The 72,089-nt window shown below is 43.5% G+C and overlaps 1 protein-coding gene across 2 annotated transcripts; it reads right to left on the minus strand.

The window, feature by feature from the left end:
* Positions 1-7,393: 7,393 nt before the first annotated feature.
* znf653 (zinc finger protein 653) lies at positions 7,394-56,287 on the minus strand. Of its 2 annotated transcripts, XR_009442971.1 has the most exons (9): positions 55,958-56,287; positions 50,766-50,815; positions 45,699-46,631; positions 41,173-41,257; positions 36,838-36,949; positions 35,067-35,181; positions 28,874-28,973; positions 24,862-25,474; positions 7,394-7,953 (listed from the first exon to the last, which is right to left on the minus strand). XR_009442971.1 is itself a non-coding variant. In XM_059639913.1 (8 exons), exons 1-8 carry the CDS (start codon positions 56,266-56,268, stop codon positions 25,297-25,299), a joined length of 1,884 nt encoding a protein of 627 aa, XP_059495896.1. In that variant the 5' UTR covers positions 56,269-56,287; the 3' UTR covers positions 24,832-25,296. The 2 variants fall into 2 exon arrangements, 1 of the variants encoding a protein (XP_059495896.1); XM_059639913.1 differs by lacking the exon at positions 7,394-7,953 and having other exon boundaries at positions 24,832-25,474.
* Positions 56,288-72,089: the final 15,802 nt, after the last annotated feature.

Raw genomic sequence — 72,089 nt, forward strand, 5'->3', positions numbered from 1 at the left:
ACCTCCTTCTGAGCTCTCAGACACTCTGCAGGAAATAATCCACTGTGCAAAGCAAGTCAGGGCATTTCAACGTGCAATCCAAGCATTGGAGAGAGTTTGACAATGCTCTCACTAGAACAGAGAATTGAATGCTCTCATTAGAGCGATTTGATAGACCTGCTCAAATTTACAAAGTGTTATGAAGATGTTTATTATCTGCAATATTAATTTAGCATATCTCATTTATGTATATCTTGAAGTTTTTGGAAGGAATTTCTTGGTAAAGCAAAGGAGACTGGTTGCAGCAAAGAAAAATGTTTCACTAGCTGGAGGCTCCGAGGTTATGATAAACTTAAAGAGAGTATGCATGACTCAGGTCCAGGTAGGTCTCCTATAACATGATAGCTGTGTTCCCGTGTGACCTCATGCTATAGAAAATCACACTGGAGAAAATCACCATAGAAAATCACATTAGAGGGAAATCACTGCAGAACATCACCATTCTGTACAGTAGAAAGTTTGCATCATCCAAACAGTGTCCACTATTCATCAATCGCCAATTTACGTTAACAAAACACGCATCATAGCAGAACCTCCTGTATAACAGCGCTATTGGATTTGAGCACAGACTGTCAGAGAGATAACTTGCCTCTGGAGCAATAGGCTTTGCACTCTAATCTGTCTTTCAAAATGTGTGAGTTGAAAACCCATTGGCAGGTCAGACTACCAAAAGAGGTGAGTTCATCAGGGAGATTGCTAAATCAACCTGACTGTCTCCAGATAGAAAAGCTGCAGCCAGCCAAAACTGATCCAAAGAGAGACACCCAGTCCTCAAAACCTTGTGACTTTGACTACAGACTCAGATTTGGGATAATCTGTGATTTGCTTTGTCAATTAAACCATTATCTGGCTGAATCACTTTAAAAGTAGACTTTGTGGCATTTCAAAGTGCTTTTACAGACTTGGAGGGTTTGTGTGTGCGTTTTTTGTGCACTTACGTTTGAAAAATGCAGTTGCATAATTTGCACAATTCAAACCTTCTGTTAATAATCTTTACATTTTTGTCAAAGTGAGATTTGTCTCTGATAAACTTGTTCTTTATTTGTTACCAAATAAACCTGGTTAACTTGTTTCTGAGCCATATACAGTCTTCTAATATATGTACAGAATTGGCAATATCATGTCCCTTTTTAAATTCAGACTTTGTTGGGACCAGTGGAGGTGAGGGACACAAAAGGAATCTTCCTGATCCAATGGTAACAGAGACTGAAGTAAATAAACTGGCTGGAGGTTTGATAACCAGAAAGTCAGAAATTGCTGAAAAAAGTACATTTTGTTAACAATAGTCATTTTATTTATGCTTTGCACAATCCTGCCTGAAACGATAAAAACATGAGCAAGGAAGATTCAACAATAAGTTTCAAAAGGGAACTGCAGAGATAATTGTGAAAGAAAAAGGTGTAAACAGAAAGAAGGGGAATGGGGAATGTGTGGCTAATTGGACAACAATTTCAAAAAGCTTGTACAGGTACAAAGGGCTGAATGGCCACCGCCTGTGATGCATTTTCTAAGTGGATATGATAGATGTCAAATCTGAATTACTTCAGTTGAGTGAAAAGTCACCCTTTTTCTGCCTTTGGGGCAGAATGGTGGCTCAGTGGTTAGCACTGCTGCCTCACAGTGCCAGGGACCCGGGCTCCATTCCACTCTCCGGTGACTCTGTGTGGAGTTTGCACATTCTCCATGTCTGCATGGGTTTCCTCCAGGTGCCCCAGTTTCCTCCCACAGTCCGAAGATGTGCAGGTTTGATGGATAGGCCATGGGAAATCGTTTATAGTGTCTAGGGCTCTATGACTTGTCTGTGGTTGTGGAAAATGCAGGGTTACAGGGATAAGGTAGGAGAGTGGGTCTGGGTGGGATGATTTTTGGAGGGTTGGCACGAGCTGAATGGCCTGCTTTCACACTGTAGGGATTCTACACCTTTTGTTGAAATGGGAGGTTTGACATGCTGCGTCTGATCGATGACAAATACTGAACTTGTTCTTCATCTTTCAGTTTATCTGTCAGCTTAATGATTGACTCTGTCATTTCTCAGTGAGTGGGGTAAGGTACAAACTCTGAATCACACTTCAAATCTAATCACCCACCTACAACATTCACGAATGTGGTTTTGATGCATATCACCAATCAGTCGCTATATAGTTTTAACAACAACCTCTCTTCGTCATCACAGTTTCATTAAGCACCACCGTTATAATTGTGAGGAGAAGACTTGATGCTTTAGGTGCAGTGCTACCTCCAAATGCTTCGTCCTGTGCCCCTCTTGTAGTTTTGCAGCTGTTAGCTGTGAAAGGTGAACCATGAACACATTTCATGTGCAGTTTCTGCATTTATTTGCCTTTGTTAGCCTGTTCTGAACGTTTTAAATTAAAAAAAGGGGAATAGATACATTTTATGCTAACTTGGAAGTTTATAATCCATTTATGTTGTGGCTAACACACAACTGAATGCTTTCATTTGCTTGCTCCACTTGTGTGTTTCATAACAGGGCTCCTTTTAATAATCCAATCGTAGAAAGCCGAATTAAGGTGTCTAATTCTTTGGATAAGCAGCAGATTAGTTTGTGAATCATAATCAACTTTCTCAACCAGAGGCGAGTTTTATTTTCCGCCACCCAATCACATTATCACAAAGCATCAGACGTAAAGAGGAAAGTTTCAGCATTCCCACTGCTTCCCCTCCACTGCCCCGCACCCCCGACCCCAAGCCATTTTCCTAAGGGTAACCTTGATGGAGTAGCTGACTATTCCCTGACAACCCAATTTTGTATATCGGAATCTACCAGAGAAACCCTGAGTCAGGGTTCAACAGAGCCTTTGATCACAACGACACTATTAAACATTAAATGTTAAGGTCTTTACTCTAGGGTAGGGGAGTCCAAAACTGTACGGCATAGGTTTAAGGTGGGAGGGGAAACCTTTAAAAGAGACCTAAGGCACAACCTTTCCCTGCAGAGGGCAGTGTGTGTATGGAACGAGCTGCCAGAGGAAGTGGTGGGGGCTGGTACAGTAACAGCGTTTAAAAGGCATCTGGATGGATAGATGAATAGGAAGGATTTAGAGGGAAATGGGCCAAATGCTGGCAAAAATTAATTTCGGATATCTGGACGAATTGGACCAAAGAATCTGTTTCCGTGCTGTGCGTCTCTATGACTGTGGTCAATCAGGAAAGCCATGGGCATCATAGAGAAGTGTTGCTGGAGTCATCTGTCAGCAGCGACTGTGGAGGTACACAACTGATTGAGTCTTATGATCTAACACAAGCGGGAATAGATTCTGTGGCTAGGATTTCATTAGAATTCTGAACCATTGCAATTCATTTGGCCTGTTTCTAAACCAGAGCTGTGGATAACCACCATACAAGTTATAAACAAGCAAAATAGCAAGAAGTGAAGTGACATTTGGAGGTGTGACATTTGATTGAGCAACAATGACTACAAAACTAACACTGTGTTCCTTTTCAGCTCATTATGGACAGGAAGTTCGGCTCCCAGACAGTCTGCTCTGAAATTTATGGGCATGGGCTGAAAGGTGGTGACGAGAAAAGTTAGAATATAACACAGTTCCCAAGCCACTGTCCCATCACAAATTTCATTCCCTAGTTACAATCTAAAGTTCCCTCACCAGCCAGTCTCTGAGGTGGGACCAGATTGTCCCCATCAGAAGGAAGATATGGAACTGTTTGACATTTTCTGAATTGAAAAGACTGTTACAACATGGTTTCTTGGAAATTAAGTCAATAGTTTAGTGTGTGCTGTGATGCACTGCCATTTTGTAAAGTCAAATGGTTTTGAAGAAAACACAAGCAAAGGTTTTACAGAGATAAGAGATGAGGTTTAGGACGCTTAATTACTGTCTTTTATAAAGCTTATGGCAGCCTTTATGTTACTGCTTATCTAGCAACTAGATTTTCTGTTTTACAGACCCAAGCAGTCAGTAAGGAGCGGGAAGTCTCATTCTGTCTATCAACAGAAGTTTCTGGCATTTTGATAAAATTGGCCAGGCTAAATTGCCCACAGACTCTAGGGGTGCGTGAATTACCCATGGGAAATGCGGGGTTACAGGAACAGAGAGGGTCTTCGGAGGGTTGGTGTGGACTTGTGGGGCTGAATGGCTTGATTCGACACTTCAGGGATTCTATGATTTGCTAACCAACGCTTGTCATTCTCATATTTCACAAATATATTCACTGTCACAGTAGACAGGTTATTTTGAATGACAATCTTTTATTCTGGAGAGCAATGCAAAAGGGAATCAACTAGCAATGCTGGTAATTAAATCAACATTAGATCACTGATGGTAAAACTGGAGGAGATTGATTACATTCCATCAAAGCACCCCTTCAATGTGAAGCAGTTATCTATTTGTACTTCTCTCAATCTCGCCATTGCCTCCAACAGCATTGTGAGTCTACTTCCAGCACATGGGCTGCAGTGTTTGTAGAAGGCAACTCACCGGCACCTTCCCATGGAGCAACTAGGGATGGGTGATAAATGGTAACCCAGCCAGCAGTACTTACATCTCATGAATAAAAACATTTTTTAAAAAGCTCTGGTTTGCTGCTACCAATACAGTCTCCTCCACATTGGGGATTCTAGAACCAGGGGGGTACAGACTGAGAATGAGGGCCAGACCATTCAGGAGAGATGGGTAAGGGTCACCGGACCCAAAACACTAACTTTCTTTTTTCTTCACAGATGCTGCCAGACCTGCTGAGCTTTACCAGCGACTTTGTTTTTATTCAGGAAAGATGTTCAGGAGCACTGTGACACTTGAAGAGTGCTAGATGTTTGGAACTCTCCTTCACAAACAGTGGAAGCCAGTTGTCATTATTAAATGTGAGATAGATAATTTTTTTTGTTAAGATATTAAGGTAGAAGGCAGGTATATGAAGTGAAGCCACAGATAAGTCATGATGTCAATGAATGGTGGAAGAGACTTGCAGAGCTGACTGACCTAATCCTTTTCCAATGTTGCTATAAGTGCAGAGATAGTAAGAACTGCAGATGCTGGAGAATCTGACATAACAAGGTGTAGAGCTGGATGAACACAAAGCAGCATCTTAGGAACAGGAAAGCTGACATTTCAGGCCTAGGCCCTTCTTCAGAAAATGTTCCATTAAGCTCCTTGGTCTACTGCATTATTCTGGTGAATATCAAAGCAACTGCAGGAAAAGCACTTCATATTCCATGTCGGCATTTTTCAGTCTTCCTGACTCAACAGCGAGTTCCATACCTTCAGAGCATATGAGCAATAGAACAAGGGTAGCCACTCTGCCCTTACAGTGTCCTGTACTATTCACAGCTGATCTGATTTTAACCTCAACCTGCATACCCCGCCATTAATCTTTCATTCCCTTGTCAACTGAGAGTCTGCCACAAAAAAATATAAAGATACTACACCCCCCCTGCCTTTTGGGGAACAGAATTCAAAGACTCGCACCCTCTGAGAGAGAGAGAAAAACGCATTTTCCTCATCTCTGCTTTAAATGGGTGCTCTCTTATTTTCAGAGATAATAGGATGCGAAATGTCAGCTTTTCTGCTCCTAAGATGCTGCTTGGCCTGCTATGTTCATCCAGCCCTACACTTCGTTATCTCGCTCTCTTAATTTTAACCTGACACCTTGTTCTAGTTTCACTCGCAAAAAGAAACATCCTTTCAGCCTCCAGCCAATCTGAAACTTGATTTTTATAACTTTGTTCTCAGGCAGAGCTGTTCACTACTGCCTCATTCACACCTACTCTGGACAAACACTTAAACACAGAACAGAGCTCTGCAGAAACTCAGAATCTGTAGAAAGAAAACAAAATTAACACTTCAAATCCACGGACACTTTGTCAGAACTGAAGCCAGCTGGGAAAGTGGGGCAATGATGTTTATGCTGATGAGGGATGGGGATGATGAGTGAATAGATTATGTGGAGATAGAACAAAAATAGAAATTCTTGGAGAAACTCAGCAGGTGTGGTGGCAGAGAGAAAGCAGAGGTTTAACATTTCCACTCCAGTGACTATCTTTCAGAACTTCAGAATGCGGAGATGGAACCTAGGGAGAGATAGAGTGTGTGTGTGTGAGAGAGACAGAGAGAAAAACAGAGACAGAGAGTGAGACAGAGAGAGAGAGAGACAGAGAGAGAGACTGAGAGAGAGAGAGAGAGAGAGACAGAGATAGACAAAGTGAAGGACAAACAAAGAGATAGCTGATGTTAAACTGAGAGATTAATGTTAGGCAATATGCTAATAAGATGTCTTCTGATAAGAGTTCATAAATCCCTACAGTGTGGAAGAGGCCATTTGGTCCATCGAGTCCACACTGCCCCTCAGAAGATCATCCCACCTAGACCCAAGCCCCTAATTTATCCTTGTAACCCTGCATTTTCCCGTGGCTAACCCACATAGCATGCACATCCCTGAACATGATGGGCAATTTAGCATGACCAACCAAGCTAAACTGCACATTTCTGTTGACATTTCGGGGGAAGGGTCTAGGCCCGAACCATCAGCTTTCCTGCTCCTGTGATGCTGCATGGCCTGCTGTGTTCATCCAGCTCTACACCATGTTATCTCAGATTCTCCAGCATCGGCAGTTCCTACTATCTCTGCACATTTTTGTTACCAAGTTACCAGACTCAAAACAATAACTCTGCTTTCTCCACACAGATGCCACCTGACCTGCTGAGCTTCCCCAGCAATTTCTGTTTTTCGTGAGCAGTTGAAAATGGGTTGGCTGCGCAGCAAGTAACACATACCACGAGGTACCCAGGGCTGTGGAGGGAGGGTGGCCAACATGGAGAGGGGTGATCTTGTTCTGAAACTGCTAAATTCTAAGTAAACACTCTTGTGTTTTGCTGCAAGTGTTATCATTCCCATTGCCTTTTGTTCCATAACGTCTTTCTTACCTAATCTCTCCCTCTACAGTTCTAGGTTGGCACAACATCGTGGGCCGAACAGCCTGTACCGCACTGTATTGTGATAATGAAGTGTGGGGCTGGATGAACACAGCAGGCCAAGCAGCATCTTAGGAGCACGAAAGCTGACATTTCAGGCCTCGACCCTTCATGAGAAAAGCTCTTTTCTCATGAAGGGTCGAGGCCGAAACATCAGCCTTCCTGCTCCTAAGATGCTGCTTGGCCTGCTGTGTTCATCCAGCTCCACACTTCGTTATCTCGAATTCTCCAGCATCTGCAGTTCCCATTATCTCTGTGCTGTACTGTTCTATGTTCTATGACCCAAAATGTTAGAAGGTCTTGGCCCGAAACGTCAGCTTTCCTGCTCCTCTGATGCTGCTTGGCCTGTTGTGTTCATCCAGCTCCGCACCTTGTTATCTCAGATTCTCCAGCACATGCAGTTCCTACTATCTCCTTCATTTTATTATTCTTCCTCCCCTTTCAACATAAATAAATAAATATTCCCTTCAGTTCCTAAAGAAAAATCAAAAAGAACTCAAAATATTTTCTCTCCAAGAAGAGAGTTCTGAAGAAAGGTCACTGGATTTTAGATACTTTTAAGCAACTGTTGGATAGGCACATGGAGGATAGTAAAATGTAGGGTGCGCGGGGTAGTTTGATCTTAGTAGGTTGGCACAACATCATGGGCCAAAGGGCCTGTACTGTGCTGTACTGTTCTACGACCCAAAATGTTAACTCTGATTTCTCTCCACAGATGGTGCAATTTCTGTTTATGTTTCTCTCTCCTCCCATGCTGCCTGAGTTTCTCCAGTATTCCCGGTTTCGTTTCAGATTTCCAGCATCCGCGGTATTTCGCTTTTGTTGAAGCCTAAAGGGTCTCGCTTGTTATGCAACATCTCATTAACCTCGCCTTCAAGTTTCTAGTTTCTTTTTAAAAACAGGCTGTTTAATGTTCTCCGCAGAGTTGGCAAAATGGGTTGCAATCGTTGAAAGGATCCACTCACTGTACCTGCACACAGACAGAGAGAGAGAGAGATTGTTTAGCCATCTTAGCACAATGTCATTTTGACCTGGGGTCTTTGCAATTAACTGGTCGTTTGCGCATTTTCTTCAGTTACAATGGGCTAATGGGTAAACTGCCTGTCACAAGCTCACTCTCCCACTCCACTGCCTGCTTTTTCAAAGATAGATTTTCGCATTTATTCACTCCAAATAAACCCTTTTATTAATGGCATCGCCGCAGTCTGAATCAAACCTTAATATTCATCAGTTATCACATGCAGCTGTGCTTTTTAAAACCACTTTAATTGACATGGTAATTTACGCACTTCACATCAAAATAAACTGCATCTTCTGGAGAACATTAGCATAATGTATTGAAGTAGTCTTTTTTGTTATTCAGATGGTATGGTTATGGAAGGAGTGAGAAACCAGGAGGGAGGTGATTGGGGGAGAGTGGGGTTGGATGGCTGATGAAGGTGGGAGTGGAGGTAATTAAAATGCTGTTTTTTGTTGTCAGTCCCCCTGCCCCTATTGCCTCACATTTTGGTGAACTGGGATTTCCTCTGTGTGTCTAGCAACATTCAAGTGACCAAATTGCCTTGTTAGTGCTGAGGCTCGCTTACAATAGCACAATTACATTTATATGGTACACAAAATGAGAGAGAGAGAGAGAGAGAGATGGCAAAAGGCAGCAACTATGGACAGGAAGGGACATTGACATAAAATGCAGGGGGGCGGTAGTTGGCAAGGTAGGCAGTGTTTAGGCTCCTGGGCCCGGCCACTCCTCCCTTTTTTTCTGAGCCTTTTTATCTTCTTTCTCTTGACTTCCCTTTGTCTTTGCGTCAGCAGCAGCAGAGAAGGTGACATCGCGGAGCAGAGAGGCCAGAGCGGGACTCTGCCAGGCAGTAGCCTGGCCTGGCAATGGAACTGCGATCTCCCGGTTGTGATTGGCCCAGACCTGGGATCGCACAGTCGCTTTGGGCCCGGAGCTGGGGCCTCCCGGTTGTGGGTCAAGCCCGGGGCTCGGCATTAGTAACCCTGGCCCAGTGATGAAGAGATGGCAACTGAAGAGTGGCAACGCCAATGTTGGTCAGTCTGTTGCAATTGCCACGGTTGGCTGGCTCAGTGCCTGGAACTCATGGTGGAGGCAGCGGAGTGACGATGGACTTTCTTTTCAGCTTTGACTTTTTATTCTATTTATTCTTTAAATATTCGAATGGTGCCAGATTGTGGCAACAGTTGAAACATTCAACTGCATTTTACTGTCTTGTTCATTGTAGAGTACAAAGCAACAAATAAAAATCAGCATTCACATAAGATTGAGATCGGCTTTGGATGAAGAGTCATTTCAGACTCAAAGCTTTAACTGTTTTTCTCTCTTCACAGGTGCTGCCAGACCTTTGTGTCTGTGTGGCACGGTGGCTCAGTGGTTAGCACTGCAGCCTCACAGCGCCAGGGACTCGGGTTCAATTCCACCCTTGGGTAACTGTCTGTGTGGAGTTTGCACGTTCCCCCTATGTCTGCGTGGGTTTCCTCCGGGTGCTCCGGTTTCCTCCCACAGTCCAAAGATGTGCAGGCTAAGTGGATCGGCTATGCTAAATTACCTGTAATGTTCAGGGGTGTGCGTGGGTTATAGGGGGATGGGTCTGGGTGGGATGCTGCAAGGGGCGGTGTGGACTTGTTGGGCCAAAGGGCCTATTTCCACACTGTAGGGAATTGAGTCTAATCTAATCTAAAAAACATGGTTTTTCTCCAGCACTTTCTCTTCCACATTTCAGATTTCCAGCATCATCTGTCCTTTGCTTTTACTGCATTTGTATAGTGACTTTCATGAAGCTGATCATCCCACAACACTTCATGGACCTGTAACAGCTGCTGTCTCTCTCGAAAGAAAGAAAGAAAGAAGACTTGGTGATGTTTTAACCTGAGGGTCACCACGGCAACATCAGCTGGTTGGGGAACTGGACCTCAGGTAATCAGTCCTCTACGAAATAACTCTAGTGACAGGACAGTTGGTTTGTTGCCAACAGTGTGGGTTCAATCCCTGCAGTCTGAGGTTACCATGCAAGGGCCAGCCTTCCTGACCTTGTCTGGGGAATGGTGACTTTGCAATAAACCCTCACTGTAGAATCATACAGCATGGAAACAGACCCTTGGTCCATCCAGTCCATGCTGACCATAATCCCAAACTAAACTAGTCCTTAAACTTGCCCCATATCCCTCCAAACCTTTCCTATTCATGTACTTATCCAAATGTCTTTTAAACATTGTAACTGTACCCACATCCACCGCTTCCTCTGGAGGCTCATTGCACGCATGAAGCACTTGCTATATAACAAAAGTGACCCTTATTGTTGCCTTAAATCTTTCTCCTGTCATGTTAAGAATACACCCCTTAGTCTCGAAATCCCCCACCCTTGAGAAAAGGCACTTGTCTTCACTTATCTATACTCCTCGTGATTTTATAAATCTCCGTAAAGTCATGCCTCAACCTCCCATTCTCTGGTGGTAAAAGTCCCAGCTTATCCAGCCTCTCCTTATAGCTCAAACCCTCCCTTCCCGGCTACATCCTGGTCAATATTTTCTGAACCCTCCATAGCTCAAAAATATCCTTCCTATAATGGGAAGGACAGAATTTGACACAGTACTCCTGAAGAGGCCTCACCAACGTTCTCCACAAACCTCAACATAGTGAGAGTGTGGGACTATGGCAACAGAAGTGTTGTAGTTGGTTGGCTCGCTGAGCTGGTTCATTGTTCTGCAGGCAATTCATTACCGTGCTGGATAACACCATCAGTGCAGTCTCCGATGAAGCACCGGTATGTTTTCCTGCCTGGTTTTTAAACTCGAGTTCATTGAGCTGGTTTGCCTCACTTGCAGTTCTCCTTCACGGTGGAGCGTATACGGGGTCGAGTTCTATGTGTTTATGGATGTTTTTCTTTGCGGAGTGTCAGGATTCTAGGAATTCTCACGCCGGTCTCTGCTTATCTTGTCCCAGTCAAACTGGTGGTTCTCGTTATCCTTATGGATTGAGATGAGTGAGTATTGGTCGTGTCTTTTTGTAGCCAGTTGCTGTTCATGTACTCTTGCTGTTAGTTTCCTTCCTGTTTGTCCAATGTAGTGTTTCTCAGTCTCTGCAGGGCATCTTATAGATGGCATTGGTCCTGTCCATGGCAGTGGGGTAGGGGGAGGGAGGGGGGTCTTTGGTTCGGGTGAGCAGTTGTCATAGGGTTGATGTGGGTTTCTGTGCCACTCTGATGGAGCTGTAAAGATTAGTCTTAAAAGGAGGTGGCGAGATTACAGGAGGAAAGACCCAGGTACAACACTGCAGTCAACACGATGAGGGATACAGGAAAGGATAGAATTGGAGAGATGCAGTGCTTGGTAAGGGTTTCAAGGCTGTAGGATATAACATATATGGACTTGAGGTCCATTCTTCCTCAATCCAGGTATAGGTTTTGAAGCTACCCAAGTTTATTTTGTTAAGTATTTCACTGGAAATAAGGGCCATCAGCTTCTCGTAATATACTTCCTCGCTACCTTCAGGATTCAGTGCACTTCCCCCTATGGGTGGCTACATTGCTAGCTGTGCTCCTGTGGAGTCAGACTAACTGCTGGTAATGGGGTGCACCCCATTCAGATCTCTTTGCTCTAACTTGGTGCTTCTGAGTGGGCGCAATTAGGAATGCAATCTGAGATTAGGGACTGCAGTCCCTGAGCACAGACCCACCAATTCATTTCTCCCTTCCTTTTACAGGCATACAGGTCCACTAAGCTATCTCAAAGATAGTAAGAACTGCCGATGCTGGAGTCTGAGATAACAAAGTGTAGACCTGAATGAACACAGCAGGCCAGACAGCATCAGAGGAGCAGGAAAACTAGCATTTCGGGTCGGGAAGGGTCTGTTTCTACGCTGCATGACTCTATAACAACTTTTAATTCTGAACACCTCTAGGACATCAAGTTATTGGAAGAGATCATGAGAATGAGGCTTATTAAACAGATATCTCCGAAGGGCTGGTATAGGCATGATGACCTGAATGGTCTCTTCTATGCAATATTATTCTGCGATCCTATTCTCTTCTCTTGTCTTCCTACTCAGTAAATAGCAACAATTTCTCTAGTTTCCCATCATAAATAAATCTCCATTCCTTTTGCATTGAAAATATTTGCTATAAAATTGGGGTCACAGCTGGATAAATGTTTAATTTTCTTGAAATAAGTGAAGGCCTTGAAATTCTCACTCTGGTACAAGGGAAACTCTCAAATAATTAAGATAATGTACAGCAGAGCTGTAAGATTGACCCTGAGTATCAGAAGTCTCAATTACAAAAGACTTACCGAAACTGAGCAAGGAACAGTGATAAATGTTTTAGTAGTAGGGAAGAAAAAAAAACTGGGAAACTACCTCGAATTCTGTCCTTGAATTAAGATGAGGGATGTACAAATCTAATCAAATCTAATTCAAAATGGCCAAAGCAAAGGTCTTGTTCACATGAAATAAACCTTTTCAACATATTTTCAACTTGTCCTTAGTCTTTGGCACTGTTGGCCATGTTTGCATTGTCATAGAATCTCTACAATGTGGAAACAGGCCATTCTGCCTAACAAGTCCATACTGCCCCTCCAAAGATCATCCCACCCAAACTCATTCCCCTATCCCTGCATTCCCCATGTCTAACCTACCTAACCTTACCTTGGACACAATGGGCAAGTTAGCACGGCCAATCCACCTAGCCTGCACATCTTTGGACCGTGGGGGAAACCGCAGCACCCAGAGAAAACGCATGCAGAATGTGCAAACTCCACACAGACAGTCGCCCGAGGAAATGTTCAAAAGTTCAACATTACCCACAATTTGATCTGGAATTGCTGAAGAGTCTCGGCACCTTTGAACTGCAGAGCTGAAGATGTCATACTAGAGTCAAAACAACAACAGTTTCTCTTGCTCCATTCCCTGTCAGACCTGTGGAGTGTCTCCAGCATTTTCTGCTTTTCTTTCAGATTGCTTGCCATTGGTAGGGAGCATTTCGCTTTCATTTCAGGCACTGCCAGTGATATCATCATTGTTGTTTACAACTGCAGACCCACCATTTGTTTCTTTAGGCATCCCACTCCCACCACCTTTTATTATTTCATCACACCCGCCTTCCATCCCCTCAATTCCCTTGTATTTTTCCTCTCTCCTCCCTATCTCTTGCACCTTTCCCTACTACTGTAGTTAGATAACACCTTAGAATTTAGCATTAGCTTAATTGTCATGTACTGAAATCAGTGCAGTGAAAAGTTTACAAGTTGACAGTTACAAAGGTACCTAGGTACAGATACTTAAGTACAATTTGTTGGGCAAATAAAATTAGAAAACTGAAGAAATTAAAAAGTCCAGCATTACAGATATAGGAGTAAATTAGAAAATAGAGAAACTAAAAGCTCAGAGTGAGAATAGTTTCCAAAGGCAACGCCGATATCTAGCCTCCACACCGCATCAGGTTTCACCACCAGGAAGGAACTTCGCACTGCGTGCATGCTGGATCGCAAGACCGCCACGCTGGGTCTGTGCTGAGGCCAGGAGTTCAGGACATCACTGAGAAGAACGAAGAAGAAAAAAAAATGAAGCAGAGATTTTTAAAAAAGACAAAAAGAAATAGACGGAGCCGACAAGCTCGGCTGGAGTCCTAATTCACCACTCGGTTAGTTTTCAAACAGGTGACGGCCCAGTAATAATATCACTAGACTATTCATCCACTCACCAAGGGAACATCGCCACAAGTGGTGAAATTTGAAATCAATGCAAACCTGGATTTAAAAGTCTCACGATGACCATTACCACCTGGTTCACTAATGTCCTTCAGGGAAAGAAGTTGTTGGCCCCTACCCTGTCTGGTGACTGCAGACCCACAGTAATGTGGTTGGCTCATATTGTCCCTTGACAATTAGGACGGGCAATAAATTTTGGCCTTAATGCTCATATTCCCCGGGCGGGTAAAAAATGAGGGTTGACCTGAGACGTTAGCTCTGTTTCTCGCTCCAAGAGTCCTGCCTGACCCGCTGAGCATTTCCATCATTTTCGTTTTATGTTGCAGAAGATATAAATTTCAGATTTTTCTAATTTAAAAAGGGAGAGATTTTGATCAACTCCAGCACAGCTCATCATCCTTGTACTTTTGATATTAACTGTTGAAATGACTCAATTGATAAGCAATCGACCTGACTCAAAATGATTTTCTCACTGTGTAAGGCACAGAAAAATGAAGTGAAGGTGCAAATATATAATTGGTGCATTTTGCAATGGTCCGAAGACTTGTTACTTTCACGTACCCACTTTTCTCAAGCACTCCAACGTAAGGTACAGCAAAAATCGTAGTTTATGCTGGTTTCTTTTCAACATAACTCTCTAACCTTAGGTGAGAAATTCTTAGAGCATCCACGAGGCATAAGTTTCTCCCCACACACCACTTCTGTGGTTTACGAGTCCCATACCTAGTTGACAGCTCGATAGAGTAGGGGAAATGCCATCTGACTAGTAATCGAGAACTCCTGGCTAATATTTGAAAGACATGGTAGCTCAAACCTCGCCACAATAGGTAGTGAAATTAACGCCAATTACTGAGTTAAAAAGAACGCTGGGACAAAAAGGTGGTCTTATGGCAGCCAAGCAACAATTTGGATTGCTGTAAATTGGCTCAATAGCGCCCTTTGGGGATGGAAATCTTTACATGTGGTTCCAGACTCTCAGTAAGCTGGTCGACAATTGCGCTCTGAGATGGCCCAAGCAACCCAAATAAGTAGGGATGAGCAGTACATTCTGGCCTGGTTAGCAATGCTCACACCCCATGAAAAATTTACATTGACCAGATGGGTAGAGCACTCACTGTCTGTGCTGGTGCAACGGCAATTACGCAAGGCAGAAATCCCAATGATTTGTCAACCAAATCAACAACTTGGTTCCTTACGTTGCTCCTAAGTGGCAGAGCACAGGTCAAACCTGAAATGAAACGTCCATTGGACAAGATGGCATGATCAGACAGCACTAAGTGAACAAGGCAGAGTGTGCTAACAGCAACACTAGCAAATAAGATGATTAATTGAGCATGTAGGGAGGCTTTTATGCTTACTAGAATCAAAGTGCGCACTGCAATCAAAATACATACTGTAAAAGGAATAGATCAAAACTTTAGAGATAGTAGGAACCGCAGATGCTGGACAATCTGAGATAACAAGGTGTGGAGCTGGATGAACACAACAGGCCAAAACAGCATCAAAGGAGCAGGAAAGCTGACGTTTCAGGACTACACCCTTCTTCAGAAAGATTTCTGAAGGAAGGACTAGGCCCGAAACGTCAGCTTTCCTACTCCTCTGAAGCTGCTTGGCCTGTTGTGTTCATCCAGCTCCACACCTTGTTACATCAGATTGAAGTTTTATGCATTTCCTGAACTACGCAAGACCTTTACTTCACATTTGGAAAAGATTAGTATTAGGGATAGTCAGCATAACTTTGTGTGGGGGAGAAAATGACAAAGACCATTTGACAAGGTCACTCATTGTAGACTGGTAGACTTGTAGATTAAGTTACATAGGATCTGAGGTTGTTAAACTGAATCAGATATAGGAGACAGAGGGTGGCTGTGGAGGGCTGTTTTTCTGACAAAGTCGATGCTGTAGTGTTCCATAAAGATCAGAGCTGGGACCTCTGTTGTTATTGGTGGAGTTGTGGATGGCATGGTAAGTTGTCAAAGGATACAGCAGGATAGCCCTTTGGCCCAACAAGTCCACACCAACCCTCAGCATCCCACCTAATCTGCACACCCCTGAACACTATGGGACAACTTAGCATGACCAATCCACCTAGCCTGCACATCTTTCAACTGTGACTGGAAACCGGAGCACCAGGAGGAAACTCACGCAGACATGGGGAGAATGTGCAAACTCCACCCAGACAGTCAGCCGAGTGGAATCGAACCCAGGTCCCTGGCGCTGTGAGGCAGCAGTGCTGACCACTGCGGCACCCCTAAACGCAGGACACACGTCCCATCTCCTATTGTTCAATGAGAATCCCACCTTACTCTGCCATATTCCTGCCACCCTGCACTTCCCATGTCTGATCCACTGCAACTGCACACTTTGTGTTTGCATGTCCACGTACATGGAAATCCACCACCTTTTTCACCTCAAGTCCTGAATGTTCAGGGCCCCACCACCTTCCTCAGTTTACCAACCCTCATTAGTCGAGATTATGGAGCACCAGCTCTGTTCTCAGTCCTCAGTCCTCCAGGAATAGTGCTAACCGCTGTGCCACAGGCTGCCTTGTACAAAAAGATAGCATGTTACAGCTGCATAAAACTTCAGTTTGGCCACATTCAAAGTATTGTGTGTAGTTCTGGTTGCCACATTACAGGAAAGATGTGGAGACCCGTGGACATGGTGCAAGAGAGGTTGACCATGCTGTTGCCTGGATTGGAGCATTTTAGCTACAAGGAGAGGTTGGAGGAACTTGGATTGCTTTCACTAGCATATCTGCGGCCGATGGGTGACATGATAGTAGGACATTAAATTAGGAATGGCATGGAAAGGGCAGATAGTTGAGGGTCTTTTCTTCTCCCCCAGGGAAGAAATGTCAAATACTGGGGACATATAGGTTTAAAAGGTAAGAGGGCGAAAGTTTAAAGCAGATGTGCAAAGCAAAACTTTTGCACAGAGGGTTCTGGTGCCTGGAAAGTACTGCTAGGGGAGGTGATGGAAGCTGATACAACAGCTGAGTTTAAGAGGCACTTAGACACACAGGCAGGTTATAGAGGGATACAGACTGTGTACAGGCAGATGGGATTAGTTTAGAATGGCATCATGGTCAGCACAGACATGGTGAGCAAAGGGGCTATTCCTGTGCTGTACTAGTCTGCATTCTTTAAGAGGTCTACTGTTCCTCGGGATCAATGACCAGAGATCTCAGAATTGGCTGAAGTGAGGAGGACTTTCTTCTGAGGGTTGTCTCTCTTTGGAACTCCTTGCTGCAGGCAGCAATGGGGGTGTGGGGGCCAGCACAGTCCTCATGTACATTTAAGGTCAAGATAGATTCTCCATCGGTTGGGTAATCAAGGGTTAGAGGGAAAGGGGAAGTGAGGAGTGTCAGATTAGCAATGACCAGGCTTGAGGGGCTGAATGGCCCTCTCCTGTTCCTATTTCTTATAGGCATTGGTAAAGGCATTGTCTTGAGGGAAGCAATCAAATGATCTGCCAACCAAGCTTCTTGTGGTAATAAAAATTGTTGCAAACATTTGTAATTTGGCATTCTTGTAGTCATTCAGGTGCAAGATGTAAATCTCCATCAGCATTGCTGCAGTTTCCAGCGATATTTTTGAAATTTAGTCAGGTCAAATGCCCAGCCTGTCAGAAACGCAGTCATTCCTGAACTTGAATCTGTACTGTACTAGAACCACTTAGTGAACACAATAAAGAGCAAATATAAAGCAGAGGGACACCAAGAGGAATTCATCGTACAGAATTAATCACTAGGCTTATGGCATATATGGCTTTTGACAGTGTATTAATTAGACTAAAACTTTACTGCAATACTCAGGAAAGGTGCACTGTTGGAGGTGCAGTCTTTTAGATGAGACAAGCCAGAGGCTTTGTCCACCCCCTCACCAAAGAGCGCACAGTATTATTTGAAAATGAGCTGCGTGATTTGCCTCAGATCCTGGCTAATATTCAACAAATGCGTGAAAAAGATTATCTTGTCATTTTAGACCTTGGGAAAACAGGCTGTCACGCATCCTATTTCTAACTACTACTGCCTCAGTACTGAAGTGTCAGCCTGGATTACCCTCTTAAGTCCTGTGGTCTGGTTTGAACCCCCGACCCGCTGACTCAGATGCGAGTGTGATGCAGCTGGGTCAAGTAAACAAGATGACAACTGCATGACAACCATTGAGGGCCTGCAGGAAAATGTAGACAGGTTAAAGGATAAATGGAAACGCAACCAAGTTCCTGCTGAGATTTAACCAATGTCATCCAGCAACAGTGCCCTGTTGGAAATCTTACAGGATGAGACAATTATTTCTGACAGGGATTTGTCAGCAGGAACACGCCAACGTCAAACACACTGAAGCTCCTTCTCACTTACTTAGGAACATTGCCTAATATTTGGGTGCATCACACTCCTCCAAGCCCAGCTCCTGACCTGCCAAAGTTTCGGATCAGTTATTTGACCAGGCAACATGATGCGAAGCAGGCTAAAGTTGCTCTCCAAGTTTTCCCATGCAGGTCGTAATTGGGAAGGCTCCTGTCACCAGTTTGGAGATCACCTGATGAAAATGGGGGAAGACTGGTCAGGTATGGCTATGGCTCCCTGGTAAAGCAACCTAGATGTTTTTATTACAGCTTCACCAAGTGTTGGGAGAGGAGCAAGTGGCTCTGGAACGGAACCTGACAGGATAGAAAGGCAGACAAAAGAGAGAAGCAAGAATATACTTTTGTGCACTGCTTGTTCACACTGGAAACACTGAGGTGCTGGTCAAATAAATCAACTGTCAATTGCCATCTTTTAATGGAAAGATGAGCTTGCACCTAGAAAATGGGGAGAAGCCACCATCAGTTGTTATAAATGACTAGTATGTTTAACCGTGCTATGAGGCCCAAGTCCCAATGTGGAAAAAACAGTTCATTACTGAGTGAAGGCATCAGACAGGGTCTCAGGTACCATTTAAAATTGATAATGCACTCATTTTCTCAAGAGTAATGGAATTAACACAATCATGCAAAGGGCTCTCTCAAAATTAAGGAGTTACTCATTCCACACGAGAGATTTTACAGCGCAGTTGGAAGAACTTAAGCCAGAAGTTCCAGGTCCAAGTCCTACGCTGGGACTGGACACACAAGGAAGGTGCGTTCACAGAAAACCAGGTGGTGTATCAACTTACAAAATCTTCCAATGCATGTGGTAAGTGCCAGTGAGCTTCCTAGTGTGACACCCGATTACCTGCAGGGGCCTATCATTCGGCCTGTCGACACTCCACTCACACTATTTGTATGAGCTTTGAATCTCTGATTATAAAGTCCGTGCCTGGGTGCTCTCTTCACTTCACCTGACAAAGGGGCAGCACTCTGACAGCTTGAAATTTCAAATAAACTTGTTAAACTATAACCTGGTATCATGTGACTTTGGCCACGTCCACCCCAGTCCGAGACTGGCACCTCCACATCCTAGTCAGCCATGTGATAGGAAAAATATTGGAGCCTATACCATCAGTAACCATAATCGCCAAGATACACCTCAGAGGGATAGATGTATTCTTCAAAAGCAACTTGGTCTCCAAGTTGAGCAGATCACAACACCATCTCTTGCAGTTCAGACTCCTTCCCCTTCCTGAGTCATCCATGGTGAAGCTGGAAAGGTACAGCCAATCTTGTCTCTTTAAATGCGCACCTACAACGACAATCTGATCCACAGCCTGCTTCAAAAGTGTGAGCAGTGGCTACAGTTAGTTCAGCCTCAGTAGCTTCAGCTAGAGAGGAGGCAGAGATCAGCAAAGGTTTCAGTGTCTGACCCTCTGCCTGGAAACAGCATGCTCCAGCCAGACAAGGGCAGGGTTATGGCAAGGGAGGGATGTGCTGTGTTGGTTGAAAAGCCAGGTCAGAACACACAGATTGCTTGTGCCTGTGGAACATTTACAGTCACTGTCAGCATCTTCAGGGAAGGCAAGTGAGAAACAGCAAGGGACAGGCAAACAGAGGAGGTAGAACATAACCCATCCAAGATCCAAGGAATTACCATTTCAGATACTTGTCAACTGATCTGTTCTGACAAATGTGTGTTTCTTATTGCCATGATTACAGCTTCACAAGTGGGCATCTAGCAGTTTTAAATGAATATTTAGTCAAACTGCTAAACCTCAGAGAGATCATCCATCTAATTCTGTCCCTGGAAACCCATCGCATAAGATGGTCATTACAAATGTATCAGTTGGGGTTTTCAACTTCTAGCCTGCCACCTCCATCTGCTGGCACACTGCAGACACTGCAAAGGGAAAAATTCAGGAAAACACCAAAAAAAGTTGGAAATAAATCATCACTTGTGACGTGAACGGAGAAGATTAACCCAAAATTTCTACAACAATTAATTGAGATCTCCCATATAAATTTAATGGTACATACTCAAATGCAAGATAAAATGGTATTGGAAGCAGATCAGAGAAGGTTCATTAGGTTGATTCTGGATATTAAGGAACTCTCTTATGTTGAGCTTGTACTCATTGGCGCTCAGGAGAATGACAGGCAAACTTATTGAATGCTGCAAGATTCTTAGAGGACTTGACAGGGCAGACGGGGCAAAATTGTTTCTATTTAGAACATAGAAAAGTACAGCACGATGTTGTGCTGTGGAATATTCCTAATCCAAAAATAAAATAACCTAACCTACATTCCCCTCAATTCACTGCTGTCCATGTGCACGTCCAGCAGTCGCTTAAATGTCACTAATGACTCCGCTTCCACGACTACCACTGGTAAACTATTCCATGCGCTCACAACTCTCTGGGTGAAGAACCTCCTTCTGACGTCTCCGCTATACGTTCCTCCTAACACCTTAAAGCTATGACCCCTCGTGGCAGTCAGTCCTGCCCTGGGGAAAAGTCTCTGGCTGTCGACTCTATCCATGCCTCTCATTACCTTGTACACCTCGATCAGGTCACCTCTCTTCCTCCTCCTCTCCAGAGAGAAAAGTCCGAGCTCAGTCAACCTCTCCTCGTAAGACAAGCCCTCCAGTCCAGGCAGCATCCTGGTAAACCTCCTTTGCATCCTCTCCAAAGCCTCCACATCTTTCCTATAATAGGGCGACCAGAACTGGATACAATATTCCAAGTGTGGTCTCACCAGCGTTTTGTAGAGCTGCAGCATAACCTCGCAGCTGTTAAACTTGATCCCCCTGTTAATGAAAGCCAAAACACCATATGCTTTCTTAACAACCTTATCCACCTGGGTGGCAACTTTCAGGGAGCTATGCACTTGAACACCAAGATCCCACTGTTCCTCCACACTGCCGAGAATCCTGCCTTTAATCCTATATTCAGCATTTAAGTTCGACCTTCCAAAATGCATCACTTCGCATTTATCCAGGTTGAACTCCATCTGCCATTTCTCAGCCCAGCTCTGCATATTGTCAATGTCTCGCTGAAGCCTGCAATAGCCCTCGATACTATCAACGGCACCTCCAACCTTTGTGTCATCAGCAAACATACTAACCCATCCCTCAACCTCCTCATCCAAGTCATTTATAAAAACTACAAAGAGCAGAGGCCCAAGAACAGAGCCCTGCGGGACACCACTCAGCACTGGCCTCCAGGCAGAATACTTACCATCTACAACCACTCTCTGCCTCCTGTCAGCCAACCAATTCTGAATCCAGACAGCCAAAATCACCCTGTATCCCATACCTCCTGACTTTATGAATGAACCTGCCGTGGGGAACCTTATCAAATTACTTGTCTAAGAGTTTAGAACAAGTAGTCATAATCTTAAAACATGGAACCAACCACTTCAGATAGAAATAAAGAGCAAATTTTTTTCTCCTAAGAGGGCAGTGAATTTCTGGAATTCTTTTTCAGAGGGCTGTCAAGGCTGGGTTATTAAATATATCCAAGGTTGAAACAGAGATTTTTAATCTGTAAGGATTATAGGGAGAAGGCAGTAGAGTGGAGTGGAGGATCATTAGATCATCCATGATCTGGCTGATTGGCTACTCACGCTCAGATTTTGTGATCCTATGGATTTTGGCTCCTGTATTGCACATACCCACATCCCATCACTGCAGGTCTCCCAAATATTTGGGAACAACAGAAGGCTTCAGGGCCAAGCCGGGACACCACAACGAAGGCACTCCTGTAAATTCTGGCAGTGTGAAACAATGATCAAAGCGTAGATTTCAAAAAAAGATTAAACATTTCCTAACAAAAAAGGCCACAAATAAAAACTCTGAATGTACCGCTGTCTCAGTTCAGTACGCAAATTTCTTCCTGTGTCAGCATTTCTCAACTTTTAAAGGGAAGGGACCGGGCATCACCAAACATTCACACAATACCCCACAATGATCTTCCAACCTTAGAGGCTACAGTTCATTCAGCTGCTGTGGCTTGTGCCAGGGACAGGAGGGAGATCAGTCAAGGGGCTCGGCCTGGAAACAGCAGGTGCCAAAGAAGGGCAAAGTCGAGGCAAGACCTTAACACACTGTATGGTTAAAGTGCCCATTATGTAGATGGCTGGTGCCTGGGGAACAGTTACACAGCCACTGTCAGCGCCCTCAGGAAAGGCAAGTGAAAAATAACAAAGGACTTTGAAATGGGACTTAATCCATCCAAGAACTAATGATTTACCAGTTTAATGACTTGCCAGCTGGACTGATTTGACAAACGTGTTTCTATGCAGTGCTTGCGACAGGTAAATTAAATTACAATCGTACTCAGGCCCTTGTAAAAACCACAGTATCCCATTACTGTCACACCAGCCTAAAGGTATTGTCTGCTCTTGGGAGTACTGTTCCACAGGTACTTGACTCTCTCTGGCATTTTGCCAAATTGTCCTCTCACCGGGAATATTAATTGTTATTGACGCATTCAGAGTGAGCCCATTCACTTGTCAACTTGGTTGGGGCTGCCTAGGCCCATGCTTTCAGAGGTAACTGCAAACCCTGCAATCTTTCGTCATTCAAATAATTAGCATTGAAGGGCACCGATATCAAAAATATGGGCAACACATTAAGAATGTGCATGAGCTGCTGTGGGCAAATGCAACAGACCACAAAATTCTAGCACTCGACGTCTCCTTTACGTTGTTACTGCTGGTGTGAAGGTATGGAGAAATGAGATAGCATATGAAATAGAATGAACAAACCCAAAGCCTACAAATTACCAATGGCAAACAGCTTTTTAAAAATACCATGTTCAAAGATATAATGCGAATTGACAACTCCAGCCTCTCACATTGCTTACCCTCAACTCTTTACCAATTTGCACACTGATTCATAAGCTGCCTATGATACTTTTCGATGGAAAGGTCAGTGTAAACACAAGCAATACAAATAACCAAACAGAACGTTTCATGAACCACTACACTGGGAGCACAATACACTGACTAGGTGGCTGCTTGCAGAACACACAGGTTATGTCTGCAAAAGTGTCCCTGAGCTTCTGCTACTTCAACACACCATGTTCCCTGGCCAACACCTGTCTCAGAAACAAAAACCACAAGCGGCTGGAAGAGCCCAGCAGGTCTGGCAGCATCTAAGGGACGTCAGAGTTAACATTTCAGATGCAGTGACCCTTTCTCAGAAGTTCTGAGGACCCTCTCCCATGTCCTTTCCCCAACCATGGCTCACCAGGCCTTGTCATCAGAGATAATGGGAACTGCAGATGCTGGAGAATCCAAGATAACAAAGTGTGGAGCTGGATGAACACAGCAGGCCAAACAGCATCTCAGGAGCACAAAAGCTGACGTTTCGGGCCAAGATCCTTCATCAGAATAGCTTTTGTGATGAAGGGTCTAGGTCAGAAATGTCAGCTTTTGTGCTCATCCAGCTCCAGGGCCTTGTCATCACATGAGCTGCTTCCACAACCATCCCATTGTCAGTCATTTTAATGATCCTCATTAGCAACTACTAAATTCCCCCAGGCTGACCATTATGCATTTGTTTATCTGTCCAACTGTTGTTGTCTCTCTTCTGGCTTTATCTCCACCAATCATTTGCTCTTCCCCCTCCCAAACCTACTTATAGCATATACACCATTTTCCCAGCTCCAATCAATTCTGAAGGGTCACTCAACCTGAAACATCAACTCTGACTTCTCTCCACAGACACTGCCAGAAATTTGTTTTCATTTCTAATTTTCAGCACCTGCAGCTTTGTTTAAAACATATCAGGTGGCTTTGTTTCTTGTTCCAAACCTCACCCTCCTTCATCTCCAGGTACAAATTTACGCCAGGATGTAACTGTGCCCACACACCTCACCTGCTTCCTCATTCTTGTTCAAACCACGAATGGGAGATATAACACAGCCAATCTTCACCCTGCACTCACCAAATATTTGTCCTTGCACTGCATGGCCCTCCATTCCTGTTTGTGGTTCAGTGGTGCCAAGGCCAATGCGATCTTTGGTGGCAACCTAGCAAAGACCAGCTAACATGGTACATAGCAGGACTGTACATCAGACAGCTGGGCTTTGCTTTTTAAAAAAAAACCAACAGCCATTGCGAAATGCTTCAATGTGTTTGTAGCCTGTCAAAATTTAGAGGGAATTCGGCAAACCTTTGAGGGTATCTCGTATACAGTGGGGCTTTAGAAAACAGCCAGTAACATGTTAATGACCAAACTGTCAATATTTTGATATTAAAATTTACATTTCTTCTACTTTCCCTGACATCCTCTACAGTTTTCACTTTAGCTTCTTTGTGATGGCAGCCCTTTACTTCCTAATGACCCCACAGATTTGTTTATTGAGGGTGTAAACTGAGACACACAGATCAACAGATCCCAGATGAGGTGACATTGGGCCATCTGTCTTGTCATATGGACCTTACTGTTGACACAAAGTATATGTATAAATAATGATAACTTGAGCATGGGTCCACACTGGAAAAAACAACGTAGAATTAAAGAAAAAAATCTTGGCATGCTGTTTCACTTATTGCCATTGGTATCTGTTAGTTTGTTCTGAAATTGTAAAAGATGAACCTTTTTTCTTCTTGCAAACCTGCTGCCTATGTGCCCAGCTCAACAACATTGCCCCAATAAAAGTGTTGTCTGAAAGTGGTCTAGATCATTCTGAAAAAGCTAACCTTTATCAATCTCTTGGTGGTTAGGCAACTGGAACTTGATTAGGTCACGTTATTGACTGTCATTGCTGTAAAGCAGCTACATGAAATAACTCACCTGAGCACCATGGCAAAAGGATGCTGACTAAAGACAGTGCTACAGCCCTCAAACACCCACACTGTCCCATCTACCCTGAAGTATGCCAAACGCAGGCCCACTGGAAGTCATGACGTTACAAATGATGCTATTTAATTGCAACTTCAGCATCAAATCCACCTTTGGCTTCATCAGCAGTCAGTTCAGAGTGCATTGCAGAAGTGACAACATCTCCCTCAGCACAGTGATTGCACTGGCCCAAGATTCAAGTAATCTCATTGTATTCAGACCCCCAACTTCACTGTCCCTCATTTGAAAATATGACAGCGAGAAAACTGAAAATAATATAAAAATTTCATTTTCCATATAGTCACAGTACTTGCACAGAATTTACATGGCATCAAGGAGGGTTTGTACACGTTCCTCAAATATTACGGTAGTTTAAGTCCAGTAGCGTCACATGGTTTGACATTCAGGGTGGCTTTTTAACTTGTGAAACTTAACACTTTCCATTTTCTCAAACTTCTTGCCGCAGTATTCACAGGTGAAGTTGTACTGTATTTCCGTGTCGTGCTTCTTCATGTGCCAGTTCAGCGACGCCCTCTGTCGACACTGATAGCCACAGATTTCACACCTTCAAACAGCAAGTGGGAAATCAATTATTAATACCTATCAAAGATCAATGCCAAGCAATGTTCAACATTCCAATTCTCAAGCCAACACTTTCCCCACATTGAGGACCGTGCTCGTGCAGAAAACCAATCTCCCTCCTTGCGTTGCAGCGATCAATCGGGTGTAAAATTACATTAAGAGATTGTGCTATTGCTCCTCTGTACAGGAACTGATCACACTGCATAGAAGACAGCTTCCTGATATCAGTCTTAAATTTTCACATTAAAACTCTGCTGTTCGTGAGAGCTTGCTGTGCACAAATCGGTTGCTGCATGACCTATTTTACATCAGTGACTACACTTCAAAAGTAACATAGCTGCAAAGGTGTTACGGGACATCACAAGGTGTTTGAAGCTCCAACAGAACTGCAAGTCACGGAGCTGAAATTGATCTACATTCTGCAAATGTTGCCAGACCTGAGTATTCCTAGCATTTTCCTGCTTTCCTCCCAGATTTCCAGCATTCTGCTTTGTTTATTTTTATCTTCTACTTTCTTTTCCTGTGTTTCCAGGTCTTTATTTTACCAGCTTGAACCTGTACCCCCAATTTTCAATTGAGCCAATTTAATGCCCCCACTATTATCTATATCGTGTGAACAATATACTTCTTGAACGTCTCTTGTTCCAACTGAAAAGGCTGACTCCATCCCCTAGCAATCTGCCTGTTTCCTCTGGAAACTGGTGAGCTCTTAAATGAGGGTGGGAAACCAAGGTAAGTTAGCTCCTATGTATAATCCAGAGTAACAATGGTCACCTGTCACTCTCCTATTGCTGTGCTAGCTAGAAACAAATTTGGGCCATTACAATGCATCAAACACAGAAACTGCTGGAAAATTTCAGCAGGTCTGGCAGTATCTGTGGAGAGAAATAAGAGTTAACATTTCAGTCCAGTGTCCCAAAAACTTCAATTCTGTGGAAGGGTGACCAGATCCCATATGTTAACCCTAATTTCTCTCCCCAGATACTGCCACATCTACCGAAAATTTCCACGTTTTTGCTTCGGATTTCCAGCATTCGCAGTTCTTTGTTTTTTTGTCTCGTGTCATCCAGTGGCACTATCAGCTCTGGAAGGTTACCAGCATGTTGTTACTGACAGTGTGGGATTCTATATGCCATAACTGAAGAAAGGCTGGACCTACGGATGGTTTGGGGTGTTGGGAGGAGGGGAGAGGGGTGATATTCAACTCAAGCAGAGCTCAACATAAACAGATATCCAAGTCAAAAAAATCTCGAATCCTCCTTTCCCACCCACCCTCTCCATTCACTTCATCCAATTGCCTTAACCTTCCCGCACTGCAGGAGCTCCTGAAGTGTGACTAGAAGCAGGTCAGGGCTAGTGTGGCTATCTTCCCTCACTCAAGGGAGGGGGCGTGTCAATTACAGAGCTCCAACTGAGATTATCTAACTCAACACTGACTGGAATTTGAACAGCAGACTTCCTGGTTCTTTGGACTCAGCAATGCACTACCCATTTTAGAATACAGTGCACTTATTCACACAGGGAGCTTCAAGAGTATTCTAGCCTCATTCAGTCCCAAATGGAAATTAATTGATCTGTGCTGATAGGTTCTACGGTAGAAATTGTACAAAACCCAATCTCTTTCAATTTACCCTTTCCTCACAGAAATATAAAGATAAGCTACAAGTTACACAGCCATTCTTATACCATACTTCATAAAGCCACAAGGAAGATAGTTTGGAAAAAGAGGAAAGGCAGAAGGGTGATATATGTAATAAAAGTGTTGGATAAATTTGGCACTTTCTGAAGTCGTCATTTCAGAATCGAATTATTAATTCTGTTTCTCTGCCCACAGATGCTGTCAGTTCTGCAGAGTTTCTCCAGCATTTTCTGTTTTCATTTCAGACTTCCAGCATCCAATGTATTGGACTTTTAGGTTGACATGTTTCTCTTTTACTCCCATTTACCTGCTCAGATGAATTATTGCACAGTTGGATGAATACAACATAAATTATACAGGTGTTTCCTTTTCCAATTTAGAAATGGAAATGCTAAATTTCCATTTAGAAACAAGCTCAGCAGTTCGAAGTTCTCTTATCCCTGCTCCTGAGGTTTTTCTTTGATGATTAGAATGATTACCCTGTCAAGTATATTGTTATATCCCAAGAAACAGGGGCTTCTGAAGTTTTAGAGTTAGCATTAATGTTTATCTAATGTTAATATCTATCTGATGCTTGGTTAAAAAGCATCAATTTTCAGGGAACCAAACCACGCAGCACCTCATCCTCTAACGTCTGGGATGTAGTAGGATAAAAGCAGTGTAGCGGCAGTGTTACTAATCCAGATGACCAGGGCTAAGACCCTGGCAACCTGGGGTCAGCATTACAGCATTTAAATTCAAGTAAATCTGGAGTTAAAAGATACCTCAGTAATCGTGACTATGAAACTATGGCCGATTTTTGCTCATTAATGTCCTTCAGGGAGATAACCCTGTGACCCTCACCCTAGAGATAATGGGAACTGCAGATGCAGGAGAATCCAAGATAAAGTGTGGAGCTGGATGAACATAGCAGGCCTAGCAGCAACTAAAAAAGCACAAAAGCTGACGTTGTGGGCCTAGACCCTTTGAGGCCCAAATCGTCAGCTTTTGTGCTTCTAAGATGCCGTGTGGCCTGCTGTGTTCATCCAGCTCCACACTGTGTTATCTCGGACCCTCACCCTATGTGTGGTTCCAGACCCACAACACTGAAATGAAATGGTTTAATAACTGCCACTTAACAAGTGCGCAACAAACACCTACCTTCCCAGTGACACCCACGTCACACAGAAGAAAAATCCAAAGAAAAATTAAATTACAAACTTTCTGCTGAGGTCCAAGTGGATACAATAAAACTTTAGCACTGAAAGGGTAATCACAGCAGGGACAAAAATTGCAGAATTAGCATATTCTTGGTCAAAGTACACAGCTTTACTCTGTAAATGACTACAGGCAGTGCCCAAGTTGCAAACAAATTCCATTCTAGAATTAATTTGCATGTCAATTGGTATACAAATCGTGACACAATGCAGGACAATGGAACATACAGGAAATGTTCTTAAGCTGCATCTTTAAAATTAAACTCCTGTTTGGGATCACATTTGTAAACACGAACATTCTTAAGCAATCAGGTCTCCCTGTACACTGCAAATGGTTTGGAAGGGCATCATTATTTTGTGACCAAACAAAAAATTCTTTTCCACAATGATAGCTTTCATGTCAGATGAATAAATACTTAATAAATCTGAAGATGTGCAGCTTAGTTGCCCGACATTCAAAAACTGCCCATTGAGGTGAACACAAAAACACAGAAGCAAATTCGTCACCCATTTTCCTTAGAGAGATGTAATGCAACAAAGGACCTACTGGAGTGGAGTCTCCCCTGTGTGCATTCTTCGATGAACTTCAAGATGGTTCTTCCTTTTGAATGACTTCCCACATGTTTCACAGATAAAATCCCGCACACCTAGATGGCAGAAAACTGAAATCAGAACCAGTAGTTTTGAGTTCATTTTTAAGTCAAAACAGATTGAAAGCAACTACCTTCCAAAAACCAAGAACATTCACACATTAATTTCATTAATTCCAAGAGCTGAACACTGCTCCCACAGCTGGGAGACCAACACACTCTCCGTACTCCGAGATGGGAGCGCCTGATAAATTCAAATGAGATGATTCAGTTATCTTTGATAATCCCACACCTCCTACCGAGCTGCACATTCACAGCAGAGAACTCAAAACTAACTCCTCCTTTCCTGGGACTCCAACTCTTTTTTTTTAAGCACCCTCAGTCACATTACCTGCATTCAGTCTAGTCTTTTAAAACCCAGGCTTGACACGGGCAAGTCAACATTTTTGGATTGTGTGAGCTTCTCTCCTCCCCAACTGACAGTTCCCCACTCAAACACAGGGGGCAGCTTAAAAGAAAAAAACACCTGTAAAAGATACAAGAAACAAGACCAAATCATTCTACCCCTGGAGCCTATGTCGTTATTCAATGCAATGGTGACTAATCTTCAGCTTCAATTCCTCTTCTCCAACCTTTCTTAATATTCCTGGTGTTGTGGGCCAGACTAAACCTCCTTCCATTTTCAGAAGATAGTCCAGACTCCAACTTTCTCTCATTTTAAAGAAGAAATGTTAGGTGCTGCATGCCAGATACAAGTTGATTGATCAAACTACCAGATTTAAAGCAAAACACACTTTAATCATTCACTACAGTTAAAATACAAAAGGTGGAAGGAATTAGAATACAGAATAATAAATACAGTAACAATTAATAATTAACTGTTCCAATATAGTAACACCCTTTTTACATACTATTGGCAAAAGGCAAATTTAGAAAATAGATGGATCTCACAAGCAACCCCCAGAACAGGAACAGAACCTCAGCTTTTGGCTGCAATAGAAGGGAGAAATAGCTTCCATTTCTCAAGAACCCAACAGCAACTGCTGAAAGCTAAAACTAAAAATCTTGGCTCTATGGGAGCTTAACCACACCCATTCAGGCTGCTTCTATTGTTCCGACTTCTAAAAATCAAAGGCCTCACAAGCCTCAAGTGGCTACCACAGATTGCTCCACACCTCTGCCATAAAACCTCTCCAAAAAGAAAAACAAAATACACCTTTTAAAGCCACAGTATTGTCATACTAGATTCATACCACTGCCCAAGAATCTATCAACTCCAATTCTGAATATAGTCAATTCTTTAAAACAAATGATTCAGAGATTCACAATGAAGAAATTGCTCCTTATCTCATCCCAAAATGGACTTTATCCCAAGGCACCCAACTGTCCATAGCCGAATTTCCACTTGGATATCATGAGATGAAGATCTGTGTTCTTAAAAATAACAGTCCTAATTATATACCAGTATTATTATTGGAGGAAGTTGTCAAGCGTAGTATTTTACTTCTGTTACTTCATTATTAGTTATATTAATGTAAATTAACAGCACACTGAATTCAAACTTTTGGGTACTGTGATTTGCATTTCTGCGGCGAATGATGGCATAAAGATTGGTACAAAGTCAATACTGTGTCATCGGGTAATATTGGTACAAGTTTTTTTGGCCAATCTCTTGGCACGTTGGGAACTCTAAAGGAGGTTGCATTTGTTGCCCATATTCAACTGCCTCAAATTGGTGCTGACCATGTCCATTGCGACCAAATGATTTGGTAGCTCACTTTAGTGTCGTTCAGTGGTTAGCACTACTGCCTCACAACACCACAGAGTTGAGTTCGATTCCAGCCTTTGGTGACTGTGTGTGGAGTTTGCACACTCTCCCCATGTGAGACTTTCCTCCGAGTGCTCCAGTTTCCTCGAACAGTCCAAAGATGTATAGGTTTGGTGGATTGGTCATGCTAAATCGCCCATAGTGCCCAGGGATGTGCAGGTAGAGTTACAGGGATAGGGTAGGGGGATGCTCTTCAATAGGTCAGTGTGGATTCAATGGGCTAAATGGCCTGCTTTCATACTGTAGGGATTCTATGATTTGAGGGCATTAAATTGTGCATAGTTGGACTGGTAGGGCTGGCATGCTCCCTCCATCGACTGATATAATCAAATGAGATTTTTATTGCAAACAGCAGATCGCTTTCCTAGTCCAAACCTACAGATGGCCAGAGTTATCAAATTCACTTTTATAACCTGTCATGATGGGATTGAAATCCAGGATGACTGAACCGCTAGTCTGGTACTATAACCATGTAGATCTGGAGATGTCAATCAGGTCATACTACCCATGCATATTTAAGAATTTAATCATTAGACTACCCAATTCATTCCACTTCTGAAGGCATTGATGGTACACAGCCGCAGCTCATCCCTTATCCAATGGTACAGTGGTAGTATCTCTACTCCTGAACCAAGAGATTCAGGTTCAAGTCCCACCTGCCCAGAGGTGAGAGAGAACATCTTGATTAGAGAAACATCTATTCTTCACACTCAAGCCCGGATGAGAAAAGACGGATTATTCCATCTTTAATGAAATTCCAGCACAGATGAAACATGACATTTGCCACTGCTGAGGTACCAGCATTTTTTACAGTCCGACACCTGTGCAATTTTGTTGGGACTCTGGAGAAAGATTCTGCACCCACATACAGTGAAGAAAGCAGCAGAACAGGGTGCAGGTGCTGCAATGTGCCAAATCATCTACCCTAAACTTGTTTTTCAAAGTAAGCTCTTTCTTTCACTACCACTAGGACGAGCATGCCTACAGTTTTCTGACCTTGACTGCAAGTCAGAATCAGAGTGCAGCAGGTTGTATCTGCCTAGGTGCTAAATTTATTAAGATGCCCTAGCAGCTATATGTTTTCTAAAAGTAGAAGGGCCTCTCTGCAAAGTCTGTTAAAACTACAGTCTTAAAACTTGAGGCCTCTGTCTATTTGCATAAATCACAGGGTCCTACCAGTAACACTTGTTATGCCCTGCAGTCCATTCTGCATGTAGCAACCCAGCTGAAGTGAAGAAGTAGGTTTTAATGTTATTTATATTCGCTGAAAACATTGCATTATATAATGCTGCAACCAGAAGCAAGTTACAGATGTCAGTCTAATTTTGTCAGAAGGCTCGCTGATTATACAGTGCATTCTCGAGTGTGACACAAATTGACCCAGATGGAGTTTCAACCCCACTGTTTGGTTACATATCCAAATCTTTCCTAAAGCGCATTATGCTTTGGAGAATGAGAGAGGGACTCAGTTACAATTATTGGGATTGACCTTCCATGTTATTGAGAACGGGGTAATGGGACAGTTGCTACGTGGGTCTACTTCATAGTGACCACAATTAGGGCCAGATGTCTGGAATGCTGCATGTACCAACCCCTGCAGGGAAACCATCCTCCTCAAAAATACATAATGGCCAACAGTGAACAAAGCTCAGGTGGTTCAGGAAGACGGTCCATCCTCTCAACCAGAATCCCGTAGTCCGCACTGGAACACACTCCCTGCCCTACAAATTAATGACATCCTCACTGCCTGAAGGTTCATCTCCAATCAAAAAGCAAATATCATCCACCATGATGTGGTGACTGATCCAGAAGAGTGAAGTTCCCAGTTTCAACCTTACGTGAAAACCTGGATGCCCTCAGCCACACAAAGACAGACCATGGACTAAGTGGCCTCCTGCACCATGTGGGTGAGCAACAGCAGCAGCTAGCACAGTCAGACCATAACCTGCAGCCTGAGCTCCGGAACCTCTGGCATCAAAGGCACTCATGCTGTGCCAGATGAAGCCCAGAATTAAATTGTGGTTGATTATCTGCCTCAATGCCATTTCTCCATGCTTTTCCCACATTTCACAATGTCACTAGTCTTCAAGCATCTATCACTGCTATGAATGAACGTTCTCAATGGCTGAGCTTCTACAGACCTCTGGGTTAGAGAATTCTAAAGAGTGACCACTCTCAGTTAACAAATTCCACGTATGTCTTAAATGGCCCACCCCTTATCCTGAAATACTTAAAACCTTCTAGTTCCACCCTGACACACCCGATACAAATTCTAAGTTTCAATCAGGTCACTGATACTCTCAGGAATAAAAACTGTCTCAATTTCTCCTCACAAGACAATGCTGTCACCCTAGGGATTAATCTGTAGAAACATTTCTTGCAATCCAGTATGGTGAGTGTATTCTCCTTAGATAAGGGGATCAAAACTGTACACAGTGCTCTATGTGATCTCAGCAAGAAACTATACAAGACCATCTTTACTCCTGTACTCAAATTCCCTTGCAATGAAGGTCAATGTACCGTCTGTCCTTCTAAATGTTTGCTGCACCTGGATGCTAACCTATGTGATTGAAAGGAGGACATCTTGGTCTCCAATATCTGTCAACTTAAGTGATATTCAACCTGCTATTTTGATCAACAGAAATAATTTCACACTGATTCACATATTCCCTCTGGTATGTTCTGTCTTATTTGTTTACTCCATCCAAGTCCTCTTGAAGCCCGTTTGCTTCCTCCTGAGAACTTGTGTTCCCACCCACTTTGGCATCAGCAAATTTATAAATATCACAACTGGTACCCATAGCCAAATCATTTATAATAGATTATGAACCATTAATCCCTGCGTTACCTGACTGGGGACAGTCTCCCATGTTGAGAATGAAATGTTTGTTCCCTGGCCCTGTCTGCTAACCAATTCTCAATCCATACTTGTACTTCCTTTCCCCCAATCCCCTACCCTCTAATTTTATTTACTGGTTGCCTGGAGGGAATCTTATCTAAAGCGTTCTGAAAATCAAAATAAACCATGGTCACTGGTCTCTTATCAACGTGACAGGTAACATCCTCCAAAATGTCTAACAAGTTTGTCAATTTCCCTCGCATAAATCCAAATGAGACTCTGTCCAGTTTTACCAGTATTTTCTAGACGTTCGCTTAACCCAAGTTCCCTCATTGCTGCATAACTGCACAGCCACAGGGAGATGCTGCGCATACCAAGCAATATGCCAGCTCATCAGCGTCTGTTTTCAGAGGCTGCTGCTGCACACTGACCTTGCAGCATGTACAACAGAAATATATAGGACATGATAATCAACCCTCACCATTTTATGTCACTATCAATGAAAATTTTATAATCTAAGAGGTCTGCAGTTCACCATTTTCCTGCTTTCTCCCTTCTGAAATAATGGGGTTACATTTACATTCACATTCTCCACCACCTAATTATGTCAACATCAACTCTCCTGTTGTGATCTGACGAACTAGATTAGGTCACTTCTAAATTTTTCCCATCACAATTTCAGTTCCAGAGCCTATACTTAGGTGGAAAATTTAAGAAGCTCTTCAATTCGCTCCATTCAACAGAAAACATACAAGTTCAAGGCCTTCAACTCCTAACTTATTTTCAAAATTATCTGTTAACACAGATAAGCTTTAGCCACACCATGGATACCATTATTTTGGTTTAACCATGTGGCTGTGTTTTTATTACTGGGACCATCAGGATCTGTTTAATCATTTGTTAATTTGGTGCTTTAAAAGGGGAGATAATATGCTCATGATCTAAAACCATATCATCACTTTCTCTGAAACCTCACCATTGGCCATCTGAAGACTAAAAAATTGGCACAGAGTTACAAGGGCCTAATTATCCAATTTAGCTTTCTAGTTAACCATGCTGGAAAGGCAGCCAAAGGGTTCAAATTACCTTCATGTGCAGTAAACTGGCACTACATACAAATCAGCTCATCAGTCACAAGAGGGTGCAGCTGGTGAGCAGAGATCAAAGCCCGCAAGAGCTTTCCATTGATCGTATTCGCATTATTGAAGCAAAGTGCAAGCTTAAAGAATGTGTTTCCGGACTTCAACCCAAATGAGTTGACTGCAACATGCAAAAGCAATCTTCTTGTTAAACATAGCAACTGAAATCTCTTATCTAATGGCTGCAGAATTCAAGGGTCTTGTGGTGCAGTGGTGACATCTCTATCTCTGGGACAGAAGGTCCAGATTCAAGTCCCTACTGACAGAGGCCAGTCATCACATATCTGAACAAGCTGATGAAAACATTAATAAATAATGGCTGTAGAGTTTTATCGTGAACCTACCTGAATGAATGATCATGTGTCGCCGGAGATGATTCGATAAGTAAAACCTCTTCCCACAACCTGGATGTGAACAGACTTTCGTTTTCCCCTTTCTGTGCACAAGGTTGACATGGTTCTGATTAGAAGGAAATTTTTTTTTAATTAACTGGGACAGCCAGAGAAACAAGCAAGATTTTAGACTTTAGATTTGACTTTCTAGGCCTTCTACATCCTTTTTCTATAACTAGAGGTCATGAATTCCAACAGTGCGTTCAGCCCATTTAGTTTTCACTGATCCACGAACAGTATCCACCCAAGGTCCCCGCCCCCAACCTATCCCGGCAACATCACATTTACCATGTCTAATCCACTGAGCCTGGACATCCCTGCACACTAAGTACAATGTAGCATGCCCAATCCATTTTTAAGTGATACAAGCAAACTTTGCATTAATCTTTGCACATTTGAAATCACAAGTCAACATCAACAGCACAATTGCAAACATCTAAAACTTGCTTTTACACAGTACCTTTCAAGATCTCAAAGTCAAATTGCTTTCAACATTTGGTCACTGTTGCAACATAGGAAATGCAGAATTTGTACAGAGGAAGCTCCCACAAACAGGAATGCAATAATCGCTGGATAATCTATTTTAGTTAAGCTGGTTAAGGGGATTAAATGATTTAGAATTACAGAATGATAATATTTTTGAAGGAATTACAAATGACAGATTCTTCATATTCAATTAGATGGCTGCAGCCTAAAGAGGATTCTGAGCTATGTACAGAAGGTGAGGCATTGTTGCAGGGCCCCTCACTGGTGATAATAGTAGTGACAGCAATTTTTCTTTTTAATTAATACGTGGGATGTGGACTTAGCCAGCATAATTGCCTTCTCAGTGGCTAGCACTACTATTTCAGCGCTAGGGACCAAGGCTCATTTCCAGGCTCAGGCGACTGTCTGTATGGAGTTTGCACATTCTCCCCCGGTCTGCAAGGAATTCCTCTGGGCTCTCCGGTTTCCTCCCAAAGTCCAAAGACATGCAGGTTAGGTGGACTGGCTGTGCTAATTGCCCAATGTGTCCAGGGATGCATAAATTAGGTGGATTAGCCATGGGAAATGCAGGGTTACAGGGATAGGGCAGTCAGGTCAGTCTGGGTTGGATGCTCTTCAGAGAGTCAGTGTGGACTTGTTGGACGGAATGGCATGTTTCCACACTGTAGGGATTCTATGACTATCCTTCAGGAAGATGGTTGTGAGCATTCTTAAATTCTGTAAACAATTTTCCAAATTTAAAATACCTGGCATGAGTAATGGGGGTAACGGCCAAACAGAAAAAAAACACCACTTTAGTCCAAAATTACCGAGTTCAAATCAAACCATTCAAATTCATGTGGGAACCAGATTCCTACTTTGCTGTGTTACTTGGATTGCAGAGTGTATATTGTAGGTAGTTTCTTTCTTGGTTCAAAATGAAAAAGGAAGAGTTAAGCTGTCAATAAACCTCTGTCAATTTTCTCTATCAAAACAGAGACTAAACTTTCAGACTTTGTCAGCGTAGACATTAAACTGTCAGAGTGCATACAAACTGATTCAGGCCATTTAGATTTCACTGACATGGCAAAGATACTGGGTAACGTTTCTCAAAATTTGGGAACATTACAGCTATCATCTGCCTTGAACACGATGGGTCAGTGAGAACTTGCTTTTCTGCCTTTCCTTGAATTAATCACAAATTTCACAACTTAATCTTTCCAACAGGTGTGTCTTATTGCCAAGAGTTAGTACTTGCCTGGAAGCTGTTCAAAGTGATATACACCTGGTTGCATCCTTCATGCGGACAGTGAAACAACTGAAACATCCCGTCTGCATCAATAATGTAGCCGCCCTTTTTTCTCTTTGGTCTGTGGAGAGGATGCAAGATTTAGACTGCGTCCATTTAAGTGCTGCAGTGGAGAAACTTATAACAAATTATCTATGTATTTCAGCATCAATGTACTGTGGCAAGAAATTAAGCCAGGTAAGTCGGAAGATCCCAGATATAAACTCTGTTCTGATCTCAAGTTAGTTGGCAACAGCTTTGCACTGTGGCCAGCCACAAGATTTTCATACCTAATCATTGCTGAGTGCCTCCTCCAATTGTGGACATGAAGTGAAATACAAAACACAAGATTTAGAAATCCTCATGATCCAACAACGAGATACGAGAAATCCCAAGCACCAAGGCCCAATGCGTAAATCAAGGAGAATTTAAGAATGAAAACTAGTTAAAAGCAATGGCCCCCATAAATGCAGACGGTACTGAGGAGAAGCTTCTTTATTCTCAGAGTGGTGAGGGCATGGAATTTGCTACCATGAGGATAGATTGAGGCAAATTGCGCTGATGAATTTAAGGGAAAGCAAGAATAAATACAGTAAGAGAAAAGAGAACAGAAGGATCTGTCGATGCGGCGATATGAAGTAAAGACAGGACAAAGATGATTAGGAGTATAAACAGCTGCACAGCCTGGCTGAAAGGCCTATATGATTCATTCCATAATTCAGGTATACAATTCTTCCTGTAGCTGCATTTTTGCACCACAGGATGGAGCTCAGCAGGTTGTAGTCATTCATCCACATTATCTAAATTGCTGCTGTCCTTACTGATTTCAGTACGGGCGTGAATCATGAAAAACCTATCAGGACACACACAAGCTGGACAAGATTCACCATTGACACTTCTGCAGTAATCCGTACCAATACAAAGTACACACAAACAGCATACCCATTAAGGTTCAATAATTAATACTCAACTCTGGGGTTAGACTTGTTCGGATGGACAATGCCCAAATGAAAAGCAGGCGCTTTATGCAGTAATGGATAACAGAAGAAAACATGGCAGAAAACAATGGCACTCCAAGGGCACAGCGAAAAACTGACAAAGCAGGGCAACACTAATTGATTCTGGGTGGAGACTGGTCACCTTTGGAGATTAAGGGCTTGAAGTTACAGAAGAGACTGGCTCTGAGCTACACGTACCATTACAAAGGCAGGACAAACGATTTGCACAGTAGTGGCAATATCAGGGACGTACTGGAGGACCTCTCCCTAGCCATAAAATGTTCGTGTAACGTTTGAGGGAGTCAAGGCATACAGCCTATCAGTCAGCAGAATCTTCCACAGACCCATCTATTCCGAACCTATGCTCATCATCACCTACAGACAAGAGGGACCCAATGCTTTATCCAGGGCTTCACTAAAGTACTTGTGCTGCTATAACTTCCAAAGGTGTTCTACACCACATTCGTCATCCAGTGCAACCATGTAAAATTGAATTTGGAGCTTTACATCTCAATACAGTGGGGTTAGCTGTTGCCCCACAACCTGCTCAATTTTGAATACTGTTGGAATTTCTGGTCTCCCTGCTCTTGGAAAAGTGATATAAAACATGAAAGGATTCAGACAAGATTTACTGGGCTGCTGCCAGGGTTGGAGGGTTTGAGCTACAGAAAGAGACTGAAGAGGCTAGGGTTATTTTCCCTGGATCATTGGAGGCTGAGGGGTAACCTTATAGGGGTTTATAGAATCATGAGTAGCATGGATAGGGTGAATAGCCAATGTCTTTTCCACAAGGTAGGAGTGTCCAAAACTAAAGGGAATAGGTTTAAGCTGAGAAGAGAAAGATTTATAGGGACCCGAGGGACAACTTTTTCATGCACATAGTGGTGTGCGTATGATGCACACCAGAGTGGGGTTTGGAGGGATATGGGCCAAATACTGGCAAATGGGGCTAGACTAATTTAGGATATCTGGTCAGCATGGACAAGTTAGACCAAAGAGTCTGTTTCCATTGCTGTATGTCTCTATGACTATTAAAGTGTGCAGTCAAACAACAATAGCTGTGAGCAAATACATAACATTTCTTCACCTACGTGTCAAAGGAAGAACAACGGCAGGCAAAGCACAGCAGAAAAATTCAGAAGCTATTCCACTGCGCTTGTTTCTTACTTATCATTAGCAGCTCTTTCCTATACCTTCTACAAAGAAGGAAGGTTCTGCTGTTCAACATACAAACAACCCCAGCAAATTGTAAATGATGAAGGACATTTTAAAAAAATGTCACTTGATAAAAGCTTCGTCTTTATCACTGATGCATAATCTAAAGTGTAAGCTTTTAAAAGCTTACCCAACTAAACTGTCTACAAAGCGAGAAGAGGTAAAGGTCCAAGATCTCAGACCGATTACTTCTGAGCATGAATGAGAAAACCTCCTTCAAAACCAAGTGCTCTCAGTATCCCACATGAGAAGCGAGCCATCTGTATATTTCATTCTAGCTAAACAAAACGCCTTGGCAGAATAAAATAGTGAGAGAGAAGAACTTGTGGTGTTCTAGGAGTGATCCTACCTCTTGGTCGGAAGGTTCAGGTCTCACCGACAGTCTGAGCTGTGTTATAACTCATCACCACTGATGTAGGTGTATCAGGCAAGATTCCCATTCTTGTGACCCAGATGGCAAATGCCATTTTGAAAAGCAGCACTAGCAATGTCTGGCCTTACAGTCTATATGCACAAACAGCCTTCTTTTGAAGGGCCCTCTCGTGGCACATTGGTAGCGTCCCTACCCCTGGACGAAGAGTCCCAGGTTGAAGTCCTTCCTGCTCTAGAGGTGTATAATGACACCTAATCAACTTGTTCAGAGAAAAATAGGTTAAATTAAAAACATAACAACTAAAATATTGTGCTGGGGACTCTTATGGTGCAACAATATAGTCCTGACATCCAGGCCAGGAGGTCTGGGTTCAAGTCCTACCTGTCTTTTAGGTGTGTCATAACTATCTGAACATAGAACAATACTGACCAGGAACAGGCCCACAATGTTGTACCAAACAGGATGCCAAAATAAGCCATTCCTTCTTCCTGCCACTAATCCATATCCCTCTATCCATTGCACGTTTGTGCGCTGATCAAAAAGTCCCTTTTACACCCCTATCATATTTTCTTCCACCACCATCCCTGGCAGCGCATTCCAGACTCCTACCACTCTGAAAAGTTGATTAAAAATCTATACCAATCCAATTTCTTTTAGATCTTGTGGCATAGTGATAGTATCTCCTACCACTGGAACATATGTCTCAGGAGTTATAACATGTTCATGTAGGTTGTTTAAAAATACTTTCCTAACATTTCGAGAGAGGCTGTTGTGGCACAGTGGTACCCTCTCTCTCTGGGCCAGAAGTTTGGTATTATCTGTCATACTCTGGGCAATGATGTACCAAGATCAATCAACATGAGTGAAAGAGCAGGTGACCCCATCAACTACTTTAATTACTCTTTTTAAAAGTTGTTTATGGGATGTGGCCGTCACTGGCAGGGCCAGCATTTATTGCTTATCCCTAATTGCCATGGCAGTGAGCTGCCTTCTTAAAAGTCTACTGTAGGAACATTCAGAGTAATATCAGAGAGGAAGCCCAATGATTTTGAGCCAGCAACAGGGAAGGAACAATGATACAGTTCCAAGTCAGGGCAATGTGCGGCTTGGAGGGAAACTTGCATGTGGTGTTGGTCATGCATCTGTGGCCCTTGTCTTTCTCTCAAGTTGGTGAATCTATTCCATTGGCCAATGTCTGGAGATGGATCTCTTGTCAGCTCTCAGCCCTGGTGATCTCTCAAGTAATTGCTTGCCACATTCAAGCTGTGTAATAGCATTAAAACAACTTGCCCACAAGCCAAGTTAATTCTATCCTCACTGAGGGCAGAGAGCCACATGCCACTGTTCCTTTCCCTAATCCACAGAAACGGGTATCAAATGCTGTACCCCTTGTATGTTTATTTCATTTGAGATCAGCTAATTCAGTCAAGTTCAAGATCTGTAACTGGGATCTTCCTTGGTTCAGCACTATATCACACCAACGCATTCAGTGACTGAGACACCAGCAAAGATTATCGACATATTCCTGAATATATATTCCTATAATAGCAATTCATGCCACTTCTATCTATCTTACCTTCAAAGATAGAAAAACAACGGGCACTTCAGAAACAAGTACCAACCGACCAATGGAAGCACAGGACATTATGTGAATCTGAGGTTGTCAGTATGAAAGCTAAATCTCATGTCCCATCACAGAAGCTTTAACCAAACACTCACTTATGTGGCGTTTTCTGTGCAGCTTCCTTTGGTTCAGGTGCAGGCAACGCAGAGCCATCAATGACTGTTCTTTCTCCTATCACACCTGCATCAGTAAAGAACAAAGTTTCTGTCACGGTGAACTGCCACCAATTCAATCCGAAAGCTCAAGTGTGCTCAAGAGGCCATTGAAAATAACTTGTTACAACAATGAAGTACTACCATACAGCCATAAGGAGAAAGTCTTATTGGTCCAGAATTCAGCAGACTTCAGGCCAATGCGGAGATAACAATATCACAACCATGCTGTTAAACTGAACGAGATTTGAAAAATGACATTAAAAATTGTTCTAGGACACAAACATCACATCTTTAAAGGTTACTAACATTAAGCCTTCCAAACTTGTTTTAGAAAATACCCACTATTTATCACTGTATTTCTATATTTTAAGTGATTCATATCAGTGGATCCATAACTTAGGTGGATGTCTCCTGAAAATAGATTCAGATACCCCTAGAAACTTAACTATCTGGTACTGCTTTAATAGACCTGGTCAGCTTCCACAGTTATGGACAAACAATCAGAAACCTCAGCCTCATTACTTTCACTTCAATTTGTGTTAAATGAAGAAAGAGTGTCTCATATACAACAGCAAGCTTTGCCTGTCAACAGGTAGTTTCAGATCGCACATTCGTACCAGGTCAATCAAGACACAATCGTCTTGGGAACACACAAGTGTGTTTTCAGTCAAACCATTTGGGATCGTTGGTCAGGTTGCAACGTACTAAAAAGGGGTTGGGGAAAGGTCTTGTGAGAAATTATAACAGTACTTTCATTTATCATCCTAAGCAGCTCCTACAATTTATATAAAACTACTTTTTGTTTAGTGACTTGTTGAATAACCTAAACAAGCTCTCAGCATAGATATTTTAAAATGACTGCAATTAATACATCTAGTGGTTTCCTGCTTCCACATGCTGAATCTCTACCGATTTTACATCAGTGACAAGGTGGGGCAATAGATGTTTTTGCTCAGATACTGGGTGGAGACATTGTTTATGGTTGTGTGTCTTTCCCGTCCTCCCAGTTTTCATTCAAAAAAAAGCACGTTGCAACTTTCGCCAATTTAGACGAAAGGTTATAAATCTGAGACATTAACTGTTTCTCTCCACAGATGCTGCAAAGCCCAAGCATTTCCAGCATTTTCCATTTTTATTTCAGAATATCAGTCACTACTTTATCAATAAAACCTCTGAAAAATACAATTACTGCTCAACAATTTGGCCAGCTTGTATAAAACTAAAGGCCAACTTATGGAGAACTTGTATTATGTTCCATTAGCAGATTGCAGGGACACCTTGAGATCTCAGGCAGTGCAGCAAGAACTAACTTTGATATTTTCCAAAAGCTACAGGAATGAGAACCTCTCTCTTGGTGCTGACAATTTTCCTGCTCATTAATGTAGCAAAATGCATGACCAACTAATTAACCATCTTTCAGACTACATGACTAACTGACCAAACCAGAACAAAAACAGGTTATATTGTAATGGATCCCACAATTTGTACTGGTGGCTTAGGAAGAAACAGAGAGAGAGTCATACGTCACAGAAGCAAACCCTTGCGTCCAATTTATCCGTGCCTACCAGACATTCCAATCTGACAGAGACCCACTTTCCAGCTTCTGACCCACTTCCTTGTAATGCCTTCCTCTTCATGCCTTCAACGCTTCCTCTAATAGCTCACTCCATACATGCGCCATCCTCTACATGAAAATGAAAGCCCTTAGGTCCCTTTTAAATCCTTCCACTGGCACCTTAAACTTTTGCCCTCTAGTTTCGGATTCCCCTAATCTGGGGAAAAAACCTTGACTATTTACGTTATCCATGATTTTATAAACCTCCATACGGTCGCCCTTCAGCCTCCAACACTCCAGAGACAAAAGCTCCATCCTATTCAGCCTCTCCCTGCCAAATCCTCCAGTCTTGACAACATCCTCGTAGATTTTTTTCTGCATCCTTTCAAGTTGCACAACATTGCGCCTATAGACGGGCAACCAAAATCGTACACAGTATTCTAGAAGTGGCCTCATCAGTGTCCCATAACACGACATCCCAATTCCTACACTCAATGTAGGCAAGTGTGCTAAATGCATTCACCACCCTGTCCACCTGTGACTTCCCTTTCAAAGAACCATGCACCTGAAAAGTTGCTGCATCCTGAAAGGACTGTAGTGGTGTATTACTGTGCTAAGGTCTGTGCTAAGGTACTGTGATGAGGGTCGAGCTGTGGATGTGGTGTATATGGACTTCAGTAAGGCATTTGATAAGGTTCCCCATGGTAGGCTCATTCAGAAGGTCAGGAGGAATGGGATACAGGGGAACTTAGCTGCTTGGATACAGAATTGGCTGGCCAACAGAAGACAGCGAGTGGTAGTAGAAGGAAAATATTCTGCCTGGAAGTCAGTGGTGAGTGGAGTTCCACAGGGCTCTGTCCTTGGGCCTCTACTGTTTGTAATTTTTATTAATGACTTGGACGAGGGGATTGAAGGATGGGTCAGCAAGTTTGCAGACGACACAAAGGTCGGAGGTGTCGTTGACAGTGTAGAGGGCTGTTGTAGGCTGCAGCGGAACATTGACAGGATGCAGAGATGGGCTGAGAGGTGGCAGATGGAGTTCAACCTGGATAAATGCGAGGTGATGCATTTTGGAAGGTCGAATTTGAAAGCTGAGTACAGGATTAAGGATAGGATTCTTGGCAGCGTGGAGGAACAGAGGGATCTTGGTGTGCAGATACATAGATCCCTTAAAATGGCCACCCAAGTGGACAGGGTTGTTAAGAAAGCATATGGTGTTTTGGCTTTCATTAACAGGGGGATTGAGTTTAAGAGTCGTGAGATCTTGTTGCAGCTCTATAAAACTTTGGTTAGACCGCACTTGGAATACTGCGTCCAGTTCTGGGCGCCCTATTATAGGAAAGATGTGGATGCTTTGGAGAGGGTTCAGAGGAGGTTTACCAGGATGCTGCCTGGACTGGAGGGCTTATCTTATGAAGAGAGGTTGACTGAGCTCGGTCTCTTTTCATTGGAGAAAAGGAGGAGGAGAGGGGACCTAATTGAGGTATACAAGATAATGAGAGGCATAGATAGAGTTGATAGCCAGAGACTATTTCCCAGGGCAGAAATGGCTAGCACGAGGGGTCATAGTTTTAAGCTGTTTGGAGGAAAGTAGAGGGGATGTCAGAGGCAGGTTCTTTACGCAGAGAGTTGTGGGAGCATGGAATGCGTTGCCAGCAGCAGTTGTGGAAGCAAGGTCATTGGGGTCATTTAAGAGACTGCTGGACATGTATATGGTCACAGAAATTTGAGGGTGCATACATGAGGATCAATGGTCGGCACAACATTGTGGGCTGAAGGGCCTGTTCTGTGCTGTACTGTTCTATGTTCTATGTTCTATGTTCTATGTTCTATGTTCTATGTTCTATGTTCTATGTTCTATGTTCTATGTTCTATGTTCTATGTTCTAATATTCTGAAGCTAGTGGCGGGCAGTCCAATGCATGCAGCACGACACCATTTTGCTTTGAGCTTCGAACTGAACTTACAAGAAGGGATGTGCACGCATGCTGGATGTAAAGCCACACATTGCATCCAGCAAGTTATCCCTGAATGTTTTGAGCTACGTCTGCTGTTTCAATACACCAAGTTAAAAATTAGTTCCTGGTAGAAAATAAACTATGAACTATCGACAGAGTGCTTCATAAATTTGGCCTGACTTTGCAATGAACTCTCCATAATTATGCAATGCAAATTATGTAAGTTAGATTGGACCTTCAGTGGGTTAATGCAACATGTGGATGGCAAGCTACCCATTTTTATTCCAAATAGAAAACTGAAGATGGAAAGAGATTAAGTGGAAATTGCTACCCTCATTTTTGCATCACCAGAGGCGGTCATGTTTTTATGAACTGCGCTCATCTGAAACAGACTGCAATAGAGAATTTCAGGGTTTTACCAGCTTAGGACAGAGAAGGTTTGGTACTACTGTAATCAAGAATTGTTTAGAACTGTCATGTACAAATGAAAATACTTCCAAGGTTAAATGTGAAGCAATGTTAATTTTATACCACCAGTGCAGGTTCGACTAAGAATCTCCATCCAAAAAAGCCCATCAGCTACACTATGGCCCAATGGTAATGGCTCCCTTCACACTATCCTGTTATACACACCCGGAACAGGAACAACACTCGGTTGGTTAGTGAAACCTCAATTAAAAACATTACAAAATCTCAAAGCATAGACACAGTTATTGGATATCCAGTCTTTCAATCCTGAGACACCCAGATCTGTTCAGCCTTTGCGAACATTTGATTTAACAAAACATTTCACAAAAATCCCAATGGTTTAAACAGAAACAAAAACATTCACCAGCACAGCAAAAAGGTATTTCAGCAGCAATTCCTGTAACCAGCAATACAAATTACTTGTCTGGGTCGGGACGTGATGAAAGCCAAATGAGGAGACCCTAGGGGAACAAAAAAAATTCTTACCTGGATGCTCACTCCACTCTGCGCCTTCAGTCTGTCCCGCAATGGTATAACATTCACCCACTGGATTCACATACGTCAACTGCTCTGAAAAAGTACATGTCATTTCCTCATATTCAGTGGGGTTTGCTGGCTGCGCAGTGTCCAAAGGTACCTGCCCAAACTCTGACTCTGTGATGCTAGTGATCTCCGAACTCTGTACAGTGGAAATCTGCACAGTTACAGCACAGTCGGCAGTTAAGGAGGTCAACGCATCTTTCTCAACAGTCTGCGGTACGTCAGCCAGTGCTGGAAGCTGTGCTGGCAGTGGCAGATGGTCTTCCGCAATAGAGCTCTTGCATGGCGATTGGGCTCGACACGGAGATGCCAGCTCACCAACCTCAGTTCCATGTCTGTCTTCACTTTTGTCTGTTTCCTCACAAGATTTGCCCCCTGAATTCAAGGTTTTGTCATTCACGCCACCTTCTTTGTTTGCAGTGTCATAGACAGACTCACTGGCATCAACATCAATGAGTTTCACGTTGAAATATTCTTCAAACTTCTGTTCAGAGTCAGACTCGTCACAGGTGGAAGTGTCCGATTCGCACTTCATGTACAATTCATTAGACTGTCCTGGCTTCTTTCTGACTGTGCCTCTTTTTTCCTTCCGCACCTTCTTGGTCACTGGGCAGGGCTGCTGACTCTGGGTTTCCTCTGAAGTGCTGACCGTCACAATGTCCTTGGCGGCAGGTTCAGCATCCGGGGTGTGGCAGTTCTTCCGGACAGGCTCTAAGCACTGCAGGTACTGGTGACCTGCTTCACACTGCCACACAATGGCCACTGAGCACTCACACACTCGCTGCAGTTCATAGAGTACAGGCTCCTGCTTGCATGTCTGTTTATGATGCTCGTACCACACCACCAGAGTCTTCAGTGAGCTAAGTGCTTGCTTTTTGACTGTGGGTAAAACAGAGAAGTTGTTACAATGTATTAGTTAAACTCAAATTGCTTGCAACATTGCCCGTGGGGAAGTAGGTGAAAATCATTCTTCTATGTAATGAAAAATTAAGAGACCCCACAAAGTTGCTCTATAGAGCCAATGAGTGCTAGAGCTTATAGCTGCAAGAAGAGCTGAAATAAGTAATTTAAAGCAAAAAAGGGTGACAGAAAACTATGAATAATAATTCTGCCAATAGGAAACTAATAGTTGGCATCATTAAGTCTTCAACCTAAAAGCATTTTTAATTGATAGAAGATAGTAGAACTGCCGAAGCTCAAGTCAGAGATAAGTGTGGAACGGGAGGAACACAGCAGACCAGGCAGCATCAGAGGAGCACGCAAGTTGACATTTCGGGTCAGATCCCTTCTTCAGAAATGGGGGAGGCAGCTCCAAAATAAATAGAGAGGAGGGTGAAGCTGGGGAAGGTCCCATCTACCATCCCATCTACATTCCCCAGCCCAACCTCCTCTCTATTTATTTCAGAGCTCCCTCCCCCATTTCTTAAAAAAGGTCCCAACCCGAAACGTCAACTTCCGTGCTCCTCTGATGCTGCCTGGCCTGCTGTGTTCCTCCAGCTCCAGATAACTGTGTTATCTTTAAATCGATAGAAGTTTTGATGGTCCCAAAGCACCATGCCACTTTCTCACGAAGGTGCTGGCATCTGCTTTAGAGCAGTTTCATAGTGCCATACAAGAACTTGGCCCAAGTCACCATTTCACAATGTTGTGCAGAGATAGTCACACAGCCCAAATCCTGCCCTTACTAGATGATCAAAGACAGGCTGCTGCAGAGTAATCAGACACAATAAGTACGTCCGATTTGGTACCTCTCCACAAGAACCACAGAATCATGCAGAGTGGGAGTACACGATTCAGAAAAGCATTGGGATTGGACCCAGGGCTTCCTTTCATGTCAAGGCTAATTAAGCCACCGTGAGAGGAATCAAACAGTTTTCAAATGGTGCATCATGACTAAACAAGGTGTGCAAAACACGCTCAGCTATATTAACAGTGCATGGTTCTAAACTTATTCTCAATTCAGGTTTTTCAACCTAAACTTTTAAAGCCAAGAGTCCTCTGGAAGATATTACTTGAGTTTAAATTATTACCAATTATCTTCAAGATTAATTTATTATATGCAGTTACCCTTGTCATTTGAAGTTAAATGAAAGATTTATTTTATTTAAAATTTTCTTTTACCAATAGGCCTTGTGGTGAACGCACTGGCAATCTACACCTGACAAGGGATACAAAAGAGTGAGAACATGTTCCATTTCCCAGCATTGATTCCCTCAGTGGATTCAATGAGTATTTACTTTCATATATTTCTAAAAGATACCTGGGAATCATAGAATCACAAAATTGCCACAGTGTGGAAGGAGACCATTCGGCCCATCGAGTCCACATCAAATCTCCACCCAGACCCCCTCCCTGTGACCCTGCATTGGCCATGACCAATCCACCTAATCTTCAGGAGGAAACCGGAGCACCCTGAGGAAGCCTACAAACTCGGGGAGAACGAGCAAACTCCACACAGACGGTTGTCCAAGGGTGGATTTGAACCTGGCGTTGTGAGGCAGCAGCACTAACCACTGAGCCACCGTGCTATTCCAAGAAAATCAAATTGTTCAAAATGTTGCAAAGCACTTTAACTAAAGTTCTGAAATGCTCAACTGGGCCTCAAATAAGAATCTACACTTTTGCAATTAATTATGTTTAAGAGCATCAGCGAGAACTGATATGTTATGAGGGGTAAAATTTCTAATGTCATACTCTAGCCTCTGTACTGAACTATTTTTGTCTTAGAGAGGGAGGATTTTCTCAGTTCTGTCACATCACAAATTCACATCAGAAGGATGCAGATATGCAGGTGAGGATTTGATGAAAGACTACTGCACAATGCCATTGGGGCACTTACAACTGAACACACAAAACAGAAGGGATAAAGTAAAACGCATGTCTTGTGAAGTCATCATTTCCTTGATACTGTGGGACAGTGTTCGGAACCAAAACCACAACGTAAAATCCTCAAGCTGTGCAAAAGGAAAACAAGATGAGTTGAGCAAGTTTTACCCAACAGATCAGTAGGATTTGCTCCAGTTATTACATTCAGAAGAACTTCTGTGGCCTCTATTTTTCATGAGATCCCCAACATACTCTAACGTTGCTGGAAATTATTTTGGTAAAATTCCTCAGATGGAGGCGGGGGACAAGTTAACGTCACTGATCTAGTAATCCAGAGCGAAAGGCTAATATCATGGCAATACAGGTTCAAAATCCTGCTAGGGCAAATGGTGAAATCTGAATCCAATAAAAATCTGGAATAAAAAACTGATTCAATGGTGATTGGATAATCACTGTCAATTGTTATAAAGACCCATTTGGTTAATTAATGTCCTTCAGACAAGGAAATCTTCCATCCTTGCTTGGTCTGGCCTACATAACTCCAGAGCCACTGCAATATGGCTAGCCACATCTCACGAACAAATGGGAAACAAGAAGTTTGCTACATGTCTTTACAGAAGCAGCTGAAGAAAATCACATGGATAGTGTCATCTCTTCTCAACAGAGTTGCAAATTTCTATGTGGCATTGCCAGTTTAAATGGGATGGCAATTTCACCCCCTACAAAAGTACGTTTTGGACCCTGGCCAATTTTCTCAAATTATCAGCCTCCATTACAGGGCAGGAGAGATGAAGAGATTGGCTTTATAGAAGTAGGATCAATTGACGGCAACTGTGCTAGCTCAGCAAATAGTGACTTTTAATTGTTAAAACAGCTATGCCACTATTGTGCAATAGATTACAACATTTCTGACTGAAGTGTTAATACTTCTAATCTTTAACAGTGCTATATCAATATTATTTAACACCCAATGCTGATAAGCCACAAGTGCTGAAAATTGGGTTGTACAACATATGGGCACATTTTGTATGCAACTATAATACTCACCCAAATTAGGTACAAGTGTGATATGGGGGATACAGTGATATAGTGGTAATTGTCACAAGACTAGTAGTCCAGAGACCTAAGCAAATGCTCTAGAGAGAGGGGTTCAAATCTCAAAATTTGAACACAATTAATTTTAAAAAACTTGAATGGAAGACAATTTTCAGAATGATGTTCATGAACCTCTAATTATTCATCATAAACACACATCTGGTCGACATGCAACAACAATGGGACTGACTGGGGAATAATCGCTGGCCCGGTCAGCAATGCTCATATCCCATCGATGAATTTTTTAAAAATTGTGCGCCTGGTATATTGGCAAGAAAGCCAGCAGAGGGTAGAATTATGGAATCCCCTGTGTGGAAAGAGGCCATTAGATCATTACATTTCACCAACTCCATCCAGACTCACCTCCCCACCCTTTCCTTGTAACCCCACATTTTCCATGGCTAATCCACCTAGGCTGCACATCCAAGGCCACTACACAACAATTTCAATGGCCAATCCACCTAACCTGCACATCTTTGGACTGTGGGAGGAAACCTGAATTCCACGCAGAAACAGGAAAAACATGCAAACTCAATGCAGACAGTCACCCAAGGCTGGAATCAAACCCAGGTTCCTGGCACTGTGAGGCAGTGTTAACCACTAAACCACCGTGCCACCCAAAGTTATAAGAATTTTACAGGGTCGCCAGTTTACCAAGTTGCAGAATGTTTCGTATCAATCTGAGTTGATGCAAGAAGCTAACACATTTGGACTGGGAAATCTTGTCGGAGATATTCTAGCCTGCTAGGTAAAATATCGTAAACTGATGAAATATAAAAAACTCAAGTTTGGAAAGTGATTCATTTTAGCAAAATTTGTATGAAGGACTGGAAAATTGAGCTCAGAATATTCTAAATGCAAAAACTACTGCTAAATATTCCTTCATTTCTTGCCAGTGAATGCCAATGGTAGTATAAAATTGATTTTCTTACTTTATATACATGCCAACAATTTCAGTAAAACTTAACTGAAGTAAAAAATATACCCCTGGTGATTAATGTTGCAAATGCCATGCTAAGTAGCTTATATTGAGCCCTAATTTTGTGTTGTTGTCAAAGAGTACCATCCTCCCACAGCTGATAACAGGCTTACCTTTTTGTGAGGAATTAATTTTCGAGTTCTGTTCCTCTGCACCAGATTTGCTATAAATGAAATAAAAATAGTTATGAAGTACATCTTTCACTATGCTTGCGAATAGTAATTCATTTTTCTAACTGCGCCAATGCAGATATATTGCACACTAGAAATCTGAAACATAATGCAAAATACTCAGTAGCTGAGGGAGCATCAGTGGAGCCAATGGTTCAGATCAATGGCCTGCTCTGATGCAAAGTCATCAAGCTGAAATGTTAATTCTGCTCCTCGCTCCACAGATGCTCCCTGACCTCAGTAATGCCAATATATCCACTGTTTAAACATTCTGCCTCAATTACAGTGTAATGATCACCATATTGAGCTAAACAATTGTGGGGTGATTACCACACAACAGGGTGGCACAATGGCTCAGTGGTTGGCACTGCTGCCTCACAGCAACAGGGACCCAGGTGCAATCCCACCCTCAGGTGACTGAATTTGCACATTCTCCCCATATCTGTGTGGGTTTCCTCCAGGTGCTCCAGTTTCCTCCTACAGTCTAAAGATACTCAGGCTAGGTAAAATGGCCACACTAAATTGCCCAGTGTCCAGGGATGTGCAGGCTCTGTGGATTAGCCGTGGGAAATGAAGGGTTATAGGGATAGGGTTGGATGCTCTCTGGACGGTCAACGTGGACCTCGATCCCTACTCCATAGGGACTGGATAAACAAAGAATAGCAAGTACAGTAGCGGCTTTGATTGTCTCGACAGAAATCAATGGCCCTGTAAAACTGTGCCAATCTCACCATTACACAAGTGCAACTTGATTTATTGCCAAATACTCAAAACACTAAACAGATGCAGTGAAAACGTCAAATGCCCTGCAAAGGCAGCCAGATATCAGCTCAACCCATATGCCAGTGTTGGCAATGATGTTATTAACTGGCGAGGACAAGATTTCCGGGTATATTCTATTCCGGAAACTTCAGCAGCCAACGCAAATCACTTTTCACAATTGTGACAGCTGCAAAATTTACCTTTTCATGGTACATTAAACATCTGCAAGCAAAATAAGTATGGATGGGGTTGGCAGGCGATACAGATCAAGGGGACTAGAACAGGCTCACTTTTGTTTCAAAAACGGCCTCAATGCAGCAATATGCAAAATACTGCAAGAGGTAACCCAGTCTTCGTTGCGAAAGACAGCACCAACGAATCAATACAAAATTTGTTCGCTAAAACAATTAATACAAGTCAATAATACAACACCTGGCAGTCCAAAAACCAGACATTATGCTCAAGGATAACCAGTCTGCTAGCTCCAGAAGACAGTAAGCGGGGTGGGGGGTGTGGAAAAGGACAGTCAGGATGACTCCAGAGGGTTGAATTGTATACAGTGATTCAGAATCCATTGTAATGGTTTAAGATCTGTGTTACCACTTCCCTAGGTTTTTCCCAATTTGCACATACAAATCTCTCAGCTCTGTCAACAAATAATCCAAAAGCTGGGAAAGTCCATAAACCTGCATAATCATGATTGACTCAAGAAGTTAGCCTGATTTCTCGCTCTACAGAGGCTGCTATATCTGAGTATTTTCAGCGTTTTCTGCTTCTAATCAGTTTCAGACTAATTTAGGAACTAGGAATTAATAGAAGGCCATTCAGTATCTTGAGCCTGCGCTGCCATTTAACACCATCATGGCTGATTTCATCTCAACCTCAACTCCACTTTCCTGCTCATTCTCCATAATCCTTAACTTATTACTAATCAAAAATCTCTCTCCTCAATGCATTGTGTCCAACCATCCACCACGCTCTGGGGTAATGAGTTAGTTCTATAGGTTCACAACCCTTTGAAAGAAGTATTTCCTCAAGTGCTTTAAATTTGCTACCCCATAGCCTAAGGCTATGATCTCTCATTCTAGATTACCCCACAAGAGGTAAACATCCTCTCTCCATCTTTGTCAATTCCTTTTAGCATCTTATATCGTTCAATTAGATCTCATCATTCTAAACTCACAATTACAGGCCTAAACTGTTCAATCTCATCCAGTCTGTCTTGCCCTGCCTTGTAGCTATTTCTGCCAGGGTCATTTGCCAATGTGCCAGCAGCAGTAGCTTGTCTACAACTGCTTGATGACAGCTCAGGCTGATCTCCCTTCACTCTGCCCTCTAGAAAAGATTGCTTTTAGCTTTTCAGTGTTGATCAAATGGTCAAAATACTGACACTCATTTTTGATAGATGTCACCTTTTTAGGGGTTCTTTATGCTCTTCAAGATTTAAATTAATTTGTTTGTACATGGAATTTTAAGTATCTGTAATTGTGCAGTATCCACAGTACTTCATTCTTGAAAAAAATAAGTAGTGTGTCTTTCGTGTCATGTTAATTGCACAGGAAACATGGAGTTTCCATTTATCTTTGACAGAGTCAGAGTCTTCCAACCCTCCACAAGATGTCTCATTAATTACAGAATTAAACCCAAATCCTTACTCTCTTCTTATCCCGAACAGTCTCGCCCCTTCCCCAGATGCCCAATTTTGTAGGTGAATCTAAACAGAATATTCATAGGACAATTAAAACCCCAAATGGTACAATTAATAAAAAATTTAAAAGCTAAAGAAATGCAGGCCATATTCCCCTGTAAACAAATAATGATCTGTAATTTAGTTACAATCACAGTTTTTATACATAGCACACTAGGGTTCCAGCCTCAATTTTAAGCGTTAACCCAAGTTAATATTCCAGTGCAGTATTCAGGTAGTAACACACCGTCACAAGTTTTTAACCTGAAGCACAATTTGCCTTTTGAGCTGGCAATGGTAGTCCAAAAACAATTTATTTTGGAAGAACATGAGAACTCTCCAATATTCTCTCCATCATTCAGCTCTTTACATTAACATCAAAAACCAATTAATTGTAGGGAGGCAATGGCCTAGTGGTATTGCCACTGGACTATTAATACAGAGACCACATAGTGCTCTGGGCACCTGGCTTCACATCCTGCCACAGCAGTTGGTGGAATTTCAATTCAATAAACGCCAGTAAATTAACAGTCTAATAATGATCATGAATCCATTGTCGATTGTCATGAAAAACCCATCCGGTTCACTCATATTCTTTAGGGTAGGAACTGCTATCCTTACTTGGTCTGGCCTACATGTGACTCCAGACCCACAGCAATGTGGTTGACTCTTAACTGCCCTCTGGGCAATTAGGGATGGACATTAAATGCCGCTTGGCCAGCAGCACCCTCAACCCATGAATGAACAAGGGGAAAACCTCTGCTTTCAGAAGTAATTTGCTGAGAGATGGCAAAAGGACCTAATCCACCCAACATGTCACTCCAGTCCACTTGGAGATCTGGTAGTCTTCAGGACTCCATTTTGAGTTGAATAACTTCAGGGCCTCAGTACCTTCTTCCAAGTGTCCCCCAACACCCACACACGGGGCTTTGTCATTATGTGGGCTGCTACCACAACCAAATCATGGTCAGTTACTGATTTCCCCCAGACTAACCTTTATCCATTCTTTCGTCTGCCTGACTGTTGTTCCGTGTCCCTGGACTCAATCTCTACCTATTGTGTGCTCCTTCTCCATTCCCCTCCCCATCCTTAGCTTAAATAATCAACCTTAACCCAACCCCAATCAACTCTGAGGAAAGGTTTCTGGACCTGAAAGGTTAACTCTGTTTTCTCTTCACCGATGCTGACAGACCTGCTGTTTTCTCAGCAATTTTTGCTTTTTAGATTTCCAGTATCTGCAACTCTACAGTGTTTTTGTCACTCCAGTCAGTGTCCAGACTGTCACCAATATGCTGAACTGTCTATGTTATTGCTTAGCAAGCTGTACGACACCACTAATAAAGATGTACTTAAAGTGACGCACCATCCCATTTAAAATCTAAGCTAAAGTATACACATTCCACTTCCAGCACAATGACTACACAATTTATTTCTAATCTAAATAAAAGCTTTTACATTCCATTTCCAGCACAATGATTGCACAGTCAGTTCAGCCATGAACTGGAGCAGACTCAATGGGCCAAACAGCCTACTCCTGCTCCTAATTTGTACATAAAACACCCACATTAAGGACTGATTTTACACTGATCAATACTGACCTCTCCATAGACAGGCAACCCAAACAGTTAGTTATTCACTTATTTCTAACAACTGTATAATTTAGCAGATACATTTCATACACATACGTATTAAGAATGAAAGCTTAGTGATGTTAAAGTGCAGGTGCTCAGTCATTGTAAACATTTACAACACAAGGCTGATAAGATTACTGTACAGAGAATTAGTGAAGAGGTAGTTTTCTATGTGCAACTGCTGTCAAAATATCAGACTTCACTGTATGGAGTCACTGACTGAACTCATATCCAATGCTACTGCCTAATTCCTTATCAACAGCTGAATGCCAACCTATGGGTTGCAGGAACCCTGGATTTTGTTGTGAATTTCGACAACAGCTTCAATACATGAAGTATCCCTCCCCACTGGAGTGCCAAACTGACAGAGATCACAAGCCCACCTCAACCACAACTGGCTTTCATCCCACACAGTTGACATGACTCTGAACTTATGCTAGCCAGCTGTCTCCCTTCTCCCCGTGTCACTTGGCATCATCTTTAGATCATTAGTTTAACAAGTTTACATAAGGACGTGGAAACACTCAGCAGGTCAGGCCTGGCTCAGCTGACGCTATGCATGTAAAGGTTAACCAAATAAAAACACACAAATCTGAGATGCTGGCCCAAATGAAGTAAAAGTGAACTGTCGCTATTACTGCAATTCTTACAAGTACCTAAACATCACACAGTTTAAAGGAGGTCAATTGCAAGGACCTCAGGAAGAGGGTCTCAAACTATGGCTGGCAGGGGGTGAAGGAAGATGCTGGAGAATAATTATGCAGAACAAGGAAAGGAATGGGGAACGCCTCAGCTGTGCTCAAGGGCATTGAATTGCCACATGCGCCCCCCCGCGGGCAGGGATCGGGAAACCCCTCACCCCGTGCCCCCCCGCGGGCAGGGATCGGGAAACCCCTCACCCCGTGCCCCCCCGCGGGCAGGGATCGGGAAACCCCTCACCCCGCGGGCAGGGATCGGGAAACCCCTCACCCCGCGGGCAGGGATCGGGAAACCCCTCACCCCGTGCCCCCCCCCCCGCGGGTGGGGGTGAGGGTGAGGGTGGGGAAGCCCCTCACCTGTGCCGGCGGTCCCGGCCGCCCTGCTCCAGCTGCACCAGGTGCAGTGCCAGCCTCTTGTCAGACCAGCCGTAACGCTCTCGGAGGGCGGCCCACACCACGTAGGACTCTCCGATATAGATGCGCCGGTTGTCGTACTTCTTGCGGCTGTTGAGGCGCCGCTGCAGCCGGTCGGTGTCGCTGAGGCGCGGCCGCCCGCGGCCCCGCTTGGCTTCCGCACCGACATCGCCGGGCAGAGGATCCCGCAAAGGCCCGGACTCCGAGTCCTCCCCCGCTGCTGCTGCCGCCGCCGGCTCCATCCCGTCCGCCATCTTGGTCACTCCGGCCTTCCTCCCCCCACCAGCCAACAACCCACTGGCACCGACTTCCGCTTCCGTGGGTCAGGGGGTCAACGCCCTCACCAAGATGGACGCCCGTCGAGCCCCGGAAAAAGTCGCTTTGGGGACGACAACCGGAAATGCAGCTCTTGTCTTCTACCCATTGTGAGTGCTGAGGTTTTGAGGTGGGATTTGGTCTCTTGGTTCCTGCGCGAAATGGGAATTACATTAAATATGCAACATGTACTATATTATTGACTATTGTAAGTAGTCCAAGTGCAAATGCAATGGGATCTGGACTATATCCAATGTTGGGCTGACAATTGGCCAGCAACATGGACACCACACATGCCAGGCAATGAACATTTCCATTAAAAGACAATCTAATCATGGTGTTTTGACACTCAATGGTGTTATCATCACTGATTCCCCCCCAACTATGTACTATCTACAAGATGCACTGATGAAATTCACCAAAGATCCTGAAACAGCACCTTCTAAACGCATGACAATTTACAGCCAGAAAGGGCAGGGTCAGCGCATGTACCACAGGTGCCCCTCCAAACCACTCGCCATCCTGACTTGAAAATATATCACCGTTCCCTCACTGTCGCTGGGTCAAAATCCTGGAATTCCCTCCTTATGGGCATTGTGAGTCAACCTATGGCATGTGGACTGCAATGGTTCAAGAAAAGACAACCCACCACCAACTTCATATGGGCAACTAGGGATGAGCAATCAAAAATGCTGGGCCAGTCAGCAATGCCCATGTCCCACGAGTAAATAAATAAAATAAAACTAAATTACGTTTCCAAATGGCAGAAGTTAACTCACTTATCTATATTAGGTTTCAAACCAAATGTCCTAAGAACCCAACTGCACTTGTGTAATCAAAAATAAAACATGATCAATAAAAGCACAATAATTAGTTAATGTGCATGGTTGTACAGAAGTAGAAATGCCAATAAGATGTAAGAGTTGACATTAATCCATTGAGCCATGCAATGAGATCATGAATTTCATTGGAGAAAAGGAGGAGGAGAGGGGACCTAATTGAGGTATACAAGATAATGAGAGGCATAGATAGAGTTGATAGCCAGAGACTATTTCCCAGGGCAGAAAAGGCTAGCACGAGGGGTCATAGTTTTAAGCTGGTTAGAGGAAAGTATAGAGGGGATGTTAGAGGCGGGTTCTTTACACAGAGAGTTGTGAGAGCATGGAATGCGTTGCCAGCAGCAGTTGTGGAAGCAAGGTCATTTTGGGTCATTTAAGAGACTGCTGGACATGCATATGGTCACAGAAATTTGAGGTTGCATACATGAGGATCAATGGTCGGCACAACATCGTGGGCTGAAGGGCCTGTTCTGTGCTGTACTGTTCTATGTTCTATGAATGATCTGAGATGGTTCAAGCGGGAGAAGAGAGGGTGACCCACAACAGAAGCAAGAGGGTTGGTAAAGACAAAAGGAGAGGAAATGGAAGGGGTAGTAGAAAAGATTGACAAGGAGGGAGGAGAGAAGGCGCATAGGAATAGTTGGAGGAGGGAAAGGTGGGGAGTGGCAGAGGAAAGAAAAGCAGGCGAAGAAATGGAGGGAAGGGAGGTGGGAGAGTGGAGGGAAACTACTTTCATTAGCATTTACTTTGCCTTTTGCTCTGGGTACCCTCAATGTCTGTGTCACTTGCTCCCCCTCCCCAACTTTGTCAACCCACCTTCTAGCCCCTGTCAGTTCTAACAAAGAGGTTCAAAATAATTTCTTGGTTTACGTATCCATGGATGCTGCCAGACCTGCTGAGTTTCTCCAGTACGTTCTATTTTCATTTCAGATCTCCAGCATCGCACCATTTGGTTTTCTTTTCTGAGTAAGTTTGCTCTCTGTCAGCAATGGTTCAGGCACCACAACTGCATGGGCTGTCAGTGTTTTTCCCATAGTCACGGCTCAAAACAAGTGCAGCTGTACTTCAATGAGTCACACTTTATTTTGTTTCTCAGGCCTTCCCAACAGATCATACCTCCACCTTCAGGAAGTAGATCGCTGCATCTTCTTTCTGAGTCTCCAATAATTTTGGCCTTGTTAATTATCTCCACTCACTTCTCATTTGTACACAGCTATGTCACAATAATGTTGCTGATGTGACACATTTACAGCCTTGGAATGATTGGATTGGGTGAAGGGAAATAATTCCAGCATAGCCCTAATTCTAGCCTGTTTATTTGCATGTGTCGTTACTGTTGGGGATGATTGTGGGAAAATTCACCTTCCAGCAAGCCTATTATACATTATTTTGGAGCACATCATGTGGAGGAACCTTTACTCTGTTTCTAAATTGTCCCTCGTATTGGAAAGTGTAGTATCATAATTGTGCAAATCCTCAATGAAGACAGCAGGTGGTGCTGTTATAACAACTCTGTGCAATGTGAATCATATTTATAGACGGGGGCCTTTTGCTTTGTTTTCTTAGTTAATTGGTTAATACAGAAAACTCAAAACTGCCCTGAAACAACTCCACAGAGGCCAATATCCCATCACTGAGTCACCCTTTAGTTACACATGGCACATTCTTAACCTCAATCCAACTCGCTCAGAGCCAGCTCTCAGCGTGAGCAGAACCCCTGACACTCCTGTTTGTATCTGTCAGCCTGGAGTCTCTGACTGCACCAGGTTTACAGCCCCAATCAGGAAACTCATATTCGATGAGGTTCACCTGGCTGACCTCAGTCCAATCACTACAACCCCTCCCCTAACTAAGGCCAACTGTTCATTTTGCAGCAACTGTGAAGTTTGTGGACCATGTTTGTATTGCTTGTGGGCGGCGGCACTCTCATTTTATTTGTTGTGTTTTTGGTCGCATTTCAACCCCATGTTCCCGATCGTTGTTTACGCAGTGCGGAAGGGTGTGGGAAGAACAGAGGGACCCCACCCCCTCATGCGCCCACTTCTGGGCCTGGCCAAGCTGGCGACAAACCGGCCCAGGCAGCGGGCTGGGGAGGGGGTCATCTCTGCCAAGTGTCTACCCCTCTTTCACGGTTATGTTCATGCCCGAGTGTCTTTGCGGAAGGAGCGCATGGTGTCTATCAATTCCCTCAATGCCTTTAGAGAGAGGTAGGCACTGCAGGGGATTGAGTGCTTATCTTGTTCTCCAACTTCATTTTGGTCCAGTCCCTTCCCCTCCCTCCTTAACTCAGCCCCCGCACCCTATTCTTCTGATTATTTCACTGACAAATAGGAGCTTTGTACATAAATATTGAATTGGCTACATGTGTGATTACTGGGGTTAGAAGTTACGGGTATCTTGGTGGTGGGAACGTCACTCAGTTGTATGTGATAACCCATCTGGGTCGTTAAAAGAAAACACTGAAAACTCCCTGATCGCAGGCGTCACTTTTAAACTGGAAATCTGAGCAGGAAGCCAAATAGAAATGTTATTAGTATCTTGGAGCATGTATGACTGCCGCTACATTAAACATTATCCTCTTCGCTGTTACACTCAACAATGTATCACTTTCATTTTATAAAGCACCGCAACTCACTGCAACAGTCTATACATGAACAGTCCTGTGTTAATCATTGACCCCTTCAATATAATGTTGGTGGACTGTAAGATTCTCTCTGCTTCACCAGCGTTGTCCCATACCATCTCTTCAATATCATCTGTCTTCACCCTATCACAGACCAGCTGCTGCTCAAAGCCATATCGATGCTTCCCTCATTCTCAGACTCGACAATTTCAGTCCTCGGCTCACTGAATTCCCATTTACCCACCCTCTACAGTCCGTATCCCAGTTCACGTCAAGCACCCATTACCCGCCACTCACTGACCTACACAAGCCCACAGGCCTTGGGCACATCAAATTTTAAATTCTTATTGTGTAATCGAACCCATCCATGACCACTCGCTCACTCTCACTGTAACCACCTCCAGCTCCGTAACAAGACCTCCACACTATCCAGATTCAGGCTGACACTTGCTGAGTAATATTCACACCACACGAATGCCAGGCAACGACCTTCTCCAAACAAGAGAGGCTGGCCCCTTGACATTCAATGGTGTTGCCATCACTGAATCCCCCACGATCAACATCTTGGAGGTTCCTATTGACCAGAAACTCAGCCGGACGAGCCATATAAGTACAGTAGCTATAATAGCAGGCCAGAGGCTAGGAATACTGCAGATGGTAATTCACCTCCTGAATCCCAAAACCTGTCCATTATCTACAAGGCACAAGTCAGGAGTGTGATGGAATACTCCCCACTTGCCTGGATGAGGGCAGCTCCAACAACACTGAAGAAGCTCGACACCATCCAGGACAAAGCAGACGCTTGATTGGCACCACATCCACAAACATCCCCACCCTCCACCACCGACGCTCAGTAGCAGCAGTGTGTACTATCTACAAGATGCACTGCAGAAATTCACCAAAGATCTTGGGGAGGCACGGTGGCTCAGTGGTTGGCACTGCTGCTTCACAGCACCAGGGACCGATTCCAGCCTTGTACAACTGCCTGTGTGGAGTTTGCACATTCTCCCCGCGTCTGCGTGGGTTTCCTCTGGGTGCTCCTGTTACCTCCCACAGTCCAAAGATGTCAGGTTAGGGTGGACTGGCTATGCTAAATTACCCATCATGCCCAGGGATGGTAAGGTTAGGTTAGGTGGGTTAGACATGGGATATTAGGGGAATGGGTATGGGCGGGATGTTCTCCTGAGGGGCAGATAGCCTGTTTCCACACTGAAGGGATTCTATGATCTATGATCCTTAGATAGGACCTTCCAAACACACAACCATTTCCATTCAGGAGGACAAAGGCAGCAGATACATGGGAACACCACCCCACTGCGTGTTCCACTCTGAGCCACATCCTGACTTGGAAATATATTACGGTTCCTTCACTGTCACTGGGTCAAAATCCAGGAATTCCCTCCCTAAGGACAATGTTGCTCAAACCAGTTCAATAACGCAGCTCACCACCATCTTCTCAAGGGCAACCGTTGAATGTCAAGGGGCCAGCCTCTCTTGTTTGGAGAAGGTCGTTGCCTGGCATTCGTGTGGTGTGAATATTACTCAGCAAGTGTCAGCCTGAATCTGGATAGTGTGGAGGTCTTGTTATGGAGCTGGAGGTGGTTACAGTGAGAGTGAGGGAGTGGTCATGGATGGGTTCGATTACAGCAATAAGAATTTAAAATTTGTTGCATCCCAGGCCTGTGGGCTTGTGTAGGTCAGTGAGTGGCGGGTAATGGGTGCTTGACGTGACCTGGGATATGGACAGAAGTGGGGGGTGTAAATTCATTGAGCCGTGGACTGAAATGGGTGAGCAATAAATGCTGGGCCCAGCCAGTGATGCTCACATCCCATGAATCAATAAAAATAATAGAAGGGTGATAAAACAACAGTGATAATATCTGAAGCAAAAACAGCAAAATTGCTGGGGAAGCTTAACAGGTCTGGCAGCATATTTAGGTAGGTAATATACATCCTCACTGTCTATTCAATAAATGGAATTCACCATCCTATACTAGAACACATTTCACTGCATAGGCTGAACAACATAGAATCCTTACAGAGTGGAAACAGGCCCTTCGGCCCAACAAGTCCACACTGACCATCAGAGCGTCCCACCCAGACCCATCCCCCTATAACCCACCTAATCTACACCTCCCTGGGCACTATGGGCAATCTTGCATGGCCAATCCACCTACCCTGCACATCTTTGGACATCATTAACGTTCCTTGAAAATCTCCCCACAATAAATTGAGTGTTTCTCTGTAACATAGCCTTTGCCGGAAAATGGATTTTCATGTTGATGGGATCTCAACAACGTGAGCTTGCTGGGTTTTCTGATGTTCTCTAAAATTTCTATTGGCATTTCATTGGAAACTGCAAAAGGATGACGCAAAACTTGTTGCAGAATCTGCACTTCCACTGGCGCAGCCTAGATGGCGCTGCTGTTCTCCACAAGTTAACATTGTAATTCTGACTGAGATTGCAAGTGTCTTCGAGACCATTCAGTACAATTGTCAAGTGTGCTGTGGGATTATAAAAGGGACATCATCTGGGGTAAGGGCATGGAGAACCTCGGAGGAGATCGGCTCTGTCAGAATTTTCCTTCATACAACTTCTTTCAGCAGAATATTAACCTTTTAGCAGGATAGGCTGCTGCTTATTTGAAACCATTTTCCTCCTTTGCTCAGGCAAATTTGATGTCCCCCAGCTTGCAGTAAGGAATTTTGCTCATAAAACAGATCAGGAGGTGTTTCCACATTATTACGTTGTGAATTAATTGACTACAAATTAAGCAAGTTTAAATTAAGAAGAAGAAATGTGTATGTGTGCTGGCAGGATTCAGACCTTTCTGTCAGGGATATTAAGAATAATCGTTATAGTCTTGAAATGAAAAGGCTTGCCAACCTCTTTGAGAGGAAAAAAAATCAGTTAATTTGTTGTTTGATTATTCACGTGGGTGTCTTCAGCAAACTGAGGGAGTAGCAGACAGCACTGATGTAATCCAGAGGGCAGCTGAGATGCAGGAATGTCCCAGTTTGGCTTCCCTGTGTGTGGTAAGTCAGCTCTCCTCAGCTGGGGGTTATTGGTAAAGTCCCTGCACCTAACCTCAACCTCACTGGATCAGGAAAGGAAATTTAGACAAAGTTTCCATTCCCTGTTGCTAACCCCATAGACTCCTGGTGGAAGCGTGCTTGTGGAATGTTGGTTGAGGGTTTTTAAAAATTATTCTCTCATAGATTGTAGGCATTTATTTTCCGCCCCTAGTCATTCCTTGAGAAGGTGGGGGTGAGCTGTCTTCTTGAATTGCTGCAGCCCACCAGCTTTAGATTGACCCACAATGCCCTTAGGGAGGGAATTCCAGGATTATGACCTGCTGCTAGCGAAGGAATGGTGATATATTTCCAAGTCAGGATGGTGAGCAGCTTGGTGTGGAATTTGCACGGGGGTGGTGTTCCCGTGTATCTGCTGCCCTTGTCATTCTAGATAGATGTGGTCACGGGTTTAGAAGGTGCTTTCTGAAGGTGAATTTCTGCAGTGCATCTTGTAGATGGTACACACTGCTGCTACTGAGAGTCGGTAGTGGAGGGAGTGGGTGCTTGTGGATGTGGTGCCAGTCATGTGGGGGCTGCTTTGTTCTGGATGATGTTGAGCTTCTTGAGTGTTATTGGGGCTGCACCCATCCAGGCAAGTGGGGGGTATTCCGCCAGATTCCTGACTTGTGCCTTGCAGATGGTGGACAGTGCTTTGGGGAGTCAGGAAGTGAGTTACTCACCACAGTTTTCGTAACTTCTGACCTGCTCTTGTAGCCATTATGTTTATGTGGCTAGCCCAGTTGAGTTTCTGGTCAATGGTAACTCTCAGGATGTTGATGGAGGGGGAGTCAGTGATGATAATATCAATGGATCCCTTCCATAACTCCCCCCTGGTCCCCAGCTCTCATGGTACTCCCTGAGAGAGGGGTCATAACAGCTTCAGGCCTCAAGATGGAGGTGGGAAATCCTTTAGGAAACCCCAAGTTAGTCATCAGCTACAGGATATGCTTGGCAGACATTTTGACAAATTGATGTCCTAGGTGTGGAATCTAGAACGTACAAACCATTAAGTGTGAATGAGTTTCCTTTACTCAGAGCTTCCTATACTGTCCGTCATCAACGTGGCCATGGGGTGGCTTTAAAAAGACACTGCCTCACCTTTCTCAAAGGATTTTAGAGCATAACTGGAAAGCTCCTACCACCGCCTTCTCCTCCACAATCCCTGCTCCCTTCACCACTCTGTGTCACCATACTCTCCGGTCCCCTCATCATCCCCTTCACTTCCTTCATCACTTCACTACCCTCATCTGCTCGCCTTGTCACTCCCCCATCACCACATTCTCCGTTCCCCTCGTCACTCCCCTCAGCCCCACTCCCTTCACCAGTCCCCTCTCTTGAAATAACTCCACAGCGGCCGGTTTCCCATCACCAAGCCACCCTTGACTCGAGTACTGCCTTGTTCGGAGTCAAATACCAGTAGAACAGAACCCCTGACACTCCTGTTTCTATCTGTCAGCCAGGGCTCCTTGATTGGATCAGATTAACAGCCCCAATCAGGGAACTCACATTCTATGAGGTCCAATCCCTGCATTGCCCCTCCATCTGCCTTGTCAAGAAGGCGCCAGCTGTCAAAGAAACAAACACCTGCATTTATATAGTGCTTGCGATGGCCACAGAATGCCCTGAAACATTTTGCAGCCAAGTCATTATTTCTTGGCAAGTACAGACTTTAGAAACTTGGCAACCCAATTGACCTCACAGCAAATTCCCACAAGTAGCGATATGACGGTAGCCAGGTCGTCTTTCATCTTGTGATGTTGACTGAGGGACAAATATCAGCCAGAACCCTGGGGAGAACTTCCTACTCTTCTTCGAAATAGCGCCAGAGGCTCCTTCGCATCCCATTATTTTTCGTAAAATAAAAGTTTGATTTTTGTGTGAGGACAAGCCAGGATGAAGACGATAGATGAGTTCAAGAAGAAAATACGGGTGAGAACACAAGGAAGGAGAAAAAAATTGCACCAATAGGATGAGGTAAAGAGGAGTGAGAGGAGGCAGGTATGAAATTTTTAAACACTGGATCAAAACAGTTGAGCCAACTGACCTGTTTCAGTGCTAGAAGCATGGAAGCACATGTTCACTCTGCCCTTTGAGCCTGTGCTATCACTCAGTATGATCAGGGCTAATCATTGAACTCAGTGCCTTCTTCCTGCTTGCTCCCTGTATAGGTGCTATATCCATATTGTGTTTTAAAAAGTAGATGAACCAATAGAAACTAATTTCATCTTTATTTTTGTAGAGATCAATCACTGAGGTTTTCGCTTATTTTCTTGCTAAGATCGAAATTTATTTTAAGCTGGTTGATGAAGTGGGACGATGAAAGGCAGGTCGGCAGGGAAACACCAGGCCGAGCAAATGTTAACGCTGATTTTCCTTCTGTCAGTGCCGCGGGAATGAATTGTTTGTCCTCTGCAAGTCGACACTCTCTTCCCATCCGACGGAGAGCTCAAGCCCATTTCTCCCATTCATCTCTCAACTGTTGCTCATACTTGGCTGTATATAGCGTGTGGACGGCACAGACTCACACACATCCTCTGCCCAGTGCCTGTTGAGAGAGGGTTATTATTCACCACCCTTTCTTTGGCCAAGCAATTCATCACTCAGGCATGTTAATGATTTGGAGTGGCTGTGTATTTCACGTGATGAATCGAGTGCGAATTTATTTCAAAATAAAACTTCAGTGAGTTTCTTTCGAGCCTTAAGGACAGAAACAGGCTGAAGCAGGCAAGAAAATTTTCTTTTGTAGTAAAGGTGGTGGCATTTGTTTCAAGACGCCACTTCTAAAAGGAAAAGTCATCTGAATTGTATTTTACTTGGATTATATTTTATCTTTATTTATGTTATTGTATTTTGAACAGTCATACAGCACAGAAACAGACTCTTCAGGCCAATCAGGCCATAATTCCAAACTCAACTAGTCCCACCTACCCAGTCCTGGTGCATATCCCTCCCAAACCTTTCCTATTCGTGTACTTATCTAAATGTCTTTTCAATGTTTTGACTGGACCCCCATCCACCACTTCCTCTGGCAGTTCATTCCACTCACAAGCCACACTCTGTGTAAAACATTTGCCCCTCGTAATTTTTTAAAAATCTTTCTCCTCCCACCTTAAAAATATGCCTTCGATTTCTGAAATCCCCCACCCTAAGGGAAAGTCTCCTCCCACTCACCTCGTCTAAACCCATCATGGTTTTATAAGCCTCTGTAAGGTCTCCTCTCAACATCCTACGCTCCAGTGAAAAAGGTCCCAATATATCCAGCCCATTCTTAGTGTTGAGGAAGCTTCAACTCCATTGAAAATTAGGACAAAAGTTGAAGGGAAGGAGAACGGAGGAGCTGCTAGTAATGGAGGTGATAGGACCCAAAAAGAAGGTGCAAAAACTGGCAAAAGAGCACTTTATCTGAATGCTCGGAGCATTCGAAACAAGGTGGATGAGTTGACGGTGAAAATCATGGCAAATGGGTATGATTTAGTGTCCATTACAGAGACATGGTTACAGAATGGTCATGACTGGGAGTTAAATATCCAGGGGTATCGAACTGTTTGGAAGGACAGATAGGAAGATAAGGGAGGTGGTGTCTCTCTGAGTTTTAAGGATGATATCAGGGCGGCATTGAGAGATGGTATAGGTTCTACTGAACAAAAGGTTGAATCCATTTGGGTGGAAATTAGGAATAGCAGGGAGAAGACGTCGCTGACAGGTTTGGTCTATAGGCCACCAAATAATGACATCGTGGCAGGGCGGCAATAAACATAGAAATAGCTAATGCATGTAAAAATGGTACAGCAATTATCATGGGGGATTTTAATCTACATATCGATTGGTCAAACCAGGTCAGTCATGGCAGCCTAGAGGAGGTGTTCATAGAATGCATCCGCGATAATTTCCTTGAACAATATGTAATGGAACCTATGAGGGAGAAAGCTATCCTAGATCTAGTCCTGTGTAATGAGATGGGAATAATTAATGATCTCACAGTGAGGGATCCTCTCGGAAGGAGTGATTACAGTATGGTCAAATTTAAAATACAGATGGAGCGTGAGATGTTTAAATCCACTACCAATGTCCTGTGCTTAAACAAAGGAGACCATGATGGGGTGAGGGAGGAGTTAGCTAAGTTAGAATGGGAGCAAAAAATTTATTGTGGGTCAATTGAGGAACAGTGGAGGACTTTCAAAATGATTTTTCACAGTGCTCAGCAGAAGTATATTCCAGTGATGAGGAAGAACTGTAGGAAAAGAGATCATCAGCCATAGATGTCTAAGGAAATAAAGGAAAGTATCAGATTAAAAAAAAATACAAAAAAACAAAGAGTAGTGGGAAACTAGTAGACTGGGAAATCTTTAAAGGCCAACAGAAAGCCACAAAAAAGTTATAAAGAAGAGAATGATAGATCATGAGGGTAAACTAGCTCAGAATATAAAAGCAGGCAGCAAAAACTTCCACAAATATGTAAATTATAAAAGAGTAGTGAAGGTAAACATTGGTCCTTTCGAGGATGAGAATGCCAATTTAATAACTGGGGATGAGGAAATAGCCAGTTATTAAACAATTATTCTGTGTCAGTCTTCACAGTGGAAGACACAAATAACATGCCAAAAACTGAAGGCAAAAAGGTTATGGCAGGTGAGGACCTAGAAACTATTATTATCACTAAGGAGGCAGTGCTGGGCAAGCTAATGGGACTGAAAGTAGACAAGTCTCCTGGCCCTGATGAGATGCATCCCAGAGTACTAAAAGAGGTGATAGGGGAAATAGCAAATGCACTAGTAATTATTTACCAAAATTCACTAGACTCTGGGGTGGTTCCTGCAGATTGGAAAACAGCGAATGTGACGCCACCGTTTAAAAAAGGAAGTAGACAAAAAACAGGTAACTACAGGCCAGTTACCTTAACCTCGGTCGCGGGGAAAATGCTTGAATCTATCATTAAGGAAGAAATAGCAAGACATCTAGATATAAATTGTCCCATTGGGAACACCAGCATGGGTTCATGAAGGGTAGGTCATGTTTAACTAATTTGGTGGAATTATTTGAGGACATTACTTGCATGGTGGACAATGGGGAACCTGTGGATGTGGTGTATCTGGATTTCCAGAAGGCATTTGACAAGCTGCAACATCAAAGGCTGCTACATAAGATAAAGTTCCAGGGTATTACAGATAATGTATTGGCATGGGCAGAGGATTGGTTGACTAGTAGAAAGCAAAGAGTAGGGGTAAATGGGTGTTTTTCTGGTTGGTGGTCAGTGGCTAGTGGTGTGCCTCAGGGATCTGTGTTGGGACCGCAATTGTTTACAATTTACAAAGATGATTTGGAGTTGGGGACAAAGTGTGATTTGTCAAAATTTGCAGATGACAGTAAGGTGAGTGATAGAGCAAAATGTGCAGAAGACAGTGAAAGCCTGCAGAGGGATATAGATAGTCTAAGTGAGTGGGAAAGATCTGGCAGATGGAGTACAATGTTGGTAAGTGTGAGGTCATCCATTTTAGAAGGAATAACAGCAAAATGGACAATGTTTTAAATGATAAAAAGTTGCAGCACACTGCTGTGCAGAGGGACTTGGGTGTCTTTGTACATGAATCGCTAAAAATAGGATTGCAGGTGCAGCAGGTAATTAAAAAGGCAAATGGAATTCTGTCTGTCATTGCTCGAGGGATGGAGTTTAAAAACAGAGAGGCTGTGCTGCAGCTGTATAGGGTCCTGGTGAGGCCACACCTGGAGTAGTGTGTGCAGTTTTGATCTCCTTACTTGAGAAGAGATACATTAGCACTGGAGGGGGTGCAGAGGAGATTCACTCGGCTGATTCCAGAGTTGCAAGGGTTGGATTACAAGGAGAGACTGAGTCAGCTGGGATTATACTCATTGGAATTCAGAAGAATGAGGGGAAATCTTTTAGAAACATACAAGATTATGAAGGGAATAGATAAAGTGGAGGCAGGGAGGTTGTTTCTGCTGGCAGGTGAAACTAGGACTTGGTGGCATAGCCTCAAAATAAAGGGAAGCAGATGTAGCATTGAGGTCAGGAGGAACTTCTTCACCCAAAGGGTTGTGAATCTGTGGATTCCCTGCCCAGTGAAGCGATTGAAGCTACCTTGCTGAATGTTTTTAAGGCAAGGCTAGATAAATTTTTGAACAGTAAAGGAATTAAGGGTTATGGTGAGTGGGCGGGTAAGTGGAGCTGAGTCTCAAAAAGATCAGCCATGATCTTATTAAATGGTGGGGCAGGCTTGAGGGGCCGGATGGCCTACTCTTGCTCCTAGTTCTTATGTTCTTATAACTCAAACCCTTCTGACACTGCTTTTCCTTGTACAGATGCTGCTGAGTCAGGTACTTACATCTCTGTCGCATCTTTGGTGTACAGAATGTCCCCAATGTGTGTAGCCCAATAGATAGTTGACACTAAGCAAGAAAAGTAGATATGAGGCCAATGGAGCAGTTGTGTGTTCCAGGCGATGGAGACAACGGTGGAAGAGACATGTTAGAGCTTCTGACCAGGGCACTGAAGGTCCAGTCACAGCTAATAGGGCTTGCTTATGCGTGTGGAAGTCCCCCAGAACCAGGCCTGATTGCTAGCCTTCAGTTTATAGGGCAGCATGGTGCCCCTCTGCTCAGCGCTGCTGCCTCACAACACCAGGGACCCGGATTCAATCCCAGTCTTTGCTAGCCGTCAGTGCGGAGTTTGCACGTTGTCCCCCTATCTGCATAGGTTTCAATTGGCTGTTCTGGTTTCGATCCCACAACCCAAAGATGTGCAGGTTAGGGTGGATTGGCCATGATATATTACGCATAGTGTCCAGGGACGTGAGGACTAGGTGGATTAAGCCATGGGAAATACAGAGTTATGAGGATAAGGTGGGTGGAATTCTCTTTGGAGTGTTGGCGCAGACTTGATGGGCCAAATGGCTGCTTCTGCAGTTTAAGGAATTCTATGAATGAGGTTGAAGTTTGGTCCTGGCAACAGCCTACCCATGAATCTTTTTAAGCTTGCCCTACATCTACCACATGGCTCTGATTGCCTGAGCGTTGGAGAAAGATGTACTGGTGGATAATCAGCTGTTTTGACAAGCCTTCCACAACCATCATCTCCTGGGGTGGGACTTAGACCCAGAGCTTCTTACCTAGAGGTAAGGATCATCCCCACTGCGCCATGAGAATCAGAATGGGAGTGTGGCCATTTGTAATTTACTTTACTCCTTGGACCTAGCCATCATTGGCTAGCCTGGCATTTATTACCCAACACTAATTCCCCTGAAGCCAGTGAAGGGATAACCACATTGCTGGGAATCTGCACCCACAACTGCATCTTTAAATTGGTGAACGAGATGGGTTTTTTATGACAAAGGTTCAATGTCCAAATAGCCTACTCCTGCTCCTAACTTCTATGTTACATGGTCTGCCTCAGGATAACTTTTTATTTCAGTTGTTTTCAAAAAACAAATTCAAATTTCATGCTGGGATTTAAATTGAAATCCTAGAACATTAGCCTGAGGTTCTTCCCAATTTGCATGAATTGTCCTTCAAGAAGCTGAAAGAGAGGGAGCTCACTCCAGTTTTGTTCCAGTTGCAAATTCATCTTATCTGCTCTAACCAAAAGCAGCTCCTGAAATACAGCTGATTCATGCATTCCTGTGCCCGAGTTTCCTCTTTTCAAGTGATTTTACCTTAATCTCCAACATATGAACTTCTAATAATGGTGTAAATCAAACAGGAGACACAGGCTTGTGAGATAACTCCACAGCAGCGAGTATTCCATCACTGTGTCGCCCTTTATGTATATGTGAATAGGCCTTGATTTATAGTACTGCCTTATATAGAGTCAGGCACCAGCGTGTTAGTATCTCTGATACTCCTGTTTATATCTGTCAGCCAGGGGTCCCTGATTGGGCCCACTCATGGAACTCATATTCTATGAAGTCCAGCTGGCTGACCTCATTACAATCATTACAGCCTGGTTGATCGGTTTCAGTCTTGTGCGATAACAATGTTAATTTCAGTTCTGATTAGATTGAGAGCACAATGACAGTAGTCCTTTGGTTAATGCAGCCATTTTTAAGTCTTTTTTCCCCATCATTTTGAAACCATTTCAGTCCATGAAAGACCCAAGTATTAAAATCAAATGATGGAAGTTATCAATTGATAAATTATATTTTAACAGTATAGTGACACTTGATTTACCTTACAGCAAGCAATGATGACACTAGTTCTTGAGTGTGCAGGTTTAGTCATTGAATCTATACAGTGTGGAAAAAGACCATTTGGCCCAACAAGCCCACACCAAAGAGCATCCGACACAGATCCACTCCCCTACCCCTGCATTTCTCATGTCTAACCTAAACATCCCTGAACACTACAGGCAATTGAGCCTATCCAATCCACCTAGCCTACACATCTTTGGACTGTGGGAGGAAACTGGTGCGCGCAGAGGAAACCCACGGAGACACGGGGAGAATGTGCAAACTCCACACAGACAGTCGCCCGAGGGTGTAATCGAACCCGGGTCCCTGGCGCTGTGAGGCTGCAGGGCCAACCACTGAGCCACCGTGCCACTACGCATGTTTTAAGTTATGTCAATAACCACCAGATTGGCTGTACTCCTGTTAATCTCAAATCTACTTTCTTGGTTCCCCAGTTTACTTAACTCTGAATCAACACCCAGACTTAACCAATCAAGAGCAGTGAGCATAGATCAGTGACTGGACTCTTCAGAACACTGAAGAAGGGCTACTGGACTCGAAATGTTAACTTTACTTTCTCCCCAAAGATCCTGCTGAGTTTCTCCAGCCGTTTCTGTTTTTGTTTCAGATCTGCAGCATCCACAGCTCTCTGTTTTATCCCCATTTTTATGTTTCCTCTTGTAATAAAGGATAGCATCCATTAAGCTGTATTGATTCTACGTTGTACCTGCGTTTTGACTCTTTTGTCACTCATGCAGCCAGATCGCTCTGCAATCCGGAATTCTGCAGTCACTCCCCATCCAAGTAATACCCCCTGCTCATTCCATCTTACAAAGGAGCCCCTCTTTGTTACTTTCTTCAAGAAAGCAGTTGGCAAATGCTGTTCAATGCAAGCAAGTGTGAAATGATGCATTTGGGCAGGACAAACAAAGCAAGGGAATGATGGGCGAAAGGACCCTGGGAAGAACAAGGATCAGAGGGACCTTGGTCTCCACGTCCACCTTAAAGTAACAGGACAGGTGCATAAAGTGGTCAAGAAAGAC

Source organism: Stegostoma tigrinum, chromosome 35 (assembly GCF_030684315.1).
Source record: "Stegostoma tigrinum isolate sSteTig4 chromosome 35, sSteTig4.hap1, whole genome shotgun sequence".
NCBI lineage: Eukaryota > Metazoa > Chordata > Chondrichthyes > Orectolobiformes > Stegostomatidae > Stegostoma > Stegostoma tigrinum.

Bases quoted from the DNA above. Each gene is read 5' to 3' on its own strand.
- znf653 (XM_059639913.1), bottom strand. From the start codon at position 56,268: ATGGCGGACGGGATGGAGCCGGCGGCGGCAGCAGCAGCGGGGGAGGAC. The intron at 50,816-55,957 runs GTGAGGGGCTTC...TTTCATTTATAG, and splicing joins GGCCGGGACCGCCGGCACAG to CAAATCTGGTGCAGAGGAAC. The intron at 25,475-28,873 runs GTAGGTCCTTTG...TGCTGTTTGAAG, and splicing joins ACAGGGGAGACTCCACTCCA to GTGTGAAATCTGTGGCTATC.